This window comes from Carex rostrata, chromosome 16, assembly GCF_964058835.1.
Source record: "Carex rostrata chromosome 16, lpCarRost1.2, whole genome shotgun sequence".
In the NCBI taxonomy this organism is placed as follows: Eukaryota; Viridiplantae; Streptophyta; class Magnoliopsida; order Poales; family Cyperaceae; genus Carex; species Carex rostrata.
In genome coordinates, this window is record NC_135933.1 from 8,538,483 (window position 1) to 8,598,095 (window position 59,613).

General features: G+C 35.2%; 6 protein-coding genes and 1 long non-coding RNA gene across 14 annotated transcripts; 2 read left to right on the forward strand and 5 right to left on the reverse strand.

Annotated features, from left to right (window-relative positions):
- Positions 1-6,677: 6,677 nt before the first annotated feature.
- On the reverse strand, positions 6,678-10,543 carry LOC144567502 (uncharacterized). The gene is made up of 3 exons (XM_078317646.1): positions 8,156-10,543; positions 7,444-7,822; positions 6,678-7,334 (listed from the first exon to the last, which is right to left on the reverse strand). The coding sequence occupies exons 1-3, from the start codon at positions 10,439-10,441 to the stop codon at positions 6,934-6,936; spliced, it is 3,066 nt and encodes a 1,021-aa protein (XP_078173772.1). The 5' UTR covers positions 10,442-10,543; the 3' UTR covers positions 6,678-6,933.
- Positions 10,544-21,932: 11,389 nt separating this feature from the next.
- LOC144567323 (GATA transcription factor 7-like) lies at positions 21,933-23,318 on the forward strand. Its single transcript, XM_078317428.1, has 2 exons — positions 21,933-22,288; positions 22,398-23,318. Exons 1-2 carry the CDS (start codon positions 22,151-22,153, stop codon positions 23,037-23,039), a joined length of 780 nt encoding a protein of 259 aa, XP_078173554.1. The 5' UTR covers positions 21,933-22,150; the 3' UTR covers positions 23,040-23,318.
- Positions 23,319-24,545: 1,227 nt separating this feature from the next.
- LOC144567489 (uncharacterized) lies at positions 24,546-26,761 on the reverse strand. Of its 2 annotated transcripts, XR_013515422.1 has the most exons (7): positions 26,429-26,761; positions 26,280-26,328; positions 25,986-26,072; positions 25,620-25,686; positions 25,382-25,483; positions 24,818-25,199; positions 24,546-24,702 (listed from the first exon to the last, which is right to left on the reverse strand). It is a non-coding gene; the product is annotated as an uncharacterized LOC144567489 (long non-coding RNA). The 2 variants fall into 2 exon arrangements; XR_013515421.1 differs by lacking the exons at positions 25,382-25,483; positions 25,620-25,686; positions 25,986-26,072; positions 26,280-26,328; positions 26,429-26,761 and having other exon boundaries at positions 24,818-24,941; positions 25,041-25,300.
- Positions 26,762-40,026: 13,265 nt separating this feature from the next.
- LOC144567393 (Core-2/I-branching beta-1,6-N-acetylglucosaminyltransferase family protein) lies at positions 40,027-42,613 on the forward strand. The gene is made up of 4 exons (XM_078317518.1): positions 40,027-40,654; positions 40,794-40,869; positions 41,497-41,612; positions 42,044-42,613. Exons 1-4 carry the CDS (start codon positions 40,126-40,128, stop codon positions 42,556-42,558), a joined length of 1,236 nt encoding a protein of 411 aa, XP_078173644.1. The 5' UTR covers positions 40,027-40,125; the 3' UTR covers positions 42,559-42,613.
- An 879-nt stretch (positions 42,614-43,492) lies between these two features.
- LOC144567111 (UDP-glycosyltransferase 92A1-like) lies at positions 43,493-44,438 on the reverse strand. The gene is made up of 3 exons (XM_078317165.1): positions 44,307-44,438; positions 44,026-44,160; positions 43,493-43,972 (listed from the first exon to the last, which is right to left on the reverse strand). Exons 1-3 carry the CDS (start codon positions 44,436-44,438, stop codon positions 43,493-43,495), a joined length of 747 nt encoding a protein of 248 aa, XP_078173291.1.
- A 4,729-nt stretch (positions 44,439-49,167) lies between these two features.
- LOC144567447 (UDP-glycosyltransferase 92A1-like) lies at positions 49,168-50,795 on the reverse strand. Its single transcript, XM_078317587.1, has one exon. It carries the CDS (start codon positions 50,715-50,717, stop codon positions 49,245-49,247), a length of 1,473 nt encoding a protein of 490 aa, XP_078173713.1. The 5' UTR covers positions 50,718-50,795; the 3' UTR covers positions 49,168-49,244.
- Positions 50,796-54,135: 3,340 nt separating this feature from the next.
- Positions 54,136-58,524, reverse strand: LOC144567524 (uncharacterized). Of its 7 annotated transcripts, none has more exons than XM_078317675.1 (11): positions 58,329-58,524; positions 58,054-58,155; positions 57,790-57,948; positions 57,628-57,693; positions 57,382-57,471; positions 57,175-57,240; positions 56,963-57,055; positions 56,631-56,774; positions 54,878-54,985; positions 54,727-54,778; positions 54,136-54,401 (listed from the first exon to the last, which is right to left on the reverse strand). In XM_078317675.1, exons 2-11 carry the CDS (start codon positions 58,147-58,149, stop codon positions 54,373-54,375), a joined length of 903 nt encoding a protein of 300 aa, XP_078173801.1. In that variant the 5' UTR covers positions 58,150-58,155; positions 58,329-58,524; the 3' UTR covers positions 54,136-54,372. The 7 variants fall into 7 exon arrangements, with proteins under 7 accessions (XP_078173801.1, XP_078173799.1, XP_078173800.1 ...); XM_078317673.1 differs by having other exon boundaries at positions 58,326-58,524; XM_078317674.1 differs by having other exon boundaries at positions 58,305-58,524.
- Positions 58,525-59,613: the final 1,089 nt, after the last annotated feature.

Genomic DNA, 59,613 nt, shown 5'->3' on the forward strand with positions numbered 1-59,613 from the left:
GATCCAAACGAAATAAATTCTTTTTAATTTGATTTTTATAAGCAAAATGATTACTTATACTAGGTCAAAACTCAAAATCCAGCCTTAGTAAGCAATAAGATAACGCGCCAGCAGTCCAGCACTAATTAATATTGATTGCTTTGTACTGATTTTTTTAATTTTATTTTACCTGTATTTCACACGTTTATAGCTACTGTCAAGTTTACTTTAATCAAATAAAATGCTGGAGAAGCGCCTGGAAAGATTGGATAGATGGACAGTGCCTCAGGAATAATATTACCTTTTCATCAATTCATCAAAAATTCTTCTTAAATAAATACAACGGTTACCCGTTACCGAGTCTGAATTCAGATCCAGTGCAACACTTGACCGTGTAGAATGAAATCTGAGTCGTCTGTTACAATATGGCACAAATCTCAAAATAAGCCTCCTATATTCTGAATAGGCACTGAATTAATTTTAACTCGTTAGGAGTTGGAGGCAGTCGAATAAACACCTAATTAAATTCGATTTGATGTCCGATCGTACCCGTCCAATAATTTGTGTAGACCAAATATATACGAATCAATGCGGATCAGCTGTAACTAGATATGAGGCCGAATCTGAATGAATAATTATTTCAATCCCCACACTCCAGTACCCCCATTGTACTCCCATCTCTTAAACAGATTTTAACTTCCCATAAACTAACTTAACTAACTAATTTATTCAAAACACTAGTATAAATACTTGGAAGATAATAAATTAATACTTGCAAATTAAGATATTAATACTTGCATGTCTAACTTGATATAACTATATGGAGGGACCACTCAAACTACATGGGAAGAAGAATCATACACATTTTTAGAGGTGGGTTTTTTTTTTCTTTTTTTCAATATCTTCCACATTTCTCACATTCTATGAGGAATTTTGCGAATCTAAAACCACGAATGTATTCTACGCAATTTTATCTTTCAAATGAGATCCATGATGACGTACTTTCGGATTCATCGTCACACAAGTATTTATACCTCATTGTGCAAGTATTTATACCACATCATACAAGTATTTATACCTATACTTGTAAGTATTTATCCCCAATCGTGAACCCCGCATCTCCGCATCACATTTCCCTAATCGTCCCTGCGTCAACTTTTCTCTAACAAAAATAGTTGACCACATAGGTATAAATACTTCAGTGCATAGATATAAATACTTGTAATACTTGATATTAATACTTTTAAATGTCAGCAGTGTCATATGTGAAAAATACTAGGTATAAATACTTAAATGACGAGGTATAAATACTTGTATGATGACGAACCCGAAAGTATGTCATCATGGATCTCATTTGAAAGATAAAATTGTGTAGAAGACGTTCGTGATTTTAGATTCGCAAAATTTCTTATAGATCATGAGAAATGTGGACAAGATTGAACAAATAAAATTGGGAGTACAATGGGGGGATGAGAGTGCGGGTACTCATATCATCTCCCAATCTAAATATCCCCTCCATTACAGAATACAGAGCAGCACCCCTGCATCATACCTAGGGATGGCAAAAAAGCCCAGTTGGCCCGGAGGCCCGTTAATATCCGCCCGGCCCGCCCTTTACCCGGTCGGCCCGACACAGTGACGGGCCAGGTAAGGCCGGGCCTAAAGACGGGCCAGGGCAGGCCTGGGCTTCACTCTAAGCCCACGGGCAGCCCGTTGGGCTTATATGTTAATACAAGTATATTGAATTAGGGTTTTAGTTTTAGCCATCCAGTGAGCAGCCGCTCTTCACTCATCACTCTTCAGTCCGAGTCTCTCTCGCTCTCGCCTCTCTGTTCCCTCTCTCTCCGTCTCTTAGGCTTCTATCTCTGTCACCACCTCCGCCACCAGATCGCTGCCTCCGCCACCACAGTTGTGATCTCTCTCCTTCACTCCATCTCTCTTCGCCACCAGATCGTCTCTCTCCGTCTCTTTCACTTCTTCGCCACCAGTCCGAGAGGTGATGGCACGAAGGCTTTTCCGGTAATTTCGCCTTAACCCTTTTGTTTTTTCTTGTCTATGTGATGGCACAAAGACTTCATCCTTCTTTTGAACTGTTATTTGATTTGTTGATTTTTGAATTGAATGAAATGTGATTTGTTGATTCTTGAATTGAATGAGCTGATTTAATATGTTAATGCTTCAATGCTTTGAATCGATTAGAATATGAGTATATGCTTGAATGGTGACTGGTATTGGCGTGATACCAGTTTTCTGGTACTTGCTACAGTCCGTACCAGTACAGTCTGTACCAGTAGGATGAACAAACTTCCTTTTCAATTTTGTACAAAAGATCTCCAAACTGTCTCTCCCTCTATTGCACTTGCTTTGCTTCAATTAAATGAAAGATAAGGGTAGTTTAAGATTTTTTAGAAAACGTAATTAGTAGAGGAATAAGTGGTGTTTCCCATATTTGACGGCATGCATGATATTTCATGTTTTATGCACCTGATATTTTCACACATTTTCTTTTACTTTTTATTTATTTTTTATTTTCTGGTTTGATTATCCTGACTGGTACTCTTGTCTTGCAATGCAGTACGGTGTCAAAATATTTGTGCTAACATCTTTCAAGGATACATGCTACATAGAAATTCTTCCTAAAGTTGAGAAGTCAAAACGAGGTACAATTATAATATATTCCATGATTTCCATCTTTTCCAACCCCACTTCCAATTAGAAGGAGAAATCCTGTGTTTTAAATTAAGTTTGTGCATTTTATTGCTGTGCAGTGATATTTTTAAGCTTTTGGGCAGAGGTACATTACAACTCGATTTATCCCGAAGGAGGTGAGTAGGTACATTCACTTCCTTGACCTCTTTTTTTTATTATTCTCTTTCTTTTCGGAAAGGTATGATTTTGTGCTTCTTTCCTTCAGGTACGGTGTTAGAATGATTGCTATTAATATTTAATATAGATACTAATGAAGGGTTGCAGTTTTAATTATCATTTTAATAAAGGTTGGCAGTCAATAACTATATGTGTATTTTTTTGCAGGATTTGCGAACTAAGTAGAAGTACCTTGTAACATTCACAGTTGGGTATGATCAGAGGCACAATATAGATAAGGCTGTAAAAAGGTAGAAGTTCCCACCATACTGCTCTGGTAGATCACCCACTCAAAATTATGTTGGCATGCTGTAGTATGCCTACTAAAATTTGTACCAACATTCACAGTTCTGGTTCAATGTATGATAAATCATTTATTTTTTGTAGATGAAATTTGTACCAACGTATTTTATTAATTGGATGTTATTAAAAAATTTGTACCAACATATTTTGGGTATATATAGAGGCAGCTACTATTATGGTATCACTTTATTCTTATTTTTTAGTTTTGATTGTAAGTTTGTATCGAGGCAGCTGTTGTTGTGAGCTGCTGTTTAGAGGCAGCTGCTGATTGTAATTTTGTATATATCTAGGGTAGCTGCTGCCTATTTTTTGCATATATATAGCTGCTGCCTATTTTTGTAAATATGCAACTACTGCCTATTTTTTGCATATATATAGCTGCTGCCTATTTTTGCATATATATAACTGCTGCCTATTTCTTCTATTTTGTATATATATAGCTGTTGCCTAATACAAAGGTTTAGTTTGTTGCTGTAAAAATTTTATTTGGTTTTTTATGCTGTTCCATAGTTCTGTGTCAGCTGTTAAGGATTCTTTTTCATAGATTATAAATAATAGCTTATACAAAATAGAAGAAATCACTTTATATTAAACTTCCTGTATGAATTAATTATTGCAGATGAGAGCAATAGAAGAAGAGGAAGAGTAGTGGGTTCAATGCTTTGTTATTACCAATGATGTTGAGGTAACTTTTTTCTTTTATGAACTACTAAAACTATACATTTCTTATAATTTGTACAACCGTAAAGTAATTAGCATTTTGTACTATAGCATGACATTGGTATTGGTTGTTGCATTATATGACAAAGCAGGTTGGAGCAAGAGAAGTATTAGATGAAGAGCGATTGTTATTTGTGTAATTGTGTTGAATTATGAAAAACTATGTTGTTTGTTATGTTAATTTACATCTCGTTGTTGTTTTGCTATTTTAGACTTATTGTGTAATTCTGCCAGTCTTTCTCTTTTTATTTTGACTTGTTACTTGTTAGCATCATTTCTTTGAGTAATTGCTTATTTGTGTAATTGTTTCGGCTCTGCCTTAGTTGTCTCTAATTTTCTTGTCGTAAAAATTATATTTACAGTTATACTTGTATTTGAAATTAATGCATAGTGCGACAACCAACAGGCTATAATTTATGAAAAAGAAAATAAAAAGCTAGAGAAATTCAGCCTCAAAAAATGAATTGGGCATGGCCGGGCCGGATAAGGCAGCCCATGGGCATAGGCAGACAGGCACGGGCAGGCCTGGGCCTGGAGAAAAAGCCTATGGGCAGGCCGGGCCTATATTTTCAAGTCCGTCAGACTGGGCCAGGCAGGCGGGCCATTAATTTTTTACGGGCAGGCCAGGCCTGGGCTTGGCAAAATACCCGTGGGCTAGGCCCATTGCCATCCCTAATCATACCTGGGGCCTTGTATAATAAATTATACAATCAATTAAGACCTCATATATCTAATAAAATTTCAGTTTTGTAGGCCCGCCCCAAGTCCATTAAATTTTACGGGGGTCCACCTAAGTCCGTTACCTTCTTATTCATTAACTTTTGTCTTAGTTCCAATCCAAGTTGCAATTTCCGTTGAGTCCATCCAAGAAATTTTATGTCTAAATCCGTCCTTTATAATCCAATTTCCTTCGTGTTAGAAATCAGATTTGAGATGCCGAATTTAATTTAGCTCCTGTTCATAGATTTTTAAATTTTTTTCTAATTTAATAGGATGTTTGTCATAGATTTAAAATGAGTTGTCGATTCCTAATGAAAATACATTCTTAAATTATTATTCCTATTTTTACATAATTTATCCGTCTTTTATAGTATATTACTACGAGAAGTCGAGGATCAAGTTAAAAAAATGAAGGATGCAGAAGAATTGTAGATGAGAAGAAAAGTTGGCATATTTATTTGAAGTGGGCCCGGAGTCCTCCATTTTCTTATAGAAGATGGCCATATTATGCTTTACTGCTTCTGGCCCATATAGGCCCACTTCCAGCCCAACAACACATTTTCGTTATTAGGCTTCTTTTATTTGGGGATTGCATTTCCATTAAAACCTTTTAATTTTTTTTTGAGAAAATTTCTAGTGTACTCGTGTAAACTTTAAAATAGTCAATTTTCTCATGAAAATATCTTAATATCAAATATCCCATAGAAAATTAAAATTCTTTCTTTTATCCCTTTTTATTCATTAAATTTGTTATTTAGACAAATATACCTTTTTTATTTCAAATAGAGATGTGCCTTTAAATAAGCAATATGATTGAATTGAATAAAAGAGAATATAAAATAAACGCTTCATCTTCTTCATCTTCATGCCTAACTTTTTGTGTTGCTTGAGTTCAGATGTCAACTTAACAAGAAAAACTGTAGATTTATGTTTCTGCTATGTTTACAGTACTAATGTACCAGCTCTGTCACTTGATACCAGAATTCCTGAAATTGCCTTGCTGGTACCTCATTAGTTACAACGAAGTCCTACTTTTCCTTTTAAAAGTTTGTCAGGCCACCCCCTCTCTTGTTCTCTTCATCTGGCATCATTAAATCTCTATGTTGCATCTCTAGTGTAAAATAAAAGAAGAAAAAAATGAGGTGGTTCTTTGCTTAACTAATTAGTTGCCCCTTTTTATGGTGGCTCTAGCATGCCAGTTAGCAAGTAATCATTCATTACCATAACATAACAGTTTTCAGGTAATGTGACTGGTTTATGCCATGCAATCGGTTATTATTATTTCTGATATAGACACCTATACCAATTAAATTGGTAATCTTCCCTAGTAGATTTGAAATAAAGAAGATGAAGTGTCTCTTTTCTTTTCTTTCTTATTCAATTCAATCATGTTGCTAATTTAAAGGCACATCTTCATTTGAAATGAAGGGGTATATTTGTCTAAATAATAATTTAATGAATAAAAGAGGATAAAATTAGAATGTTAAATTTCTACGGGGATATTGGATATTAAAATGTTTTCTTGGGGAGATTTATTTTTTTAAAAGTTTACATGGTATACTACAAATTTTCCCTTTTTTATTTGAAGAAAAGGCTAGGTGCCCCATTTCATTACTGAAACGTTAAATACATCCAGCATAAAAATGAAGATAAAAAACAAATAAAAAATGGTATTAGAATGCCCTTAGTTGTCTCAGGTACACACCTGCATCTCAACTAACTACTGAACAAATCAAAGTTGTATACCAATTCAATGGTTATCTTGTATATGCGGTAGTGAAGTTTCAGCTTTTGATCTTGCATCATAGGCAGTGGTAAATGGTAATCAACATTAAATCCTATTTAGCATATAAGAACTGGTAATCAACTGGTACCAACCCACAACCCTGTTCAAAAAGCATATAGCTTTATTTGCATTTACCAGAAAGGAATGTAAACAAAATTAAATGACAGAAAGCAGGTTTTTCATCAACTCCAAGACACATAAATTGATCACAGAAAGGGGAAGTGGCTTTTGTTTAGTTATCATAAATAATTGAACCTCGAAATTTTACAAAGGTCAAGAAGACAAGTAGATAACAGAAAATGTGTAAGCTCTTTTCAATATTTACCTCTGTTTATTCTCATTTCCTTTCAGTAAATTATCATCTACAGTAAAAACTATATTACTTGAAAAAACAATATGAACTCGTACCATCCCCCCTAAATATACATCCAAATAACTGAAATAGGGAAAAGAAAAATGTAAAAGACACCACATACAAAGTTATTAACATATCAAGGGGTAAAAGAAAATAAAAGGATGACTGCTAGTGCAAATTTGCAACGTCATCCTTCCTTTTTACACTATAGGTATCCCAATTCAGGAGAAGTTGTGAACACAGGTTTCTCCTTAGCTGCCGCAGCGACAGCAGTGCTCTTTCGCCGAGGCTTAGCCTCGGCAAGCATGGTGATGACATCACGCATGGATGGCCGATCTTTGGGCGATTTAGCAGTGCAAAGAACCGCAATTCGAAGCACAAGAAGCATCTCCTCTTTGACATGCTCACACCGGCCTCCAGCAGCTGGGTCGAGCAATTCCTCCACGCATAGGTTGGAACGCAGCCTTTCACGTACCCAACCAACTATGTCTTGACACTCACCAAACTCGGGCTCGATCGGTCTCTTGCCTGTTAGGAGCTCCATTAAAACTACGCCAAAGCTGTATATGTCGCTTTTTTGATCCACTTTTAGTGTGTACCCATATTCTGTTAAATTTAGAAAGAAAAAAAAAATACAAACATAGTTAGATCTTTTATCTTTGGACAACTAATGAAGTTGAAATCAGAAAATATAATCGTCATATTAACAACAAACCTGGAGCAATGTAACCATAAGACCCGGCAACCATCGAAACTGTCTCATTTTTATGCACCATCAACCTTGCCAGTCCAAAATCAGCGATCCTGGCCTCGAGATTCGTGTCGAGTAGAACGTTACTCGACTTGATGTCTCGGTGAATTACTAGAGGACGGCAGTCGTGATGAAGGTAAGCAAGGCCTGCTGCAACTCCTACTGCCACATTGTACCGCGTAGCCCAATCGATCAACAATTTTCCCTTCATTTTCCCATGTAGTGCCTCCCAAAGGCTCCCATTCGGCATATATTCATATAGTATCATGGTGTCGGTCTCGTTGCTTAGATAACCGAGGATACGTACCACATTTCGGTGTCTGAGCCGGCCAAGTAAGCTGACCTTTGATTAATAGAAAACATAAAAAAAAAAAATTAGGTGGATTTGAATAATTATATATTGAAAAATGCAGTACACAATAAGCAAGCAATATGTTGTGAAACCAGCAATTTCTGATATGTACCAGACTGTCATGTACCACCAGTGGCAATCTAATGTGTACCAGCGATATATATTTTTTATTATTTTTTTGTGAAGTACATACAAGTATACAACATACATGCAATTGGGAAAGGTACATTACTAGGCAGTATATGAATCCTTGAGGTGGAACCTTGTTATTATTTATTTTTTCTTACACTAACTAAAATTTTGATTTAAAAGAACAAAAATTACCTCTCTGGCAAGCTCTCCACCCTGCACACCACCAGCTTCACCGGCTTCTGGGCACCCAGCACGCCACAACTTCTTCACAGCCACCACAGCATGGTGCTTCGGCATCTCGGCCTTGTAAACAATGCCGGTTCCACCCATACCAATCACATTTCCTTCCTTGACACATGAAAGCACATCTACACTTGCAAAAGTTAATCTCTGAAAAGCTGTTAGCCGCCACGGCCACTCACCTCCCTCCTCGAACCCATCATCGCAACACGTGCCCCTTTCATGCCACCTTATATAAAGTTTTCTCCCAATTACCAAAGTCAAAAATGCCACAAGTGCAACTGATAAACCAATGGCCCACCCGGCTGCTATATGTCTCATGTGGGCCCCTTTGAACCCTGAACGAGATTCTAGCATACCAGCAGCACCAGAGCATGGTGGAAGAACACCGCCACATAAGCCGGGGTTTCCGGCAAGGTCATCTGGATTTATGGTACGCAATAGCCCGGTTGATGGTACTGGGCCTGAGAGATTGTTGTATGCTAAATTCAACATTTCTAAGGCCGGTGAGCTACCAAAATTGCTCGGAATCGAGCCGGTTAAGAAATTGTTTGAAAGGTCTAGAATTGATAGAGTAGGCATCATGGCAATTGAGGTTGGGATGGAACCCGTAAAATGGTTGTTTCTCAGGCTAAGAGAAACAAGCCTTGCGCAAGACGCAAGACTCGAGGGAATAGTATCTTCCAACCGGTTGTTCGATAAATCCAATGCCGAGAGAGACGGGCAATCTTGTAACTCACCAGGGACACCTCCAGTTAACTCATTATCAGCTGCCATGAAGGTTTGGAGACTTGGTATTGATAGTATAGTTGAGGGAAGTGTTGATTGAAGTTGATTGTGTGAGAAATCGATGAATGAAAGAGATGTCGACAAAGAGAGGTCGTCTGGTATCTCACCGGTTAACTCATTCCCCGCAAGTTCAAGTCGTTGTAGTCTTGGTAGTTTACCAAACCCACCAGGCACCGTACCATTTAATCGGTTGTTGTGCATCCGTACACGTACCAGGGACATGCATGTGGTCAGGTTAGCCGGTATTGGTCCAGTAAATGCATTGCTAAAAAGAATCAACTTTGTGAGATTGCCTCCGTTGCATAGCCCCGGTGGGATTTCTCCCGACAGGGCATTGGTCGATACATCGAGCCATTGTAATGGAGAGTTTTGACCAAGACCGGCTGGTAATGGGCCGGTTAGTGAGTTGTTCCATAATTCTAGTATCTCAAGTCGCGATAAATCACCGATACCATTCGGTACTGGCCCCTTGAGCCGGTTGCACATGAGGTTCAATAGCTGGAGATTGCTCAGTAATGCTATCTCCGGTGGAATAGCACCGGTTATCATGTTATCTGATAAATCAAGCATTATAAGTGAGGAAAGCTTACCGATTTCCTTTGGTATCTCTCCATCAAAGCTGTTCTTATACAAATACATTGTGTTTAAGAACTTTAAATTCCCTATTTCAGGTGGTATCGGGCCGTTGAGATTTCCAATGGCCATGTCGAGGTATTGGAGTTTGGTCAAGTTGCCGATATCTGCCGGTATGGGCCCCTCGAATTCATTGTACCCGATTATTAGTTGCTCCAAAGAAGACATCTCAAACAATTCCTTCGGTAGTGTACCAGTCAGGTTGTTTCCTGAGAGACCTAAAAACTTGAGCTTTTGCAAGTGCCGGTACGATGCCGGGATAGAACCGGTGAAGAAACCCCCACGGAAATCGAGGCTTTCTAGCGCAATTGCACTGCCGATGTCAGCTGGAAGTGGGCCCTCAAAATTATTCCCTGATGCATTGAGGGATGTCAGTAGGAGACACGATCCAAACCCAACCGGAAACCGGCCAGCAAAACTGTTGTCGCTTACATCAAGGGTTAAAAGTGAAGTAAGGCCGGTGAGAGAGGCCGGGAGAGGGTCGGAGAAGGCATTGCTACCGATATTAAGAGATGAAAGATTGGATAGTTGAAGGATATCATCCGGTATCACGCCACTTAGGTTGAAATTCGATAAATTGAGGCCGATGACTGTGCCTTTAATGTCACACTCAACACCTGTCCAGTTGCAATGCGGCTTGCCTGGATTAGATTTCCAGTCACTTAGCGCACCAAGCGGATCAAGGAGAGATGATTTTATGGCGAGTAATGCTGCGGCCTCATCTGGGGCTGTTGCGGCATTGGCCTGTAAGGTATGGGGGTGCAATGAGTAGAGAGAAAGAAAGAACAAGAAGAAGATTGGCATTTTGGTAACCATTTTTGGGTTGTATTGTATTGCTGCTGCTTCTTGGTGCTCTTCTTCTCCTCTGTTTTGGTGCTTGAGTTAGATTTTTCGGCGCATTGTTTTTTGTTTAAGCCAGAGAGGAAGGAGGGAGGGAAAGTTATTTAAGTGGATGGATAAATGATTGGCATTTGTATTTAATTTGAGTTGCTCATTTGATTGGATGAACCTGGTAGACAGTATTTAATGTGAGCCTAAAGTCTTATTATGAGGTGTTACTATTTGGTTCAAGAAATAAAACATGGAGCACATCAGAATTATCAGAAAATAAACAATTCTTCACCTATTCTATCTTTCTGACAAAAATATTGATTTATTCTTTTCATCTGTCATTCACAATTCAATTTTCCAGAAAAAAAAAATAATATTGTTATTTACTATATCTCCTGTGGGGCGGTATACGGTGATTAAAACAGTGCTGATTAATTAGTGATTATTGCTACTGGTTATTATTTTTAATTTTACATGCCTAACCTTATACAGTTGGCTATGCCTTGTAAGTTTAACTGGAATTCCATATATATTTACACATGAAAATAGTAAATTAAAGGTCCCCACTTTCTTCTTTCCTCTCCTTGCTATTTTTTTGTATATAAAATTGTTGTGTGCTATTTCATTTATGCTTATTTGTATACCAAACACGAGCAAGTGTACAGTGTGGCTAAGCCATGTTCAATCAATAATTTAGTGGTTAGATATAAAAATGTTTGTTAAAGAGAATATTAATTCAGGTCTGATTGCTCGTGGGGTCTTGGGATCAAAACCAGCTTGTTTTCAGTTATATAATACCTGGAACCTCTACCTACACAGATAAAAGCTGGAATTGAGAGAAGGTTTTGGATTTTTTGAAAGAATACTCCGACATGAAACATGGAGAAGAGAATGTGCGAAACTTTGCCATTATTTTAATCTGTCACAATTATGGGTTTATTTTAGAAGCAAATTCGGTGCAAAAAGGGAAATGCAATTTGGAATTCTGACACAGATTGGCACTGTAAGGCCATCCATAAAAGTTTCATAAACCAAAATCATGGTTCGGGTAGCGAGTTGCTGACATGAATAATTCAATTTTTTTTTTCTGGAGTTACATCTAGCTAGGGGTGAAAACGGAACGGATAATATCTGATCCGTAGTTGAAAATTAGATACGGATATTCAATCTGAATATCCGGGCAGATACGAACGGATATGGTTTTAAATTTTAATTATCCGTATCCGAATAAGAGATATATACCACATTATGAACAAATTTATGTTATTCATTGTTATTATTAGATAAATATTATGAACTTTAAAACTCTTTTAATAATTATCTGATATGATCCGTATCCGTATCTGTATCCGAAAAAAAAAATTGATACGGATATGATTTGACCACTATCTGATCCGTTTTCACCCCTACATCTAGTTACCCTTGTTTTTTTTTTTTGGGTTAATGAGAGACTCAGCACACATATATCATGTCTACACCTGCCACAGAGAATCTGAATACAATTGTTATCTCTAAAAGACAGGTTAAGCAGCCTATAGAGCCTAATTGTCCCTATGGTTAACCAAGAACCAAGGTATTAAACAATTATATTATTTGGTGGTACGGATTGGTGAATGATGCGTCAACTTGTAGCCTATAGCATGCCTCATTTTGTATCCTTATAAAAAATGGTATTATTTCCATAGGTTGTAATTTAATATCAGTAATCTGATAGTTTAACTCTCCAAGAAAGTATTTGATATTTCACTTTAACAAACATCTCTCTAACTTTCGATTGATTAAGTTATCTAGTGCACAAATCATGCGGTATAAAATAATTATTTTTTGCTATATTAGAGTACTTGGTAGTGGTCATTAAAGTAATCATTACTCCATTAGAGTGCACAGGTGCGGTAGGAAGTAATTAATTGAACCATTCAGGTGTCTTTAACAGCTTATTACTTGAGAGTTAGAGATGTGTGTATATTATATTATCTAGTATAGTTAATGGAAGTTCTTTCCACAGGTCTGGACAAGAGAAAATGTCATAAAAAAAAGGAAAATAAATGTCATTAAAATAGTTATGCAACATAAATATATTTTGTGCCTTTTTTTTTTTTACAGAACTTGGATAAAAAAAATCAGACAAATGAATTTTCTTTTGTTGTTATTTTAATTTTTAGGTTATGTACGTTTGTGCCTGTTATTTTTTGGTCTCGCAGCAGGCATTCCATTGTTTGTTTGGTTTTGTAAAGAATGACTATCAGACTATCAGGAAATGAGATTTCTAAATACAGAGGAGGAATTGTGTTTTTAAGCAAAATTAATGCTACTTCGCAATTTGAAAAATGGGTCGTACTCCATGATATGCATTTATTTCTTACCGACGACTTTATACCAAATAATGCTTGTGTTTTTAGCAGTTGCGTAGATATTTGTTATTTTTGTATATATGGCATTGATGATAGTTGAACAAAATATTCAATTTTTTTTAAGGAAAGATAGGTGAAGAAAACAATTATGACTCCAAAATTTTGAGCACAATACTCCTTTTTCTGCCAAATTAATTTTACACCGAATCGAACATTTAGCTTTTCGTTTGGTCGAAAATAATTTCATGAAAATAGAATCCCTGTAGTGTGGTTTCGACTTAAACGGGAAACACCGTTTAGTTCCAAGATGCATATATATATTAATAAACAATAAATAGATGAGAAGTGTTTGAGTATAAATTTTTGGCTAGTAAGTTTAATTAATTGGATCTTAATATGAGTATGGCTAGTATAACATTAATGTCATTTCAGTCTATAACTCTATATAACACCAACTTCAAAATCTATCAAATCGAGTTCAAACGGTGAATTCAAACCGTTCAAACTGATCTACTTTCATTAGTTGTGCGTTTACATATAAAATATATAAGTTTTTGAATTTATTTGGTATCAAGTCAAGCAATCAAATGTGTAAGTTTTTAAGTTAATTTTAATACATTCATTTTTCAATTTTTTTACCGCTTGATTTGATACTTAAATAATCCAAAAATATAAAATATTTGCATGTAAACACATCACTCATAAAATAAATTGGTTTGGATTAATCATTTGAAATCTATTCAATCAAGTTTGAAATTAGTATCATGTGACACCGATATCATACTAACTGGACTCTCTTAATATTTTCAATGAAGAGGTCTGTATACTTTTAAGAATCTTTTTTAAAATGCAGCAAAATTAATTTGCAAGCTTATATAGTTTCACTATGAACAACAATCAGCAAAATCATGACACATACACATCCAGACATGACATGTCTAACGATCCGTGCTATATTCCATCGTGTCCTTAGTTATGTCTTATGTGTGTCAACATATGTATTCGACATACCGTGTTTTTTCAATACACTAATTTAACAGTGCCGCATTTGAAAAAAAAATTGGCATTAATTTCTTTGATTTGGCAAATTCAGATTTTTAGCCAACTCAGTTTGAGACATTATATTATAATATTGTTATTAAAATATATAATTTAATCCTCTAAAACTCGATGTGCAATGAATCTGCTGTGATTTAATTGAGATCAATAAATCAAGAGAAATCCATGATTTTTTTTTAGTCTCCTGATTTATTTAGCTCAAGTTTTGATACTGTTTTTACTTCTTATTTTAAGAAGAAAAAAGTTTATAGCACCATGACGAATAAAGTCAACAATATATTTCTTTCTGGAGTGAGTCTATGGTACTATGCATATTACGATTTGTTACCGTGCTACGGCTTTATATTCGAGTTTTCAAATCCTAACGGTCGATCCGAACCGTTCATCTTGTTCTCCATATTAATATGTGTTTGGAGACCAAATTTTACATTTTTTTGAAATTTTTTTACTATTTTTTTAGATTTATTGAAAATCACTGTTTTTGGATGGTCCTGAATTTTCAGATCAAGTGATTTTCTAAATATCTAAAAAAATAGTAAAAAAATTTCAAAAAATGTAAAATTTGGTCTCCAAACACATATTAATATGGAGAACAAGATGAACGGTTCGGATCGACCGTTAGAATTTAAAAACTCAAATATAGAGCCGTAGCACGGTAACAACCCGTGATATGCATAGTACCATAGACTCACTCTTTCTTTCTGTGCATGTTTTATTACTAATCATTGTTGAAAGGTTTCCCTCAAACGGATAACTGGTAAAAAACAAAACAAATTTAAGGCATTACATGCATCATGACCTTTTTGCTCCACTTAACAGAAGGCATGCATTACCGTTGAAGAGGTCACTTAACCAAATCCACCATCTTTTTTTCATTTTTTTTTTTCATTTGTTTGCCTTAAAGCCTTAAAGGTGATACTTTACAGGAATGAAAAAGTATTAGAATCCTTCGTCATCAACAAAATCCACCTAAAACTTGTTACGTCAACCTAAAGTAATATGCAAAATATCATCAATATTAATCAATATTAATTAGATTCGTTCTATACAATATTAATTATATTAATTGATCAAAATAATTCTTTTAAACATAAATTAAAATTGGTATTCAATAAAACGTATTTAGAATTGGTAATAAATATTGGGAACGTCTTCATTTTAATATACAATTGATTGGTACATTAACATATATATTAATAATTTAGCATAGTTGTATTTCATCTGTGAAAAGATCTAGTTATAGATATGGTAATTATAAAGATAAAACATCTTGTCTTGATACATTTTCATATTTATTAATTAACTGAATGGTACATTAATTGCAGATTAATTAGTACTAATATAATTTAAAAGTACAAAACTAACAAGCCTTTGTCCCCCACCCCCCACAAAAAAAAAAAAAAAAAAAAAAAGTCAGCCCAACCAAATTTAACTGTTGCTTAATTCTCTTCTATTTGTACTATTTTTCATAAAATGTTCTTTTTGCTTGTTGACAGCAAATGGGTTTGTGCATATATGAACCAAACATCACTTAATTATCATTACCCTCTTCACTTAGAATCTTCCCATGTTGTCAGAGACGCAGTTTGCTAATTATTTCACAACTGGTTTTATTATGGCACTATCTTTACCACGATCCCTGTAGTACAAATGTTAATGCAAGAAAAAAAAATGTCAAGATGTATTGATTGATTAATAAATTACATGATTCCAAAAACAAAAATAAAGGATGTAAATGTAATTCAAGTTTATATGGACCAAATACCCTTCCCTACTTCCTAAAATATATATTTTTAAAATGTACCACAGATGACTTTTCAAAAATAAAAAGAAAAAAAATGTCAAGATGGCTTGATTGATTAATAAATTATGTAATTCCAAAAACAAAAATAAAGGATGTAAATGTAATACAAGTTTATATGGACCAAATACCCTTCCCTACTTCCTAAAATATATATTTTTAAATGTACCACAGATGGAGGTACATGAGTGAAGTCTATAAAAGATCAACAAAAAAGTGGCAATGAAATGCTAAAGAGGGAGAGAGAGCACATAATGCAATGAAATGCAAATGCAATGATAGAGATGCTACAACTCAATACGCTCTTGAACTCACATGAACACATGGTCACTTGGACTTTTCTTGTACTTCTCAAATAATTATTTAAACATGGCAATATCTTGAAAGAAGATGGGGGCCATGTGAAGTGCTTCTGTATCAAATTTTATAAAATTTTATTCTCTGCCTATTTGTCCATTTCTTTGGGTAGCAAATTAATTGCAAGAGGTTATTTTGTTGGTTGTATGGGCCATCATTGAGCATTAAGCCATTAACACACACTTTCTATGGCTCTGTAAAAGTCTATTTTATTTATATTTTATTACTTATCAATTATTAATTGCGTAAGTTCGTATAACGACTTTCAGTTACTGTTACCGTCCTTATAATCAAACATATGCTTAAGAATTTTATTATTAGTATAAGCATATGTTTTCTTAATTAAAGACAGATAAAATTCGATACATTACTAATTTATGGCCGATTGGTTATAATTCAAGAAAAGTTAATACCAAATTTAGATAGAGATGTGGACACAAATATTATTGGGAGCTTGAATGGAAGATTGGAAGTAATTGAATAAAAAAACTTGTGGATTTTTTTTTTTTTTTTGCATGACTGATGAGGTAGCTAAAATACATATTTTGTTGGTTAATTTTTGTTAATAAAATCGACAATACTTCAGTTTTTTATTTTCAAGAACATCATTTTTTTCATGTGGACAAATTATGTAAAATCTTTTTTTTTTTCAACTTTTAATTCATGTACATAAAAAATAAAGAAAAAAAAAATACCAATCTTTACTTTGCACGCAACCAAAGTGACATAAACACATATAACGGTTTATTTTATAAGCTAGTTTTATATTTTCTATTGTAAATTTGTAAAAGATATATAGAAGAATAAGAAACTATATTAAACTGTTTAGTCTACTTCTTATTAATTTGGTATTATATAGTGATTTCGAATAAAAAAATATCCATGATGAGAAAAATAATCGGCCCAATATTTTTTCAAACCAGACCTCGCCTGATTTCAATTACACATATTCTGTAGTAACTTAAATTCAACTACCCAAAATTTTTATTCATATCCCAAAAAAATATAAAACTTCAAAAACTATCCACGTTTTCAGGACATTTCGAAAACTGTTTGGTAAATTTTTTACCGGTTACAGGCCTAGTTTCCGCCAAAAATAATACCAGTTCAATGCCATTGGAAACCTACAAAGATTTTTGCGGTTTGAGAAACCCATAAAAATTTTACATGCTTTTCCGGCCAAAACTGACAAATTTTTTACAGGTTTTCGGCCAGCGCCAAAACAGCCTGTTCCAAGCTGAAATAAGATCTGAAACAGCTGTGCAGAAAAGTGGATAGTTCAGCCAGAACCGAAACATCCTGTTCCTAGCCAAAACTGAGGCAGAAAGCAGTTTTTTGAACCATACTAATTATGGTTGAGTGAAAATCGTGGAGAAAACTTCTACAGATCCAACAGATAAATCCTACAATACATCTCAAAGTCGTGTTTATTTTTTGTTATTTAATTTTGTTACTTTTACAAAAAATAAATCAGAACTTGCACTTGTGTAAATAATAAGTCTCACGGTGTCAGATACAAGTATAGTTTGCTACTGAGTGGATGTTATCAATTCATCAATTTTTTGCTTGCTTTCTTTCTTACTGTATTATTGACAGGTTTTGTTCCAAACTATACTTGTATTGATAATTTTTATTTGCTACTTGTATTAATAAAAAGAATATTTAATTTTAGTTATTTTCCACGATTTTCACTCAGCCAAAATTAGTATGGTTCAAAAAACTGCTTTTTGCCTCTGTTTCGGTTAGGAACAGTTTGTTTCGGCTTTGGCCGAACTACCCACTTTTCTGCACAACTGTTTCGATTCTGGTCAAAAAACTTGTAAAATTTTTGCTGGGTTTAGGACAAAACATGTTAAACTTTTACAGGTTTCTCAAATCGCAAAATTTTTTGCAAGTTTCAAATGGCATTGGGCTGTTATTATTTTGATGGAAAATATGCCTCTAACCAGTAAAAATTCTACCAGTTTAGGTAGTTTTCGAAATGTTCCTGGCTGTTCCTGGATGTTCCTGGCCGGCCCTGGATGTTCCTGCGAATGCAGAAAAACTGTCGGTTCTGCAAAAGCCAAAACAGATGTTCCTGGCAGAAACAGGGGTCGAAACTTGGAATGCAGAAAAACTAGTGGTTTTGGAAAGGCCAAAACAGATGTCCAGGCAGAAACGGGGGCCAAAACTGCTGATGCAGAAAACTGCATGTTCTGCAAAAGCCATAATAGATGGTCCTGGCAGAAACAGGGGGCCGAAACTGGGAATGCAGAAAAACTGGCAGTTTTAGAAAGGCCAAAACAAATGTTCAAGGAAAAAACAGGGGCCGGGAATGCAGAAAAATTGGCAGTTCTGGAAAGGCCAAAACAGATGATCCTAGCAAAAACGGGGGCCGAAACTGGTGATGTAGAAAACTGCCTGTTCTGCAAAAGCCATAATAGTGACAGAAACAGGGGGCCGAAACTGAGAATGCAGAAAAACTGACGATTTCAGAAAGGCCGAAACAGATGTTCCTGATGGGCCTGTTCGGCATGGCATGGAATTAAAGTGGAATAGAGGATCTGTAGAATTGAGAGGAGATGACTATTATGATATATTCCAAATATGTTCAGCAACTTCACGGTGAAATAGTGACACTCTTTTTTCATTAAAATAAAAAATTAAATTCAAAAGTGCTCCACTTTTCTTCCTCCTCTAAAAATGTGCACATTAAAATTGAAAAAAGTGAAAAAGAATTTGCCACATCATCCAAATATGAGTAGAAGAAGTATTTCTTTAGTCTCTATTCCACTCCAATTCTTTATTCTAGCTCACCCTTGGAATTAAAAATATGGGAAAAAGCTCTATTCCGATGCTTCTATTCTAACTCATTCCAGCTCTGTTCGGCAGGAATTAGACCTTAATTCCGGTCTATTCTTCTATTCTATGTGTGCCGAACAGGCCCGATAAAAATAGGGGCCGAAACCAGACTGCGGAAGAATCCATTAGACTCAAATTTTCTGATGGGCATCTAGGCAACCTGTTCCTAGTGGATGCTAATTCCCGAATTTCAAACTCAAATTAATCAGGTGTTGTAGGACTCGCTGGTTTCCAGTGGACTTCATTTAGGGTCCAAGAAGGCCCAAACTAATTTTATTGGGCCTCAATGAAATCATATTTGAGCTTAATTGCATAAAAATGTTGCTTCTGTGGTGGGCTGTACTTAAAATTGACTCTGAGTTTCATTATTGGTTCCTGTGCTGATAATCTTTTGCATGATCTGTGCGAGTGGGCTTCCTTTGCACCAATAATCTTAGTGCAAAAGTCTCCATAATATAATCTGACGTAAATTTCAATAATATAATCTGACACGTCGAGTTCCAGATATAGCGTATTCTCGTCATTATTTGATCATATGACGGTGAGTTTAATTTGAATTTGATTTGTATATTTAAAAACTGTATAAATGAGTTGAAAAATGTAAAAGATAAGTATATAATAAATACTGGACAACAGCTAAATTACAAACTATTATACCTGTCAAATCTGCCTAGCCAGCGACACATGAAATTTTTTAATTTGGCAGGTGAAGTTTGGATTGAATCACCTGGGAGAAAAGTCAAATACCTCTTGCTAACAAAAGTGGGAATTCTTTTTGGCAAAGGCTTCTATTGACATAAGGATCTATTTGTAAAATATACATATTTTTATTTTCAAAGTTTAAACAGTCGATCCGAATCATTCATCTTGTTCTCCATATTAATATGTGTTTGGAGACCAAATTTTACATTTTTCCGATTTTTTTTACTATTTATTAAGATGGGTACAAAATTCAATGGTCTGAATTTGATATTTTTTGTACCCATCTTAATAAATAGTAAACAAATTCAGAAAAATGTAAAATTTGGTCTCCAAGCACATATTAATATGGAGAACAAGATGAACGGTTCGGATCGACTGTTTGAACTTTGAAAATAAAAATATGTTCATTTTACAAATAGATCCTTATGTCCATAGAAGCATCACTCGTTTTTACAATTCGGTGAGCTCGAGACGAATTTTTCTGATGAGTCAAATTATTTTCCTAAATATTGTGGGTTGTCTAGTTTGGAGGATGCATCTGTATTTGCTATTATATTATTTGTTTTTTTTTTTGTATTTTTATTCATTCCTTTCAATTTAAGATGTATGATCATATTAATTTAATAACTCAAATTATAAACAAAAAATGAATTTTTTTTTCTTAGTTCTAAGTGGTGCCACATTATTTACATTCTTATTGGGACGATAATGTTTCTTTTTACTTATTTATCATGATTGATAAGAGATATGTCAATTTCCCTAAGATGCAAACAAATTCTTAAGTCAACAAAATTCTTTTGAATTTCTCTGCAGAAATTCTAGCACAACTTATCATGTTATTTTCTATCATACGGATTTCTAATGTTTTAGAACAAAACTATCCGTGTTCAAAACATATTGAATGCAAAATTTTATAGAAATCATCTTAATTTAAAATTTAAGATTTTTTTTTTCAATACATATTTTCTCTTTAGAGCGAAACCGAAAAGCACCATATAACTTTTGACAATGTTAACCCCATCTACATGCATGCAAAATGGACAGGTTATTATGGCAAAACTCTACAAGTTCAAAAAAAGTGCAAGAAACTCGAGGTTTTTAGGGTGTTTTCCTCGAGGACGTGTTTGAAAGGGTGTGAATTTGTGGCATTTTAGATTCAATTAAAAAATAATAATTTATAATATGTTCGGGTGTCAATTTTTTATCGTCATATTCATTTCTATATTTTTTATTAATCCGTATGAAAAAAATATTATATCAAATGAAATCATTTTTTTTCATGATCTCTTGTTCCATCTCTCCTTAAAATTTTGAAATAAAAAAAACGTGGGATGATTTAGTACTCATTATTAAATAAATTATACTATACTAACACTTGCATCTGAATCTCATAAAAATTTCGAGATCTCAAATTACTTAATTTAATTTTCGAATTATAAAATAGGCTTTCAGTTATCCAAAATCTTAATGGTATTTGCCATTATTTGATATAATTCATATAATTTACACTACTAACTAGGGAGAATATTTTAATATATTATGCTTATACAATTTTTTTTCTAAATGTTATTATATGTTAATTATTAGATTGTTATAATTAATAAGGAAACTATCAATCACAAAATAGTACACAAAATTACTATTGATAACGAGTCATTGAAAAAAGAAAAATTACAATTTCCATGAATATTTTACTCAAGTTAGAATTTTTCACAACTATTCTCACAGTATAATAAAAAAATTAATTGCCGCACATTCTCATAATCATTTCCGTATATTAATTTGTAAATTTTCACACCCAAATAATCTCATTCCGCACCTCCACAACCAAACAAGCTCTAAACTAAACCCTTTTATTTATTTTTTTCACTCTCCCCTAACAAGAAACCAAATTTCACTAATATTAATCCCTTTACAGGATCAATTTGTTTTGTATGATTCTATAAGTTGCTTTGCTTCCATATACTGGTTAATATGAAATTTGCTTGTCCAATTTTCTAAAGCAAAAGCGCCAAACTAAAATATTAACATTAACCCAGTTGCTAATTATAATTAATTTAAAAAATATAGAAAATTAAGGCACCCGTATCAGTTGATGAATATAAAAGACAAGTCATTTATAGTTCATTGATTGGAAATTGTTTCTTAATTAATGATATTGTTGCATGCAAAAACTATATAGACTGCTTCAGTGAAAATTTATCTATATATATTATGTAAAAAAAAATCAAATACCAGGTATTGGGTCAATAGTCATTATGGTAGTAATACTAATACGCCAACAAATTAAATTAAAAAGATACACTAATTAACAAAATCTTTGACAGGTTTAACATTATTAATATCACACTTTACAAGGGTTGTAATCCCAATTATCCGAACCCTAAAACCCCTTCCTTTCTCAGTTTCTCTCCTTCCCCGCCACCAGTGAAAAAAACCGCAACGGAGCCATAAACGATGAAACAGTAAAGAACCCAAAATAGAATAGAAAGAGGATAAACAAGGATTTAAAGAAAACAATAGAATTAGAGAAAAATTAACAAAAAAGAATCCTCTGAATCATTTGCGCTCTCATTCAATCCGATGGGAGAGGCTGTTGACAAACCCGCTGCTCCGGCGACGCCGACGCCGGAGGAGGAGCCTGCGGTGGTGGCGGGCGCTCTTGGCCTGGAGACGTGCCTCGCTGACGATTTCCTCCTGTTTTTGGGAGATTCTATCCCGGTTCGTACCACCTCCGAAATGTAAAAAAATGAAAACTCTTTTCCCGAAATTTTTATCTCGACTCTGTTCAAACCCTTAAAGACTAGTTCTTTTTCATCGGCTTTCTTAGGTTTTGAGTGGGGATGCTAAACAGGGTAAAAAGGAGGGAGTTGAAGCACAGGAGGAGGAGGAAGAAGAGCTGGAGTGGTTGTCTAACATGGACGCGTTCCCTTTCCCTCCATTAGATACTTCCCTGGAAGAGGAAGCATCTGCTGCCATGGAAGCACTGGATACTATGGTGGTGGATGGACTGGAGATAAAGGATATGGAAGAACAGGAGATCGAGAAGGTTAGGGTTCCGATGAAGAGGCGGAGCCAAATTCCACGGCGCCCGAGGAAAGATTTCTCTAACTTCCCTTTATTATCGACAAGTGAAAGTAGTAAGGAAAAACAACCCTCAATTAGGAGGTGCACACATTGCCTAGTGGATGATACACCACAATGGCGGCAGGGACCCGAGGGACCCGGAACCCTTTGCAATGCGTGTGGTGTGAGATATAAAAGTGGGAGATTGTATGACGAATATCGTCCCGCTAACAGCCCGACATTTCATCCCGGGAAGCACTCGAATTTTCACCGAAAGGTTTTAGAGATGCGTGGTGGGAGGCAAACAGATGGAGGGGTGAATTCAAGTACAAGAGGGGGCCGCCGATCGTCGCTCGGTGGCAATGAACAAGGTGGAGAGGTGCATGACAGTGGCGGAGGTACATGAATCTGTGATGTTTCATGTTAATTTTTTTTTTTTTTTAGTAGTGTTAATTGTGCTGGTTATTATAACTCAGAAAAGAAGGTTTAGAATTTAGAATACTGATGTTAGCAAACCAGTTTGTGTTATTTTTATTGTTTATGATTAGTTAGATGAAAATAGTGAGCAAGAGAAAGGATACTGGGTTTTTTTTCAACATGGCAAGATGTTGGTGTATCCTATCCTTGTTTAAGGTTCGAATAATTAGGATTTAGAAGTGAGAAAATAATTGATGATATCCAATAATCTATAATCTCATTGAAGTGTTCAACAGTTGAAAAATAGTTCATGATCTATGCAATTCCCTTAAAATTAGGCTTGTGCAAATTAGAGATGCTGCACATTTTTTTTTAAAAAAATTTGGTGGTAGCAAGGTGAACAGCCTTTTTTCACCTTGTTAGTGAAAATGCTAATTAAGGAATACAGTTTGGGAAAGACAGAAACCAAATCTTTTGGAGTAGGAAGATCGCAACCATTGATTGCGATTGGTTACAACCCTCCTTTTGGTTTGTAGACAATGTCTATAATCTTATGTGTCCACTGTTGCATTGTATTTGGGATCGCAGGCAATGGTTGTGATTTTCCTTATTTTAAAAGTTCCAAATTTGGGTTTTGTTTTTCATTGCTTTTCATTTTTTATCCAAAGAAATGTGCGTGTTGAGAGTTGTGTTACGTCAAATTATGACTATGGCTCCCCTGTGTATCTCCACTGGAGCAAGAGATTAGAAATAGGAGAGTCTTGTGCAATTGAATTGAAATGAAATTATAATTTATTCTGGTCCGAGGTTGCTTCTTTTCTTTTTCTTTGTTAACACCTTTCTGGTTGTTAAGCACAGACTGGTAGAGTTCGTTGGTTCTGAGTACTGGAGGATGTTAAATCAGTTACCTCTGTTCAAGTGTCCAAAGGTTGGTAATAGAATTTAATCCCAAACGTTTCTAGGATCAATCTCTTGCTCTGAAAATCTGATGCATATGTAAATCAAAAGTTGAGATTCTGACCTAATTGCCACGCGAGCATTTGTTTTTAAAAATTGAATTGCGCAGGGATGTCTGTTGTAACAAAAAACAGGTGCAGTACCCAAATTCAAACTATGTAGTACAGCCCAGCCCATAGACTGCAAGCCCATGAACTAGTTAATGAGGCCTGAACATGTAGGTTTTATCTTAGCCCAATCATCCAGGGGCTTATTTTCGTACAACTTCCTCCAAACATATATCAAACTAGGTGTGTTGTTGCAGCTCCGCCGCAACTGTTTTTTTGATGCATGTCAGTGTACATGGGTGACATTATTTTTATATTATATGGTTTACTTATTATAGCAGATATTTGTTCAGAATCAGAATCAGAATTTGGCATGCCAGAAGTGTAAGCAAGTGCGTAGATTATACTGCAGTATAATTAATTTCATAGCCAGCCCAAAGTGTATACATCATATTAATTCAATTGATAATCTTGAAATTTTACTAAACCCGCTACTAAGCTGTAATTCCCAAGTGAATAGAATGTAACATCAATAATAACTAAACCTTTAAGCATTTCACGTTCATATATGAGGCCATCTTTTTGTAGTCGTAAAAAGTTTTATTCCAATCGGGTTTAAATCTCCTTACAAGGTCTACACCAATAACCCTGAATGTCAAGATGAATGTTTACAATCAATACTATAGTATTATATAGGGGAGATTTTCTTGTCAGCAAATAAGAAAATGACCAAGGTTTCAAAAAAAAAAACAAAGAAAATGACCAGAATAAAGAGGTAAGATACACAGTTCTTTGGAACATCTTCAATTGGTACACCTAACTCTCTTCGCTTGACAACGATATCTTTTGCCAACACAAAAATCATAGTCATGTTGTGCAGCTCAGTACTGACCACACGGAATAATAATAAAATATGATATTGACGTCAATAGAAGAAAAAAAATTACTTTAGGGCACTGGTAAAAGCATGGTTTATATATACAAACTGGCACAAATGTATGCCTTGGGCAGAAAAGTTGAGCACAAACAGGGTCATCAAAATGAACTATACCATGTCGCTATGCTGAACCACTCTCCAGAGCTGGCTCCATATATCAAGATTCTTCTTAAAGGAAGTAACAACAAACTTGTCATTCTCCTCCAATCTACATTAACAATGAATGTTACTTGTCAGTTTGGATGTAGTACCAGTTTACCACTGATATATTTCTCCAGTAACGACCCAGATTAAACCACATGCTCAAGGATTGAAACCACTGATCGATAGAAAGCACATGGGAAAATACACACACACACACACATGCATGTACGAAAGTTATTGGAATACCTGCCAGCCTCGTGGTCCCCCAGCTCCGACTTCTATTGTGTAAGAAAACTTGAAGCCATTAGCTATCACCAGCTCGGCATCCAATTCTGAGTTCCGTCAAATCTACATAACATAAATATACTTTGTTATTGAGAAGAACAGAGATTTAAGTTTGGTATGTCAATAAATGGTGCTGACTTTATGCATGTGAGATTAATTTAAGAAACAAATGGAAAGTGGACAATTATATCTGCCTTACCAAGTTGGGATGAGGGAACTCTCGCAACCAATACCAATTTGCACTTTCAACTTCATCTCCTCAGCCACTGAGTTGAAAATTGTAAACAATGGAAAATAATATGAATAATTGTAAATATGTAAATACAGTACAAAAATAACTATCTAAGAGAAGCTGTCTTGAGCTTCACCTTTTACTTCTCTTCTTCTTTTTTTTTCTGAGAAAAAAATGTGAGTCAAGCCCACATTTGATTCCATTGATAATGGTAAAGTTACAAGAGGTTTGTAACAGGTTTAAAACAAATGAAAATGCTCAAAAAGCTGAGCAGAAAGGGGAAAAATAATACAAAAAGGTAAAAAAAATTGCAGTAAATTATCTCAGGCGTACCAGTACTCTATCAAGAACCACGTTCCCATTCTTTCTATCAGGAGCTAATCATTTGAAGAAGTTCAGTTTTTGATCCTCAACTTTTTACTGGAAAATTGCAGTGATCATATTTCCTTAGGAAATACATTTGAAATGTATTAAAAACTGAACGAAATTGCAAGAATCATAACCCCAAGTGTAGGGGAAAACAATAAACCTATTCATGCCCTTATTCAGCAGGGTAAGTTAGTAGCTCTACGACAATCAAGCAAAAAAGTGGTAGCATGGAAAAAGGGGAAAACTGAAATAACACACCTGAAGTTGGATAGAAGCAGGGAACCTTAAGAGCTAGTAGCGCTCCACCCTAACAAAGCAGGAACTGGTTAGCAATGATGCAATTGGAGGACAACCTGGTGATAAGGAGATACTTCCGTAGATGAGATTTGGGAAAAGAAAGAACCAACCATGACTTATGCTGATTGGATGTCATTGTCGTTGTGGAAAAGTGAAATGATGGTCGGAATTGATAGCATTTGAAGGAATCATACCAAAGAGACGTAGCTGGAAGAAGCAGAGATGACCGATGACAGTGAAAAGCGTGGCCTCCTTCCAGAGTAGCTTGAGGGAGAGACAGGCGGCTGGCAGCAGGGGAAGACCGGAGGAGGTGGAGCAAATAGTCCCTAGACCCTAGGGAAGGAAGACCGTCTAAAATCGGGAAGAAGAAGGCGGTGAGAGGAGAGCCGACACGTCGTGGGGAGATGGTAACGTGGTAAGCCAGGTGGTGATCGCAGAGCGCGGAGGGACCAATTTGGGTTTTCCGGAGAAAATTGGCGTAGGCGACAGAAATGGATGGGGCCAGTGTAGGACATATGACGTTAGCTTAGGTAAGCTTCAATTAATCCTGTTCATTGATGCATAATCAGATGGTAGATGGGAGTTTTTACACTGTTCATTGCTGAGGTCAGAACTCATTGAAAATTAAGGTATTATAATTATAATATATGCCTTCACTCGCATAGTAGAACTAGACAGTTCTTATATTCACATTTTTTTATGAGCATAGCTTCAAAATTAATCGAATTAATTTTAGATGACGAATTCAAATTGTTAAAATCGATCTAATTTATTAATGATATATTTATTTGTAAAATATAAAATTACAAATTAATTTAGTATAAAATTCAACGATCCAAAAATGAAGAAAAATAAATATATTAATATTAACTTATAATTTTTTTTTACCACTTGATTTTATACTAAAATAATTTGAAAATTTATAAATTTTGTATGTAAATATATTATTTGGGAAGTGTATTGGTTTTAACGATTTGGATTCTTCATTTGATGCTAATTTGGTAATATTTTGAAGTTAAGCCTGCCAGGACTTGGTGAGCTTAAGAACACCCTAGTCAACTCCATTTTGCATCATAGTAACAAATTTGGAATAAAAAAATAATTCGGAAAATAAAAAAAATGTATGATTTAGATATAATCGGACAAAATTTCAGAAATAGTTCGTAAATTTCAATAAAATAATGAGAAAAAAATAACTAAAGCATTTCGCAAAGAATAGAGTAGTTCATAAAGTATCATCATATTTGATCGCCAAGAATAGAATAGTTCATAAAAACATGAAGAGTAACCATTGCAATGACCAGGCAATCAAGTACTTCAGGATATGTGTGGCGAAGAGGAAGATGAGGAGATATGAGCAAGGAATGCAAGCAATGGGGGATGTATGTGATCGTGCTGTGAATTGGTTGGACGGTGTAGGTAAGCATCTGGATCAAGATGAGAACGAGTGTCCAAAACCATGGAAGATATTCCAAGCGCTGGATGGAGGTTACTGTTGGGGAATTATAATTACAAACGGATCCGAATCGCTCAATAATGTCTTTAGGTCATCTCGTAGGTTGCCAGTAGCAGCAATAATTGAGGACACATTTTACAAATGTCATCAATGGTTTGCTTAAAGGAGAGCAAAATCAGAATTTGAAGCAAGCCAGGGTCAACAGTTCTCATGTCATGTGCAGAAGGTATTTTATTTTCATTAAATTATTTTATTTTTAAAATTTTAAATTATTCTATTTTCATTCAATTATTTTAAAACATTAATATCATTAATTTTTCGTAGTTGATTAACAAACAGTGCTGGAGGTCACAATCTATGAGTTTGAGGTAACATCAACATAAGGAAAAGTTAATGCATACATGTCTGACACTTCTAGCCGGTTTACCAAGGCCAATTACAAATACACGGTGGTAATCACCGATGATAACACGGTTACATGCACATGCCAGAAGCCGCAATTAAACCGAATACCGTGTTCTCATGTTCTGGCAGTGTGTCGTCTCTGAGGCATTGACCCTAGCAGGTTCGTACATTACTACTACCACATCTAGACACTGATCAACACATGGATGGGTGAATGGCATGTGTATGACAATCAGTCTGATTGGCTGGAAAATGAAGGTCCAACCCTTGTTCCAAATGACAAAAATATTACTTTGGGTCGAAGGCGAGTCAATAGGATTCTGATGTGGCTTGATTTACTGCATAATAGAAGGACCGATTTTTTTATAAATATCCAAAATTAATAACAAATTTCGTAATTTACCCATTTAGTGGATCAAATTGCAAATGTACCCAATCCGGTTATTGGTTAACCGGATTTTTGCTATTTTTCCGGTTAGTGGGTGACCGGGTTTGTGGATTTTTTCCGGTTAGTGGGTAACCGGACCTTTAGAATATGTTCGGTTGATAGCTAACCGGTTATTTTTTCGGTTAACAGAGCACCGGAAAGTTTATATTTTTCCGTTTATTGGATAACCAGAAAGAAGTTCGGTTAACAGTGCACCGGAAATTAACTTCCGTTAAATAGACCCCCTGTGAAGCCAAAGAGAAACGCAACCGCATACAAATCTCATAATTTACTCTGAAGAATTAGAGTCTCGTCCAGAGAGGAACGAAACAAAGAAAAAAAGTAAGTTTTTTTTTTATAATTAAGTTATTATTTTTTTAACTATTGATTTTTGAAATATAATTAAGATTTCTCCTCCAGTTCTTTGTATGGAAATTATGTCAAAAATTTTATAAATTTTTGAAATATAATTGTTTAGAATTTTTTGAAATATTGTTTAGAATTATTTGGAATATTTTTTAGATTGTTTAGAATTTATTTGTTTGGAATGTTTAGATTGTTTAGAATTGATTTATTTAGATTGTTTAGAATCAATTATAATCATCCATACAAAAATAAATCAGTAAACAAATATTACTTGCTCTATCAGTAAGTAAATAATTATGTTAATTATTTTATCTTTTAACTATCTATTTTTTTTTTTGAAATTATGTTAATTATTATTTCTTCTAATCGTTTTTGTAATCTGCTACAGATACGAAGCACACGATCACACTCAGACGGAGAGAAAGGAACACACTCAGGCAAAGATAAAGGAAGATAAAAAAGAAAAAGGTCATTTTTTATAATTAATTTGTAATTATTTATGTTGTTATTTGTACCAATCAAAACTAAAAATAGGTTAATTACATATATTGTTTAGACTAAAAATAGTTTATTTTTAATTTTAATTTTAATTTGTAATATAATAAATTAGTTCATTTCAACTGGTTCAGGATATTGTCCAAATAATTTAGAATTTTTTCGAACATTCCAAAATGGTTTAGAATATTTTATAAAATTCGAAAATAGTTAAGGATATTGCAAAATGGTGCAGAATAAGTTAGGAATATTCAAAATGGGCTAGAATAATTTAGGAAATTGTAAAATAATATAGAATAATTTTCATAGTTCCGGACAATTTTTAATTACTTATATGTTGTTATTTTTTGACTTGCCAGACCAATTGAAACTAAAAATGGATATAACTATTTGTGTCAAGATTTATATTGGAGGAGAAATCCAATACAATAATGATGGGGTATTTTACAGTACCTGAGCTAAATACTCATTACCGCTAACCGTGAACCACAACTTTGATTATCTTCGGAATGAGATTTATAAATTGGTTGGGTATAATGTTAGCCAAGCAAATATGGAAATCCAAGCCAGATTTAATATGTCTACCGATGGGGGATGTGACCATCAGTTAATACCTGTAATAAACCAACAATCTTTCGAAATGATTTTAGGAATTGTGTCGTCATTTTCACAAATGTTATCGATTCTGGAGTTATATGTAGAATTGGAACCGAACTACACCAATCAGATTCCTGAACCTCGATCCCGACCCAGTACCAGTCGGAATCTTGTGGATCCCGACCCAATACCAGTTAGATCCCGACCTAGTACCGGTCGGCACTCTGTGGATATACCAGTGAGACCCCGACCCAGTATCGGTAGCAACTCTGTGGATCTACCAGTTAGACCCCGACACAGTACCAGTCGAAACTCTGTGGATCTACCAAGCACATCCCGACCATGTACCAGTCGGGTCCGTAGACAGGTACGTGATTATTCGCATGTCCCTATGGATGCAATTGATTCTGACAGTTTGGAGAGTGGAGATGAGATGCTCTCAGGTGAAGAATCGGGTTCGGACGAAGATATTGAACCGCCCAGCCAGTCACCTTCACAGTACCGTCAAACACATACCCATCAAGCACAGTACCCGATAACTGTTCGGGAAAGTATGACACATCCGGTTGATAGTTTCAATGACATATCCGGTTTTCGGCCTGCGGATGTCGATTTTTTTGGCAGGTCCAAAAAAACATTCGATAATCCATTGGCTAAGGGTGTAGTTTATGAGTCGAAAACGGCTCTAAAGATAGCAATCAATGAGTTCCATCTCGATAAGAATTGTGAGTGCAAGGTCCTTAGAAGCGAACCTAGACGTTACGAGGTGGCGTGCAGAGATAAATTTTGTAAATTTAAGGTATACGCGAAGCAGAACGGTCTTTCAGAATCTTGGATTATTACGAAACAAGCATATCCTTACACATGCACAGTATCGGCAACACGTACTGATCATTGTCATCTTACAGCAGAGATGATTGCCCTTGCGATTGATAAGACCATTAGAAGGGATGTGTGCTCTCCTATAAATCATATCCGAGATATCGTCATGCAAAAATATAATAAGGTAACCCCCAAGTACAACAAATTATGGAGAGGCCGTGAGCTTGCTATTGCAAATCTGTTTGGGAGTTGGGAGAACTCATACAACTTGCTTATTCCACTATTAGAAGCCATCAAAAGAAATAATGCAGGAACGAAGTATTGTGTGACCTCGACCCCGATTGATGGAGAAACTGACAGGCTTTTCCACAGAGCGGCATGGGCATTTGGAGCTTGTATTGCAACGATACCATTCCTCAGACCAGTGATTAGTATCGATGCATGTTTCATGTCGGGACGGTACCAAGGTAGGCTGCTGATGGCATGTATGTACGATGCCGAAAACCAATTACTTCCAGTGGCTTTTGCAATTGTTGAGAAAGAAAGCGCTGACAACTGGGGTTTTTTTATGAGATGGTTGAGGCTGGAAGTAATTGGAGATAATCGATTCTTTTGTGTCATATCGGATAGACATTTGGGAATTAAAGCCGTGTTCCAGGATCCAAATCTCGGGTGGGATGAGCCTACCGATCAATGTGTGCACCGGTATTGCTCTCAACATGTTGCCGAAAATCTCTACAAGCACGTGGGCCGTAAGAGAGAGGTTAGTGACAGGTTCATAGCTGGAGTGAACAAATGCAAACCTAGGAGGTTGCAAGAGATGTTACAAGACTTTGAAATTGGTTGTCCGAAGGCTATCGACTACCTTAACAAGGTGGGCAAGAGGAACCCTAATGATGAAGACGAGCTTCCATGTCCAGAGAAGTTGTATCAAGCAGAGGACGGAGGTCACCGATGGGGGATAATGACAACAAATGGGTCAGAGTCACTGAACGCCGTGTTCAAAATTAGTCGGCGATTACCGGTTGCAGCGGTCGTGGAGGACACGTTTTATAAGTTGAATAAATGGTTTTTTGACCGATGGAGCAAAGCTCAAATGAGATTTCAGCATGGTCAGGTGTGGTCCGACAGGGTAACTAAGTTATTGCAAAAGCGTATCGAAAAAGGAAGGGACATGACTGTGATTCTCATTAGTTTTTTACCAATCTTTCGCCACCCCTTGGTTAAGAACATCTTGACGCCGTGCGCCAACTCTCCAATCCCAGTCAATGCCTGTACACAAACAGTTTCAAATTTATTAATTATGACTTTTAATCAACGAGGGTAGCAAATAAAAATATTTACAGTTCGAGTGACAAGTGGTCCGCTGGGAATGTATCCACTCGGCCCATGCTCTACTCTGGGGAGCCAATTCACACGATCCATTCCTTCCGCGTGCTGACTAAACAGATAGACAGATGCCATACATGTCTTCTGGTACCACTTGCGATAACGCGGAAGGTCGTTTGTCTCAAACGATCGACCTTCTCTGATTACTTGTGCCTCATATGCAGTAGCCAATTGAACGTATGTCACGTGTCTTGTGGCCCAGGACTCGTTCTTCTTCGAGCCCAACATCAACCTGTTCATAATTTTATAACAACTTAACACCCAGATGTAACTAACATAAATAAGGAAAATTTAGGTGAGTCAACCTTACTTGTGCAACTCAACATGCGTGTGCCTATTCAGTGGTTGTGGCACCGGAATCTCTTGAAACAATCCGAATTGCCTCATGCAGCGATCCGGATAGGTATGCTCAACGATCCAATAAAATATCAGTGGACCGCGATACAAGTAGTAGGGCTGATAAATTTATGAAGAATGTGAGTTATAATTTATAAATACGGTAACATATAACTAAATAAATAACTAGATTGAAGCATACCCTTCCCTGCTGGGTCACTGCCGGAAGCTTGCTGTAGACCCTCCCGTACGGCTCCCAATTCACATGATCCTCCGTCAAACTCTGAAACTGGCCCCGCGGGATACGTGCACCCTAGGTCTTGAAGTGGGAGGATGAAACGTATTTGTGTTTACCACACCATTTGTACGCAAAAGATGCGCATGTATCAAGCGTTGGAGCGCCCCAGACAGGTTCCCAGTTTGTAGTTTGAGGCTCGGGCCGAAGAACTGGAAAGCGAGTCCACGACCAGTGCTGCAGAAGCATCACCGGACCATGCATAGATCCTCTATCGGGCTCGGTAGCGACACATAGATGTCGATACAGATATGGAAGAACGGCTCCACCCCAGTTGTACGGTACCGGCTGGTCCAAATTCACAATTAGATCGAGATACCACAACGGTATCTCGTCCCCGCTACTGTCCGGGAACAAACTGGACGACATCAGGTCCAAGATATATGCCCGGACGTACCTAGAAAAATTTAAGACAATGTGAGTACATTATTGATAGGATAAAGTACGAATAAATTAATATATATATATATATATATATAGTTACCACTTCAGCGTTTCAACGTTACGATCTGCCGGTAGCTTCTCAAATCGTTCACGAAACTTAGATTTCAGGAAAATCAACTCCATGCTTCTTTCATTTCCCTCAGGCCCCCGTTTTTTCATAAGTCCACTATGCTCATGCTCGTTGATTCCTAACAATTCGAAGAGCCGGCCTTTTGCATTCCTACCGTCTGTACTCCCCGTCACTGGGACCCCCGTAATGGGCAAACCCCACAAACAACTTACGTCCTCCAAAGTAACTGTAATTTATCAAATAAAAAAAATATAAATTTCTTCATTTTAATTATCAGTAAATTATCACGAAGAACAAATTCATTTAAATTATTTTTGAAGTTAATACCAGTCATCTCTCCGAAGGGAAGATGAAATGTGTGTGTCTCAGGACGCCACCACTCCACAAGTCCGTGTATCAACGCCGCATCAATTTTTTTTTGAGGCATGACTGCAATCTGGTATAAACCCAATCGAATCAAGAATGGCGCGTATGCAACGTGGTACGCGGTCTGGCAACGGTAGTGCTTCACGTTTATAACCTTTTTTTTCTACATTACCGAAAATAAAAATTAGAAATTAAAACAAGAATATATTTCTGAACAAGTAAAAAATAGAAATAACTAATTGCTTACCTCCTCAGAAGCTTGACACACTCTGTGACTGCTGTGCGGTATCCACAACAGATCACTAAAATTATCCCGCGCCATATCTATTTCATCTGCCATGCTACAAAATTTATTCAAACTTAATTCATTGTTTTCGAAATTTTTAAACTAATCTAAACTGGTTTGGATGTTTCTAATTATTTCTAAACTAATTTAGATTACCTAAATCATTCTAAACCGTTTCGGAACCAATTTCTAATTTTCTAAACTATTTTACAATATTTTAAAATTTTTTAATTTATTCTATACCATTTTGGAACCTTTCTAAATTATTCTCGACTATTTTGGAACTTTCTAAATTATTCGAGCACTATTTTAAAATTTTCTAAATTATTCTCGACATGCATTTTTGGCATATTACACATGCATTTTTGTTATTTCCAAATAATATTCCAAATAATTATTCAAACCAATTTGAAACTTTCTAAATCATTCTAAACCATTTTGAAACTTTTCTAAATTATCCGTGCAACACTTTACAATTTTCTAAATTATTCTACACTAGTTTGGAACTTCCTAAATTATTCTACTCTATTTTAAAACTTTTCTAAATTATTCTACACTATTTTGCAACTTTCTAAATTATTCGGGCTACTATTTTAAAATTTTCTATACCGTTTTGAATTTTCTAAATTGAACAAAACCATTTTCATGACAATTAATATTTATCTATTTAAAAAATTAATATTTATCGAATTTAATAATTAAATAGACAATTCCAAAAAAAAAAAAATATTATAATAAATTCACAGAAGAGAAAAAAATGTTTAATTTAAACACATAATAATAAAAAGTTGAATAAATTGACAAAAGTTTCTAAAATGTCTAATTTAAACTTTTCATTTTCATAGTTTATTTTGTATGCATTAATTTATCTTACAAAAAAAAAAAATTGTCTCATAACAATTCAATATTTATCAAAATAAAAAGTAAATAGAACAAACCATTGTTGCAATTATGCACCTTTTAAATTATTTTGATCCCGGATATTATTCGAGTTTCAAATAAATTTCAAATAAATATTCTAATAATTTTCAAAATAAATATTCCAAATATATTTCAAATAAGTTTAAACAACCTAAACAAATTTCAAATAATTCTAAACAATTATAATTAATATAACAAACTATTTTAATATTTTTTAAATAAAAAAAAAACCTGATCTGCTTGGAGACCTTCTCTTCTCTCTTCTCTCTTCTCTTCTCCCCGCGTTTCACCGAAATTTTTTTGCTGATTCAAACTCCTCATTCCAGCAACTCAGCTATATTGAAGTCAGCCACGGGTCTACAGTAAATGCCACGCGTCCGCACCCCATTGCATGCACCCCACGCGGAAAAAAAAAATGAAATGTCTGGTTAACCATTAACCGGACCGAGGAGTTGCCACGCGTCGAAGCCCCACGCTGCATGCCCCCCACGAGTCGAAGCCCCACGCTGCATGCCCCCACGCGGGAAAAAAAAAAATCTTTCCGGTTACCAGCTAACCGGACCAATAAATTCTTTCCGGTTAGTAGTTAACCGGACCGAATATTTACGGTTAACCGTGAACCGGTTAATTTTAACGGGTCTGGGAAGCGGGTAACCGGAAATTTGGTTTTTGTTCGGTTATCCATTAACCGGTTTGGATGTTTTTGCATTTCCAGCGACAAATTGGTTATTTTTTAAAATTTGTTATTAATTTTGGATATATATAAAAAAATCGGATAGAAGGATATGACATTAGGCTGGCCGAGATACACAAGAACAACAAAACAGAGCTGCTCGAGATGCACGAGGTAGTTGACTCATATTTTTAAATTAAATTTCAACTTAAATTTTTTTTAATAATAACAATATATTTTTGTTTGTCAATTTTCAGGTTGAGAGAGAGGCAAGCAATGTATTTTTATCTAGTAGTCAATTTTATGTTGTGATTGCATTGCTTATTTGTTGTAATATTTTGATGAATATTTATTTCATGTTTGTTAGGCGTATCTTAATTTAATATTTCTAAATCAAAACAAAATCAAACTACTTCTTCGTACATATGTAGTTAACGAACAACATTGCCACCATAATATTTCTTCTGACAAATATAAAATATTTTCCAAATTAAATACCATACACAACTATAACTACAATTATTTTCAAAACAACAAAAACATAAAATTTGCTAACTCTGAAAAAAAAAAACAAATGGGCCGCATCCCCTAGAAGCGGCCATGTAAAAGGTGGCCGTTTCTAGGGGATGCGGCTATGACATTTTTCGAATTTTGACAAAACCGTGGCATTTTGGTTGATTATTTTTGGGATTATGGTATATTTAAAAATTTTGGGCTATCCAATCCATTATATGTCTAGTTGTAGGGATGCTAATGGTGCCTTTTTATTTTATTTATTGGATCCGTATTGTATTTGAAAACACAGGTAAGTGTAAGATTTTTTTTTCATTAGTTTATTGGGTACAGATAAAAGTAACAATTTATTTTCGTTATTTAACTCGTTATCGTATAATTTTTAAAAATAAAATTATATATATATATATATTTGTATAAAAATGATACACGATACAATAAAATTTTATATTTTATTAAATTTTTAATAATACAAATTAGTTGTATTTCATTTTTATTATTATTATTATTTTTTCTCGTCTTGAAAAATATTATATCGAAAGTACAAATCGAGATGTCAGTGACACTTATTTATATGTTTATCCGATCCGTACTGTATTGAAAAAACATATAAAAAAAAGATTTTTTTACGTTATCATAATGAGTACAGATATGAAAATATCTTCACCTGATTCGTATAGTTGACACCCCTATCTAGTTGTTTCATTTATTTTATTTTTTTTAAAGCCTAAATGCCCGCTGGCATTAGGTGCTTTCATGTGAAAAGTTAGACAACCTCCATGGCAAAGTGTCTCTGTCGTCTCAAGTGAAATGTACGTTTCAATGGAAAGGGAAACAAAATATAAACTTGAAGAATATTTTTTTTTTGATAAAAAATATAAAAATTAAGTACATTTTGAATATAAGTAAATAAATTTTCAAATTCCTTAAATCCTATATAATAAGAAAAACACAATTATCAGTATGAAAATTTTACGGGAGAAACAAACAAATATTTTTTCTTAAATGATGAGAGATAGCACACAAAAAAATATTAGTCATCCGATTATAATATATAAGAAGAGGGAATAAAATAGGTTGGATGAGAATATTAATGATGAGAGATAGCACACAAAAAAAATTTAAACCGTTGAAACCAATTTACTTCATGAGTGAAGTATTTACATGTCAAAATAATTTTTTAAATTAATTTAGTATAAAGTCGAGTGGTAAAAAATAAGAATGATTATATTTTAATTTTAATAAGTTCATTTTTCATTATTTTTTTGACCTCTTGACTATATACTAAATTAATTCGAAAATTTATAAATTTCACATTTAAATGCATCACTCGTGAAGTATATCAATTTCAACCGTTTAAATTCGTCGTTTGAAGTAAATCCTATATATTTTGGAGCTAAATTCATCAAAAGACTTAGTGAGCATAAAAACACTCTAGTTATACTATATAATACTTATCGTAAACAACCACAATCAATTAAAACCTTCTAAGACTTTTTACCCCGATTTTTTTATTTTTATCCAAAAATTAAATTGAATTTCAAAAATCAACCGAACCGCATTTCAAATTTTAAAAGTACCCAAACCGCTAAACGGTTAACCGGACCCTAGGTTCGGTTAACGGTTTAGTGGACCAAGGGTTCGGTTAACCGTTTAGCGGACCAAGGGTTTGGGTTCGGTTAACGGTTAACCGGATTCGTTGGTTCGCTGAACCGTTAACCGAACCCATTTTTTTTTTTTTTTTTTTTTTTTTTTTTTTTTTTTTTTTTTTTTTTTTTTTTTTTAAAACAGAAAATTTTCAATTTTTTTTTCTATTGAAAATATACATGAAAATTCGTATTTAGATTTATCAAATTTACACCAAAAATTTTTGTAAATCAAATATGAAATTTAAAATTATAGAAAAATACACATACACATACACATACACATACACATACACATACACATACACATATACATATACATATACATAAATAATATACAGTTACCAATTTTTTTTACTTTTTTTTTACTTTTTTTTACTTTTTTTGAAATATACAGTTACTAATTTAAACTGAGAAATTCATTTTGATGGTTCATGATTACGGATCTTATACGACGAATTTAAACTGAGAAATTCATTTTGGACGAATTTTGGATTAATCCGAGAGTAAATTTTTTTTTGGGATTAATTAGTAATTTTAATCGGAGAATTATTAATTTTATTTAATTCTTTGGTTCGTATAAATTTTGAGAATTATTATTCTTGAATCAATTCATAATTATTTTTTATTATTAAAATTTATGGGAGATGCAAAAGTTGGAGACCTTTAACCTCCCAAGAGGCCTCACATGCGCATCTCTATTTTTACTATATTGGATCTAATACAACTTAAGATGAACAAAAATTCGGTCCAACCTCAATGACAGCCATGCGTTTTGGCAAAATGGGCCGAACTAGCTGAATTTTGGCCAAAAGTTGATTGCATGGCTAATAAAGGGGAAGGACCGAACTATGTGTTATATGTGTTGTATTGGATCTTGACTATATGTTATATGATAGGATAAGATGGGATTGCATGTACAAAAAACTATATGTGTATATATGTTGCACAAATTGTATTATGTTGGTATTTTCTATGATTTTATATGAATTCATATATAATTTTCGGCCTAATTAATTTTCTGTTGCAGAAATTTATTATATATATTTTCATATAAATAATTTTAGACCTTATTATTATTATTATTATTATTATTATTATTATTATTTTAGACCTTAATAATTGGATGTTGCAGAAACTATATATATTCTGTCGGAATATTTATTTTATTAATATTCTATATAATCTATATACACTAACCCTAAACCCTAAACACTATATATTCTATATAATCTACATATACATATAAAATAAAATTCGTATTTAGATTTATCAAATTTACACAAAAAAAAATTTGTAAATCAAATCTGAAATTTAAAATTATAGAAAAATATACATACACATATACATATACATATGCATTTAAAATTTTCTGTTTTAAAAAAAAAAAAAAAAAAAAAAAATTTGGGTTCGGTTAACGGTTCAGCGAACCAACGAATCCGGTTAACCGTTAACCGGACCCATGGTTTGGGTCCGGTTAATGGTTAACCGAACCATTTTGAAAAGGTCCGGTTAACCGTTAACCGGAAATTTGGTCCGGTTAACGGTTAACCGGTTTGGGTAGATTTCAAATTTGACATCCGGTTCGGTTATTTTTTGAAATTTAATTTAATTTTTGGATATAAATAAAAAAATCGGTTTTTACCAATACAAGAGTAATAAGTCTTGTAAATTATTCATTCCAATATTGATATAAAATTGCAAAAAGAAACACAAAACTAAATACTGTAGCAACCAACTTGATCTTGTGCAGTTGTCACTTTCAGTTCTTATATCGATTACTTTGTTTTTGAAACTAACATCGGGCAGAACAATTTTTTTAATCAAAGCAAGCGTATTTAACATCTTTGAAAATTAAATGAAAAAACGAATGAAGAGGCGTGTTTTTTTTATATGTTTTGGACGAGGCATATGCTTGTCATTTCGTTTTAATTTGGTTTTGCTTGCTTTAACCTCACTCCACCTTTCGGCCTTCTCCGACCAAACCGCATCGCAAATTCATTCACCTAAGGTAACAGAATATTTATGTTTTTATATGGACCGTCCGATCATAATTCGCACAATTATTAAAAAGATTCACTATATTCCATCTCAGGCCGAAATAGCCCAGACGATTCAGATCTAAACAGAAATATTATCGTACCTCAGAGAATACGGATTCCCCCGCACCAACCATAAAAGGAAAATAAAAAAAAGGACGAGAAAAAGAAAATAGACCTCACTAATGGCGCCGTGACGACGTCATTCTTCTCCGAGCTTCGTTTTCTGAGATTTCCGACTTCCATCTTCCTCTAATCGCAATGCACCAGCCTTCGCCATTACTGCTCCCTCAAACCTTCTTCCCCAAGGAACCACGACCCCTCTATTGCCTCCTTGTAACCGTCTTTATCTTCTTCCTGTTCCTCCTCTCCCTCCCCTTTTCACCTTCCCCTCCTCCCGCCGCTCTTCCATCCCTTTCGCTCCACTCTGCCACCTCTCCGCCGCTTCCCTCCTTCGCTTACCTCCTTACCGGCTCGGCCGACGATTCCGACCGCCTTCTTCGCCTCCTCCTCGCCACCTACCACCCCAACAATCTCTACCTACTCCATCTTGACCGAGCGGCCTCTAAATCACAGAGGGTAAAGCTCGCACGTGCGATTCGAGCGATACCGGTGATTCAATCATCGGGAAATGTGCATGTGGTTGGTGAGCCGGGGTTCTCTAATCCGAGAGGAGCCTCAGCTTTGGCTGTTACATTGCATGGTGCGGCCGTGTTGCTGCGTCTTGGAATGAATTGGGATTGGTTTGTCACGCTAGATGCATCGGATTATCCTCTCATTACTCAGGACGGTATGTGTTGCTTTCCTGTTTTGTACCAGTGAAATTTTGGTACTGTAAATGTCAGGTACCAGTAAGGTATAAGCATAATACCGGTAAGAAGTTAAGGTATTGAAGGAACTTAACTAGTAGAATCTGTAACTCTTTGCAGATCTACTTCATGTTTTCTCATTTCTGCCGAGGGATCTCAACTTCATTCAGCATACAAGTTATATCGGATGGAAAGAGTATGTCCAATTCCATTTAAAATTCTTTTAATGCCTCCTTTGTTAGGGACACTGTACAGGATACTGATACCGACATATACCAACTGATGTTGAACAAAGAATCTGTTTGGCCTGAATAATTTTCTTATTTTGGGACAATAAGTGCTTTATTGCACAGATATGGTTCAATGGATGCTTTACTGGGTCTAATGGTTAAACTAAGCTGGTTTTACCTAGGGTTCAATTATAATAGTCCAGTGTTATTATGTAGAAATTTTCTGTGTGTGACCTGGATTTTACAAAGCATAGCAATTATATCCTTATTTTCAAAAGAAAGAAACGCAAAATAATTTATGGAACTTGCATGCATTCCAAAGTGTTGTCTGACCAGGGTTGCTAAGCCTCAAAAACACAAAAACTGAACATGTGCATCTAAAGATCTTACTGCATGTGTTCATATACTTATCAATGCATCTGTTCAGATTTTAGGTGAATTTTGTGATGTTAAAAAAAAAGAAGAAGCAATACTGTTCCTATTCCTTGTAAAATCTGGGTTAGAAAGTAAAAAAATTCCAGTATGTATTTAACAACTACTTATATAAGAGCTTCAAACTTTACTAATGGATTTTCTACATTTTGTGTTCTTAGGTCTCGAAGGATAAGGCCTATAGTTGTTGATCCGAGCCTCTATCTCTCATCGAGAACAGATATTGTTTATGCCACGCAAAAGCGTGATTTACCAAGTGCATATAGGTTATTCACAGGCAAGTCAAATATATATACTTTTAAAGAACTGCATTGCATAAGTGATCTGTAGAGCATCACCGATTTACTATTGTGGTCTTTGAAGTCTCAGAATGCCTAATCTGTTCCCCGAGGAGTCTGATCTGAACCATTTTGGTTCTAATTTGAAAAAATGAACACAAATGCTGCTCAGTGATGAGCTGGTATGAGCCTTCTTTTTACCAGCAGATGTCCCACTAAAATGACTCATTTCACACTAGCATTTATGAGCACTTACTTTGTACTTTTGACTAAAGAAATTACGGTTCCCAAAATACTCTTCGGGGACCAAAATGATAATTCTTCCAAAGCTTATATGACAGAAAAAATTGGTGAACCAAGAAATAACTCGTGTAAATTCTACCCCATTTATGAAATCTGATAAGCATGCTAATAATGATCTTAATTCCAGGTTCATCATCAGTCATCCTAAGTCGCAAGTTCATTGAATACTGCATCCTTGGAACCGAAAATCTCCCACGAAGTCTTCTAATGTACTATGCAAACATCCCATCACCACACTTGAATTATTTCCACACCGTCCTTTGTAATTCTCCTGAATTTAACTCTACTGTTGTTAATGATCACCTTCACTACATAAAATATGTCTCTCCCTTGCAAAAGGAACCCGTTTCTCTCATGGTTGATGACATTTCAAATTTAACCCAAAGTGGTGCAGCTTTTGGTATGAGGTTTGGGAAAGGTGACCCGATCCTTGAGCGTATTGACGAGGAGATACTGGGTCGTAGGCCCAAGAGGATGGTGCCAGGTGGGTGGTGCTTGGGAGAGGGTCAGGGTGATCCGTGTGCTGTCTGGGGTGGTTCGGATGTGATTAGACCCGGCCCGAGAGCAATGAAACTTGCTGAATATGTTGCTGGCTTGTTATCGGGTGAGAGATTTCATGGTAGTCAGTGTATATGGGATTAAATTTATATGCAAAGAGCTGTTATAGAGAAACCTTTTTTAAAATGGAAATTTCTTGTAGGAGTAAGGCTACGGTGCTATGGGTTGCATAGAGGGCTACGGTGTTACGGCTCAATATTCGAGTTTTCAAAATTCTAACGGTCGATCCGAACCATTCATATGTTCTCCATATTAATATGTGTTTGGAGACCAAATTTTACATTTTTTGGAAATTTTTTACTATTTTTTTAAATAGGTAGAAAATCAAATATCTGAATGGTGCAGAATTTTTTAGATCAAGTGATTTTCTACCTATCTAAAAAAATAGTAAAAATTTTTTCAAAAAAATGTAAAATTTGGTCTCCAAACACATTAATATCGAGAACAAGATGATTGGTTTGGATCGACCGTTAGAATTTTAAAAACTCGAATATTGAGCCGTAGCATCGTAGCCCTCTATGCAACCCATAGCACCGTAGCCTTACTCTTTCTTGTAGTTATCTATCTTTTTTGCTTTGAGTTCGTTTTGTTTGTTGTTTGTTAAGACCGTTTGATAGGTTGGTCGACTTCTACCAGCATCACTAGTGGTATGATGCACTAATCGAGGTCGCATTTGTATACAAGGTCAACAAAATCATTGAAGACAACAAATAAGTGAACAAAATCACAAGTGTTCACATGGATTTGTGAAGTCAGTTCACTATTAGTGCTCAAGAAAATTAAATAGATATAGAATTTGTTGTATAACCTCCTTTTTTTGTGTTGCATGGATAGTTGCATTAGTCGATATTATCCGAGAAAATCAACCCGACTGAACTAAGGCCCTTCAAATTACTTGAAAGAAACAAAAAGGATCTTACTACATAGAAATTCGTTAATCAAGGGATCACAACTTGAGATTGATATTAGACAGATAATTCATTTATTCACACGTTTACAAAAACACACATACTAAGTACTAACCATCAAAGATGGCTTGAAGGAAACTTTCCATGGCTTTGCAAGATGACCCAACAAACCCTGTGTCTTCTCTCACTGCCGCTCGAATCACATCTTTTATCTCTCCAACCTTCTCCCTCATTTTACTTCCGCACCCTTTTTCCTCATCCAAAATCGCCTCTACCGCATCTTTTACTCCCTGCCAACCCTTTTCCAACCCCTCAAAATATCTTCCCCTGGCTATCTCAATTGCTGCACCCATATCCTGTAACATACTTGATGTGTACAATTGATCAGCCGACAATGGCCAATCAATGATTGGCACGCCTTCGTACAACCTCTCAAGCACTGAGTTCCATCCACAATGGCTCAGAAAAGCACCAGTGGAGGCATGAGATAAGATCTCCAATTGTGGGGCCCACTTGTGCAACAAAATCCCTTGTGCCTTCTGGCTGATGTTTGCTTGGAAAGTTGGAATCCCTTTGGAAGCCACTCTTCTCTAAATTTGCCTTTTTCGACTTCATCTTCAAATTCAGATGGAGACCTAATAACCCAGAGAAACGGCCTTCCGCTTGCCTCTAGCCCTTTGGCCAGCTCTATCATCTGTAAGGCAGGGATTGTGTTTTGAGAACCAAAGGAGATGTAAAGGACCGAGTTAGGTCTCTTCGAATTCAAGAAGTCAATGCACTGCTCTTTCTCGGAATCATTATCAGTCAAGGAACAAAGGCTTCTTTCCCTAACTAATGGCCCGATCGTATAAAGAGGCAAGCTTGGGTAGCTCCTCAGGAGATTATTCCTTGTTTATCCAACTCCTCACAGGAATTTAGAAGAACTGCATGAGATCGGAAAGAGCATAAGAGCTGGCGCCTCCCAAAAGCACTGATCGGGTGGTCTGGTGGTGCAATCATATTTACGGCATCGGAGTATTGAACCTTAACCTCTGGGTAATCCACCAAAGTTGTCATTTCATTTGGCGAAGCCCTCAGAAAAAATGAAGGGGGAGGGGGGGGTGTGCCTTAAGAGAGAAAAAGACGGTCATACCATAAGGCCCACTAGTGACAAAAACAGCATGTGAGATGTTATATTTCTCGGTAACCTCTACCGTCCATCCAAGAAAGTAATCTGCTATGATGCAAATTTTACTCTGCCCTTGGTTAATCAAACTGGCTATGAGACCCTCAAAGGGAGGTTGAAGGGAGGTCTCTGTGGCTTCAAAGAAACCATCAAATTGATATATTGAAATAGACTCCGTGCTTTCTATGCCCGGCTGTATGCCGTGAGATGTGGCCGAAAAGGGAATCTCGGCAAGTTTGATGGAGGAGCTTTCGGAAATGGAGTTACGGAGCTTAGCCACGTTAAACGGGGTGCTCACAAGTGTGATTACAGTGTTTTATCATGCTTTCTGGTGTGTTGCTCCAATTGCTTGGCAAGGTTTAGGAAAGGGAAAATGTGGCCTTGGGCCAAGAAAGGGAAGATGATGATATGTTTTTGCTCTTCCATTGACAACTTGGTGAGAGCTTAGCAATGGATGTTTTTCATGAGTAACAAGATGAGTCTAGTCAAGCATGCAGATGGTATTGTGATTACTAGACCAAAAATTAAGTAGCTTCATCAGCTTTGTTACGTCATCTTTCCATTTATCTGTATAGAAATAATTTCATTTAGATATTAGAAAAACTAATAAATCATCTGCCTTATCCATACCATTCTTTTTTATTTCAATGTTTTCTTTCTACAGTCTTAAGTGATGCATTCATAAAGATGAAAAACAGTATAATACAATAGCAGCTAATCAGCAATTTTTTGCACATTACTTGCAATTCAATTATTTTGCAAATCTATATGATGAAATATATTGTAAAAGAAAAATGATACACAAAGTTCATGAATTTGTACCGTTGCTGGTACCAATTATTTCAATTATTAAAGCTTGATTTTCAGCATGACAAAACAAACAAAGAGTTTATTGGAAGACTAAATTGGAACTTGATTTCCATGTTTTCCAGGAACAATGTGCTTGGAGAGAAAAATAACAAACAGAACAAATTAATGGATGATGTAAGAGAAAGAGATAAAACTTCTTTTGTAATATAAAAAGAAAATTCTTAAATTTAAGGGCAAGTGATCCATTTAAAGAAATATTTGCATTAAAATCAATAGTGCGCTTACTGGGCTAGTTTAGGCCATCTCCTGCATTAGAAAAATGATATACTAAGTAGGGCAATTTCTTCATAAAGACACAAATTTTCTGAAATCGAGGACAAATTGCTAGACATAAGGGGCAGAACTAGAAAATTTGAATAGAGGGGACTAATCTATAAAAATAATGTGATTAGTAAAAATTAAACCAATGACCTTACACATACCAACTTGAACTCAAAACCTTAAACTACCAACAAACATTTGTTATTTTATGAGAGAGGACTAGACTACATTAAAGTTCAAAAAACTAAAAAATTTAATTAAATTTTAATATACATAATTAAATTTTTTAAAAATTATAGGGTGATTTAGCACTCCTGATATATACTAAATCCGCCTAAGACATTTAAAAATTTATAAAGACAAAAGAAACATACATTGTTGAACTTCAAAAAGTTAGAAAAAAGCACGAGATCCACAAAATTTCCAATATATGTCGGAGGGATGGATAGAGTTTTAAAAGAAAGCCTTACAAGTTGCAAAAAGGGAAATAAGTGCAGAGACCACATTGAAGAAGGTGTTAGGCTTAGGGGGAGAGAAGCTTGAGTGAAAGACGGAGATCAGCTGTGAGGAGGAGGATCTTAGTGAGGCTAGATGCATGGGACTCTCTCAGGAGCGATAGAGGGAGATGGCAAGAGCGACCTCGAGAGAAATTGGAGAGCGTATTCTCTGCGGAGCCAATTGTTGCGGAGCTGTGCCGAGCTTTTAATCTGGTCCGTTCGTTTCGGATAGGACGGATCAGATCAGATCAGATCTTGTCTGAATTGAAAAAAAAAATAGTGCAGAAAATGGTATGGTTATGTTCCTGTTTTGGTGCAGAAAATGGTACGGTTCTGTTCCTGGCCAAAACAGGGCTGAAACTAATGTGCAGAAAAGTCTATGGTTCGGTCAGAGCCAAAACAAGCTGTTCTTAGCCAAAATAAAGGCCGAAGCAGAGGTATATTTTAATGTCTTTCTTTTCTTTTTCGTTTTTTTTTTGTCAATTGATTTATTGCTTAATTTATTTTAGTCAATAAATTTGATCATGAAATTCGGTAAAATGATTTCATTTTACTTCAATTTGGACTTTTAGCAAAAGGACCTGTCATAGTTAATGATGCATTGTCAGTAAATATAGTAATTACCTTGTCCATCATACTAGAATAAAAGTTGGAACTTGGGAGTTATTTACATCATCCTCATGTGTAATGAAGAAAACCGAAGAGAATTATGGCATGTTTAAATAGATCCCTAAAAACCATTAATTACAACCAATGTCGACTGTGCAATGCTTAATTATATAATAGCATCACATTGATCCATGTTTAATGCAATTGCGAACAAATAATATGGGACATTTCTTTTAGGTTTATCTAAATATGTGATTAACATTTTTAACTTTTAGTAACAAGTGTTTAGACAATTAGTTCTAATGTATAACAGTATCCTTCATTCTAATTGTATATAGAGTTATTTGTTAATGTAAAAACCAATTATTTATAGTGTTTGGACAATTATTTCTACACGATCAGTCGAGTCTATTTATAATGCAAAAATAAAAAATAAAAAATTCTAAATTTAAATTCCGGACCATGGAATAATTACGCGATTTGGACATTTTTAAAATTTCGATCAGAACCTGATTATTTTTATTAAAATATTTTTAAGAACGGGTAAAAATCAGTGTTCTAAATAGCGCCGCTATAGCGTTTTCGGACCATAAAAGCTATGGCGCTATCGGCGCTATAGCGCGCTATTCCGCACTATAGCGGCGCTATTTGGGAATAGCGTTGTTTTTTCAGCCAGCACGCTATGACGCGATAAACGCTATTTAAACCTTTGATAAAAATAAAAATGTCGGCCCATCCCCGAATACAGGGGCGGATCCACTGTAGCACAGGGGGGGGTCAGCTGCCCCCCGCTGGATTTTCAAAAATAGTGCTAAAAATATGCTTTTCGGACCTCTGCCCCTCCCTGGAATTCAGATTGCCCCCCCTAGCCCATTCTGGAATTATAATAGACGGAACGGAGCCCATATAAACTCTGAGCGAAACAAATTAGCATAGCCCAAATAGGCGCTGATCCCAAATAGCGAAAATTAGTTGAACCAAAATTTCCTATAAATGTTGAATTGTTGATTTTTTTTCAAGTAATTTAGGATTTTTATTATATTGATTGGTATTTTTTTTGTTATGTTGAATTGTACCCGATAAGCTATTGGATTTGAACCCGATAAGCTATTGGGTTTGAACCCGATAAGCTATTTGCATCCGATTATTGCCCCACCCTGACAAAAATCCTGCGTCCGCCCCTGCCCGAATAGACACCGTTTCGAATATATCATGGCCGTCCGTTTCAGTTGCTTGAGTCAGGTCCCTGGGGAAGGAGGGCTGGGTGCGATAAGGGGGAGGCCGGAAGGGGGTACACATAGTGCGTATACTCTGAGATATCTCATATTTTGCGCGACCCACGTGTCCGGTGTCTATTCGGAGATATCACAGGAGAAGTATTATTTGAGCTTTGATATTCGTGCAGAATGTATTTGAACGGTTGAGATTTCCAAAAAATCAAGCAAAATATGAGATATCTCAGAGGATGAATGCAGTGAATTGGAATCGAGTACGACCAAAAGATCGCTTCCATTCCAGGTCCAAGCACTGCTGTGTATTAAGGCCGTTAAGGGGCCGAAATTTTTGATCTGGAAAAGAAAAGATAATAAGTGGACAGACGTTTCATGCCTTGACTTTGGATGTTGGATTCGACGCAGTATTAAGATGGGGAAAATTTATGAAGCTAAAATATTTTAAAACAGAAGGGAAAACAAAAGTGTGGGGAAGAATCATTAGCCATATAGGCATATATAATAAGTGCATTATTGCGCAGATATGGTTCAATGGGTGCTTTACTGGGTCTAATGAATAAACGAAGCTGGTTTTACTTGGGATTTAATTATTTTAGTTCAGTACCATTATGTAGATATAACCTAGATTTTAGAAAGAACAGCAATAGTATCCTTATTTTCGAAAGAAAGAAACGCAATATAGTTCAAGAAATTGCCACACAAAAACCCAAAGAAAAACTTAACATGTGCATCTAAAGCTCTTATTTCATGTATTCATATAATTATCAATGAGTCTGTTACTCTGTTCAGATTTTAGGCGTAATTTTGTGATGTTTTGAAAAAAAAAGGATACTATTCTCATTCCTTGAAAAATCTGGGTTAGTAATAAAAATATTCCAGTATAGTGAGGAAAAACTTTTTTTAAATGGAAATTGCTTTTAGTTATCTCTCTTTTGCTTTGTGTTCACATGGATTTGTGAAGTCAGTTCACTCTTAGTGCTCAAGAAAAATAAATAGATATAGAATTTCTTGTAAAACCTCCTTTTTTTTCTATTACATGGATAATTGCATTAGTCGATATTATCTGAGAGAGCCAACCAGACTGAACAAAGGCCCTTCAAATTTACTTAGAAACAAACAAAAATGATCTTACTACATAGAAATTCGTTAATCAAGGAATGACAACTTGACATTGATATTAGAAAGATAATTCCTTTATTCACACATTTACAAAGAAACACACTAAGTACTAACCATCAAAGATGGCTTGAAGGAAAGTCTCCAAGGCTTTGCAAGATGACCCAACAAACCCTGTGTCATCTCTTACTGCTGCACGAATCACATCTTTGATCTTTCCAACCTTCTCCCTCATTTCAGTCCCACAACCTTTCTCTTCATCCAAAACTGCTTCCACCGCATCTTTTACCACCTGCCAACCCTTTTCCAAACCCCCAAATTGTCTTCCACTGGCTATCTCCATTGCTACACCCATTTCCTTTAGCACCCTTGAGGTGTACAATTGATCAGCCAACAATGGCCAACCAATGATCGGCACGCCTTCACACAAGCTCTCAAGCACCGAGTTCCATCCACAGTGGCTCAGAAAAGCACCAGTGGAGGCATGAGATAAGATTTTCATTTGTGGGGCCCACTTGTGCAACAAAATCCCTTGCGCCTTCTGGCTGATATTTGCTTTGAATCCCTTTGGGAGCCACTCTTCTCTAAATTCACCTTCTTCGACTTCATCTTCAAATTCACATGGAGGCCTAATAACCCAGAGAAACGGTCTTCCGCTTGCTTCTAGCCCTTTGGCCAGCTCTATCATCTGTAAGGCAGGGATTGTGTTGTGAGAACCGAAGGAGATGTAAAGAACCGAGTTCGGTTTCTTAGAATCCAAGAAGTTGATGCATTGTTCTTTCTCAGAATCATTATCAATCAAGGAACAAATGCTTCTTTCCCTAACTAATGGCCCGATTGTATAGAGGGGCAAGCTTGGGTAGCTCCTCAGTAGCATTATTCCTTGCTTATCCAACTCCTCACTGGAATTTAGGAGAATTGCACGAGATTGGAAAGAGCATAAGATCTGGCGCCTCACAAAAGCATTGATCGGGTGGTCAGGCAAAGCAATGATATTTACGACATCAGAGTAAGGAACTTGAACCTCTGGGTAATCCACCAAAGCTGTCATTTCATTCGGCAAGGCCCTCAGAAAAAATGAAGGTGGAGGGGGGTTTACCGAAAGAGAGAACATGACAGCCATACCATACGGCCCACCAGTGGCAAAAACAGCATGTGAGATATTATATTTCTCGGCAACCTCCACTGTCCATCCCAAAAAGTAATCTGCTATGATGCAAATTTTTCTCTGCCCTTGGTTAATCAAACTGGATATGAGATCCTCAAAGGGAGGGTGAAGGGAGGTCTCTGTGGCTGCGAAGAAACCATCAAATTGATTGAGTGAAATAGACTCCGTGCTTTCTATGCCCGGCTGTATGCCGTGAGATGTGGCCGAAAAGGAAATATTGGCAAGTTTGATGCAGGAGCTTTCCGGGATGGAGCTACGTAGCTTAGCCACGTTAAGCGGAGTGCTCACAAGTGTGATTACAGTGTTGTTATCATGCTTTCTGGTGTGTTGCTCCAATTGCTTGGCAAGGTTTAGGAAAGGGAAAATATGGCCTTGAGCCAAGAAAGGGAAGAGGATGAAGTGTTGTTGCTCTTCCATTGACAACTTGGTGAGAGCTTAACGGTGGATGCTTTTTGCAAGTAACAAGGTGAGTTATTTCTACTGGAAATTAAGCTTGAAATTATATTTATGGTGAAGACCTCCATAATAAGGGAAAATTGGTTATTTGTCACTCCAAAATCTTCAAATTGTAAAAATGTCATTCTGAAATTTGAAATTGTAAAAATGCCACTCCAAACTTCATTAATTTGTAATTTTGTCACTCCAAATAATTAATGACTAAAATACCCTCTTCTTCTCCTGCCATGGCAATATTTCTCTTTTATTTCGACTGGTACCGGAGTTATCAGTGTCAAATAGATCAAATGCTTCTTTTATTTCTTCTCTTTTATTTGGATATTCCATGCTGATGAGTTCTGGGCCTCTCCCTCTGCGAAGTCTTCGAACCACCACCAGCCTGAAAGTTAGTAAATTCAATTGAAGTTATGTGATCCACGTCACAATTTGAATACTCTTTTAAAGCATTGATTTGTTCAAAGTTGTTTAGTCAGCCAAAAAAAAAAAATATCAAACTAAGGTATCCCAGGAACTGGAATATTGTTAGAAACAATGGGGAAAGAGGATTGGTCGAACTGTAAAACAGACCTCTACGAGTTGGATAGTGATTTGAAAAGCTGGGAGGAATATTGCCATGGCAGCAGGCTATCTCTGAAATGGGACTGAGAATGTCACCTCGCTTGAGAAATAAAATAGCAGCTGTCAATTTTGTAAAATTGGTTAACTATTGTAGAAGGAGCTATTCACATCCTGCAAAAAAAAAATCAGCCATAACAGGAGAAGAAGAAGGGAGGGTATTTGAGTCATTAATTATTTAGAGTGACATTTTTATAACCAATTTCCCCCCATAATTTAATGTATTAACCCAATTTTTTAAGTAAAATCAATGCGTTCTAGCATGTTAATTGATTGACAGGTCAATGATAAGTCAACTAGTGAAATAAATACACACTGGTATAATTAAATGTTAGTAGGAGTCACATAATGCAACTCATAGATCTAGTCGAATCTGAACGTATATAATAATTAAGTGCTAACATAGCGACAAATTAACATCCAATTTACACGGCACCTCTTACTAGAAGTCTTCCCTGGTCCATCTTAAGATAATTTTAATATAGAAGGGGAAGCATCAAGATTCAATCATGACGCATGACAGGATATATTTTAAATGGCCGCCGAGTTATTCTATGAATTATAGATGGAAACGTACAAGTTGAGGTAAACATTTGTATATAGATGAATGGAGATGGGAAAATGAAAGTTAGAATGGGCAACATATATAAAAATGATTGATAAAGAAAGTTGATCAGATCAAAATCTCCGAGTCCATATCCTCTGTTTTTCTTTTTGGTCTCTTTTTTTTAAAAAACCATTTTTTTAAGATCAGATAGCAATCGCTCACTGACAATTTGTATTAAGATAAAATGTTCTGTACAGAAATTTAACTAATAGTCATAATAGTCATAAAATGCATGAGAAATCGTAAAATCAGCTTATTGTGAACTTTTTTTTTATGCCAATACTAAATAAAAAAAACTCACAGCATTAAATAATTTATTAATAGTTTTGTTTTGTTACTTGAATTTCAGGATTGAAATTTAGAGTTCTTATTGTAAATAATTATTGGTAAAAAAAATATTATTATAACATTCAAACCTCGTTATTGAATTATTTTTAATTCAAAAGCAATTGAAGGAGAAATTTCGCGTGGCATATATGAACTTTTATGTCCATAAAAAGTTCATGCTCCAAGTCATAAAAATTACCTAGCACCAATTTGATTGAGCTGACAAGCATTTTTGTGATTATAGTCATAAGGTTTCAATGTGACTTCCTATTGAAAGAAAGTGAATGATACAAGGTGACTAGTCAAATGCATGCTATCCCTATAGGCCTATTGCATAATTTTCATCATGCGCAAGAAACAGAAAAATAATAATATAATTGATATAGAAAGAGAAGTAGAACTAAATAACTCCGACTTAGACAGGTCATGCTGAGTTCAGATTTAATAGCTTTTATAATCGAATGGGAAATATTTCGAACCGTCGTGAAAAAAAGAGAAGTCCAAAGGTTTGATTTTAGAATTTTTTTTGTCTGGTCTGTGCAAACGGAAATCCGTTTAATTAAAAGTTATATTATCCATATTCGTATCCGTATTCTCTTTTAAAAATTAAAACCATATCCGTATCTATATTTGTAAATTATCCGTATCCGCAAAAAATCAGATACGGATCCGGATCCGAACGCATAATATCCGATCCGTTTGCACCCCTAGCTCGAATCGAGTAAGGCAAAATATTGCTTCTAGGTACAAGCGCTGCTGTGTATTGGGCCGTTAAAACTCGATTAATAAAATTGGGTTTAACGGGCCGAAATTCTTTGATCCGGAAAAGAAAAGACAATACAGAGAGATTCTAGAACAGTTGACAGACTTTTGAGTTTTCGTGCTTTTGACTTCTGATGTTGGATATTCGACAGTATTATAAGGTATTATTTTCAGACACAGAAAGGAAAACAAAACTGGAGAAAATAATGCTAAAATATTACTAGTGTGAAAAGGACTAGATTTGTTAGGCTTTTAAAACGGTACCCGGGCCCAAAAGGCACCGGTAGCTGGGAGTTGATAGTCAGGCAGTATATATAATTTGATATTAGCTGTATAATGCAAGATAAGAAACAGTCGTTTCCTAGAAAAATTGAGATTAAATTTTCCGGAAGGTGATAGTCAGGGAGGCTGAGTATCAGCTTGCCTGGATTCTTTGCAAAGTGCAAGCTGTGTCAGCTTCAAATCTTGGGGCACCCTTTTACAGTTTTACCTGTTTATCCAATTCGTATCATAGCTGAAAACACAGGTACCATATCGTAGCCGAAAAAATAAAATAATTTATTGAGTACAGGTAATGGTAACATTTTTTTTCCATTATCTTATCCGTTTTTGTATAAGATAATTTTTTAGAATAAAATTATATATATAAATATATATTTGTATGAAGATGGTAGATGATACAATAAAGTTTTGTATTATATTAAATTTTCATAATACAAATTAGTTGTATTCATTATTATTATTATTATTTTTATTGTTTTGAAAAATATTTTATCAAAAAGTACAAATTAAAATATCAATGACACTTTTTTATCCGTTTACTCGATCTGTACCGTATTCAGAAAGACAAATAAGGATAAATTTTTTTTTTCGTTATTATAACTACCCAACCCGTATCGTATCCGTTGACACCCCTGTTCAAATCTTGTTTTTTTAAAACGAAACAAATTTTAATCTCCCATGAAAAAGTCAATTAGAAATCACTACGAAGGACCTTCTTGCTTTTCGCTTTTAAAAGCCATTTATAAATCATTACGAAGGACATACAGCTGTGCTATTAGGATTTGACACACAAAACATACTATGTTGATCTGACATCATCGAAATTTGAGGAACAAGAATCATATTTTACTGCTGTCTCCAACGGACTAAACAAAAATGAAAGACATCGAAAGAGAACTCTCCCAAAAATAGCTGTTTCAAATAGTCAGACCCAATGCCAATGCCAGGAGATCAAACTAAAGCAACTAAATTAAAGGTCAGTACCAAAACGAAGCGAGACTTCAGAGCAAATACTACCACCCATCACAAATGCACCTCATCAACTTGGCCATCTGTATTTAGATAATTAAGAATTCATTATTGATACTTAAACAGTCAGGAGTTATTTAGACCAAGCAATGTTAATTTCATAGAGAAACTTACCCAGCTCCATCATAACCTAACTGATCGGATATTTTGGAAAGCCAAAAGGCTTGAGAAAAAAAAAACGAACATCCACATAAAACATAATTTAGCCAAACCCAAAAAGCCTGACCTGAACACCTAAGTCACGCAACTACCATAACCTAAAGCTAATCACATTAAAAAATGACCCAAGAAAAGAAATGAGCTCAAATGCTGATTTGATGAGCAACACTTTCACTAAATGCTTCTTACCTCGAAGGTCTACACCCAAGTTGGCTTGATGATCAGCATCAGAATTGAACTCCTAACAGGAATTTCCAAAAAAAATAAAAAATAAGAAACAGAAGTAAAGCCATCAATAAAAATTAGTATAAAAAACAAATAAAAATGAGGGATCTTTTACCCGTAGCACGTGCTGGATATTGAAATAGGTAAACCTCTTTTTTAATTCGTTAACTTCCTTGCACAGTTCAATCATATCTTTGTGCTTGATTTTCCACTGTCCTTGTACCTATTTCAGTACACAAATAAAACATATTAAAAGCTTTTGTCAGATGTTATCGACAGGCCCAGAGAAGGTACAGTTATTTGATTCCTTAATTATTTACAGTAAATTCCAACTGTAAATGATGTGGTAGCCCTAATCAGGTAAATCCTTTCTGAGTAATAAATATTAGTCCTTGTCTCATACCATCAGGCCAAGATCAGTACAAGTAAAGCATTAATATGCATATTAAGACAACTATTTCAAAAAGATGAAAAACTTGCAAAACTCTGCTTTAATAAAAGTAAATAAGAATCTCCTCGGTGATCCTAGAACTTAAAAGGGAGAGATCCATTTAATTGGCCCATATAGATTAGACAATGTTGTTTATCATAAGACAAAGACAACAAACAATCCTGTAAAAGAACTAAAGAAGCATGTTATCGACTTCTAATATATAGATGATTACAAAGTTTTCAATCTAGTTTTCTTAAAGTACAGATCATAGTATATTATTTGATCATTTCTGTCATAACATCATTCTTATTTCTTTATTACCATTTACCATTAATCTTTGTAAGTGTGTAACAGTAAGGTCTTAAAGGCTACCGATGGCAGGTGCGCTGCATTCACCCCACAATGCAGAAAATTAAGGTACATGATTTTTTTTCCAATCTACTTCTAAAAAAGGAGAAATTTGCAACAAAAACCTACATTCTCAATAATTGCGGAAGAAACCCTAAATAAGTGAAACAAATGAAACAAAGTCCCCTGTAACAAGTTAATATTTAAAATCTCCATTATTTCTTTTTTTTTTTACTAGTAGTGGGGGGTACCCACTGATTTCATTGAAATGAAACCTGGCAACAGTAAACTGGTACAAAACAGCTGGTACACAGTCACTGTGAATCTCCAGTATTTCTAGATAAACTACAAAATTAACCATGGAATATTGATAAAGTTAATTTCTAGAAACAAGGATTCCTTGTGTATTTAAAAAAAAAATAAAGTAATAATAAATGTTAGATTATTGTGATCTACATAAATGTTCTCTAAATATAAAAAAAAAAAAAAAAAAAAAAAAAAAAAAAAAAAAACTCGTATGAGCTTAAGCTCATCAAAGAGATTCACAAACATAATTTCAAAACTCATTGAACCATGTTCAGCAACGAATTCAAATTGTTGAAATCAATCTCTTTTGCGAGTAATGTGTTTACATACCAAAGTCAAAAAAATTTTCATTTATTTAATATAAAGTAAAGGGGTCAAAAATGACCATATAGAAGTTTATATTAATGCGTTCAAATTTTGACCTTTTAACTTTATACTAAATGATTTGAAATTTACAAGTTTGGATGTAAATGGATTGGATTTGTCATTTGAAGCCAATATAATAGAATATGGGTCTGTTCATGGTCCACCTTGGTGATCTTTGAACTCATACTAGTTTTACTCTCTAAACATTGGATCAAGTACCATTTGTACAATGGTCATTACACTGTCATTTAGCCCGTATGTTAATATTTTTCATAGTTTCTTATTATTTTCAGTTTCTCTAATAACATAGGGGCATTTTGCAATTATTGAAAATGTTATGGGCCTTTTGCAGTTTATGATAGTGTAGGCTGGTTCTTGCAGCTTTCTCTCTAGGAGAAAATAAAAAATGAAGGACCTGCATAACAACAAGCTTAGAATCCCCTTGCGCATTGATTCTCTTGAATCCTTTCATAAGAGCATATCGCAACCCCAGAAGAAGAGCTTTGTACTCGGCAACATTATTTGTCACCACACCTAAACCCTCACTAAGACGGCATATCTACAAATAGAGAATATAGAAGATCAAATAAAAAAAAACTATGCAGATTTAATAGGTCAAGTAATCCAAAACAGATATTTCAAGGCTAACTAAGGTACCAGTAATATCAGGCTACAAAGGATGCTGGTTACATGCTTAACTCCTCACAATGCACTTAAAACAATTTTAGCAAAAGTATATATTTGTACCACTCTTCCATCTTCAGTCTTAAGCAATGCCCCTGCCCCAGCTTTCCCTGGATTCCCTTTTGAAGCACCATCAAAATGAAGAATACATAATGCCTGCAAAAGGAAGAAAGAAAGCTCACCACGATAGCTTAATACTGTCTAACAAATTATATAAAAGGCGGCACGTGGAAATATAAGAGATTACGTAATGGTCAAGAAGAACTATGAAATACATTGTTGGCTTTTGAGGCTGCAGGTGCCCCGATAGACTGATGAGCTAGTTCAGCAGCCTCCAACACCTAGAAAAAAGAAAAAAAAAATATATATATATATGTTCAAATAGACAAATGGAGAAGACATTTCTTCACAAAACAAATGGAGAAAATATTACTTGTAGTAAAATATAAAGCCTTTAACAATTTCAAATTAATATAAAGAACCTCGTTGAAAATTCTTGGTTGAGCATTTGAGTAGTTTGTGAGATTGCAATGTCTCTTGTTTTGACCAGTCAAGCCACAATCAATAGTATACTGGTAGAGAAAAAAAAAAGATACATTGTAAAGAACAAATATTAAGGACAACCTGCTCTATGGAATAATTTAAAAAATTATGAAATCAGCAGCAACCTCCGTTGTGAAAAGAAGCAGAAATAAAAATGAATTAAAATTGTTTTGAGAACCAGAAACCTCAATATCAGAAGCAGGACTTCTTTTAAAATCAGTATTGGAGCCAGAGCTGGAACCACCTACATCCTACAAACGAAGTTAAGCAGATTGTTGGATAAAAGAGTAATACACTCGTAAAGGAAAGAGGTTTATCACTAATTGAATTAATAATATTCTAGTCACCTGAAAAGAACATGGAATGAGAGCACCAAACAAATCCTTGTTTAAATCTGAGGCATCAATGGTGTACAAGGGATTTTTCAGCCCATGAGAACTGAGATATTCTCCTATTTCTTTAGACCATGCACGTCCCTTATAGACACTAACAGCAGCATCAAGTACCTGCTTAACAGAACATCTTCTAATGGAACGAATAATGAAAAGAAAGACAATGCTAAATTTGATAAATAACTCTATGAATGGGATAAAAAACCAGAGAATTTGTACCGAGGAGCTAACTTGAGCTTGACAATCACTTAGGTTTTTGTAAACAGACACTGTATTTCCTTTGCGAACGACGTAATAATCACTCCCTTCTTCCATTCAATCCTGGAATAAACAAAAGAACAAATTATTATACCAGAATCAAATTAGCATCCTCGAGGCAAACTAAATTCTGCTATTTATTGTATTGCAGCGCATAAGTGGAAAAGCGATTGCGAGATTTATATAAACTCGACACTTTTAAGCTTTAGTACCGAGAAGAAGAAAAAATCTACCACCGCTGGGTAAATAACGAAAAAATTGGCAAATTTCTTAAGTCGAGAGCTCCGATTTATCCTCCAAAAGTCGAAAACCCTTGAGCGTACTGCCGGAGGAAGCGATCACCATTCACTACAAGAGAAACGCGCGAAAGGTTTTTCGGGCTGGACCGCTGGAGGCTGCGTTCAGTGAAATCGAATCAAGCACGGCAAAAATTCGCTTCAAGGTGCAAGCGGGGCTGTGTATTGGGCCGTTAGAACTTGATTTATAAAATAAGGTCGTTAACGGGCCGAAATGTTTTTACCCGGAAAAGAAAAGACCGATTTTTATTTTTACCCAAAAAATAAATAATTTTATTATCAATAACCACGTTTTTCGAAAAATTTTATTTCTACCCAAACCGCATATATTTTGTGTGGCTCGAATTAAAAATTCGGACTGTATAGAATATATGCGGTCCGAAATTTTTTTTTTTTTTTTTTTTGGATTTAAAAATTCGGACCGCCTATAATATTTGCGGTCCGATTTTTTTTTTTTTTTTTTGCTTTTTTCAAATGGCTTAAGCAATTTTTTAGTGATAATATCTCACGATCTGTTTAGAGTTTTTGGATGAAACTTCACAGTCTTGTTCTACGATGTCAAGACTACATGTCGGTCAATTTTCATGAATTTTGAAGATGTTTTCCTATGTTAACCAGGAATGCAAAGTTGGACTCAAAAGCACTCCTTTAGCAGTTCGGGCAATTTTTGAGTGATGATATCTCACGATCTGTTCAGAGATTTTAAATAAAACTTCACAGACTTGTTCTACGATGTCAAGACTACATGTCGGTCAATTTTCATGAATTTTGAAGATGTTTTCCTATGTTAACCAGGGATGTAAAGTTGGACTCAGAAGCACTCTTTTAGCAGTTCGGGCAATTTTTGAGTGATGATATCTCAAGATCTGTTTAGAGATTTTAAATAAAACTTCACAGAGTTGTTCTACGATGTCAAGAATACATGTCGGTCAATTTTCATGAATTTTGAAGATGTTTTCCTATGTTAACCAGGGATGCAAAGTTGGACTCAGAAGCACTCCTTTAGCAGTTCGGACAATTTTTGAGTGATGATATCTCACGATCTGTTGAGAGATTTTAAATAAACCTTCACAGACTTGTTCTACGATGTCAAGACTACATGTCGGTCAATTTTCATGAATTTTGAAGATGTTTTCCTATGTTAACCAGGGATGCAAAGTTGGACTCAGAAGCACTCCTTTAGCAGTTCGGGCAATTTTTGAGTGATGATATCTCACGATCTGTT

Bases quoted from the DNA above. Each gene is read 5' to 3' on its own strand.
- LOC144567502 (XM_078317646.1), bottom strand. From the start codon at position 10,441: ATGGTTACCAAAATGCCAATCTTCTTCTTGTTCTTTCTTTCTCTCTAC. The intron at 7,823-8,155 runs GTAATTTTTGTT...TATTAATCAAAG, and splicing joins GTGGAGAGCTTGCCAGAGAG to GTCAGCTTACTTGGCCGGCT. The intron at 7,335-7,443 runs GTTTGTTGTTAA...TAAATTTAACAG, and splicing joins TTATGGTTACATTGCTCCAG to AATATGGGTACACACTAAAA.
- LOC144567323 (XM_078317428.1), top strand. From the start codon at position 22,151: ATGGGAGAGGCTGTTGACAAACCCGCTGCTCCGGCGACGCCGACGCCG. The intron at 22,289-22,397 runs GTTCGTACCACC...CGGCTTTCTTAG, and splicing joins TTTTGGGAGATTCTATCCCG to GTTTTGAGTGGGGATGCTAA.
- LOC144567393 (XM_078317518.1), top strand. From the start codon at position 40,126: ATGCACCAGCCTTCGCCATTACTGCTCCCTCAAACCTTCTTCCCCAAG. The intron at 40,655-40,793 runs GTATGTGTTGCT...AACTCTTTGCAG, and splicing joins TCCTCTCATTACTCAGGACG to ATCTACTTCATGTTTTCTCA. The intron at 40,870-41,496 runs GTATGTCCAATT...TTGTGTTCTTAG, and splicing joins AGTTATATCGGATGGAAAGA to GTCTCGAAGGATAAGGCCTA.
- LOC144567111 (XM_078317165.1), bottom strand. From the start codon at position 44,438: ATGACAACTTTGGTGGATTACCCAGAGGTTAAGGTTCAATACTCCGAT. The intron at 44,161-44,306 runs GTTCTTCTAAAT...GAGAAAGAGCAG, and splicing joins GCTCTTTCCGATCTCATGCA to TGCATTGACTTCTTGAATTC. The intron at 43,973-44,025 runs GTTATTAGGTCT...AGGCAAATTTAG, and splicing joins GCGGAAGGCCGTTTCTCTGG to AGAAGAGTGGCTTCCAAAGG.
- LOC144567447 (XM_078317587.1), bottom strand. From the start codon at position 50,717: ATGGAAGAGCAACAACACTTCATCCTCTTCCCTTTCTTGGCTCAAGGC.
- LOC144567524 (XM_078317675.1), bottom strand. From the start codon at position 58,149: ATGGAAGAAGGGAGTGATTATTACGTCGTTCGCAAAGGAAATACAGTG. The intron at 57,472-57,627 runs GTTTCTGGTTCT...TTTCTCTACCAG, and splicing joins GTCCTGCTTCTGATATTGAG to TATACTATTGATTGTGGCTT. The intron at 57,056-57,174 runs GTATTTCATAGT...TTCCTTTTGCAG, and splicing joins CAGCCTCAAAAGCCAACAAT to GCATTATGTATTCTTCATTT.